Below are 72,089 nucleotides of genomic sequence, written 5' to 3'. Positions count from 1 at the left end.
CATCTCCAATCCAAATTCGCAAACAAAGCCTCCTTCACTCATGCTGCCAAACATACCCTCGTAAAACTGACTATCCTACTGATCCATAACTTCGGCGATATCATTTACAAAATAGCCTCCAACACTCCACTCAGCAAATTGGATGCAGTCTATCACAGTGCCATAATTTTGTCACCAAGCCCCATATACTACCCACCACTGTGACCTGTATGCTCTTGATGGCAGGTCCTCGGCTTTGGAACGTTTTCATCAAACCTTAAAATCCTTGCTTCGTGCATACGGTACAGAACTGTCTGCAGATTGGGAGGAGGGCTTACCTTGGCTGTTACTAGCTGCTTGTGAAGTAGGGGCAAGAAAGCACATGTTTTAGCCCAAATGACTTAGTGTTTGGTCATAAGGTGCGTGGGCCTTTAGCAGTGTTGCAGGATGGTTGTTTGCCTGAGGAACCACCTCAGAACCTTATTGAGTATGTAAATGGTTTTAGGTTGAAGTTGTATAGGGCTGGTGAACTGGCAAAGAAAAACTAAAATCTTCACAACGGAAAATGAAACTGAAATATGACGGACAACCTGAGCTGCGTGAGTTTAGTCCCGGTGATCGTGTACTTGCTCTTCTGCCTCTTGTAAGTTCACCTTTTCAGGCAAAATACTGTGGTCCTTTCAATGTGTTGCGTAAAGTGTCAGATTTGAACTATCTTATTGAAACCCCTAATCATAGGAAGTCCTCTAAATTATGCCATGTGAACCTGTTAAAATGTTGTCACTCCCATGATCTGAGCGGGGTTGATATTTTAAAGGGATATTGGCAAGTACCCCTTACCAAAAGAGCTTGTGAGATTGCTGCCTTTTTAACTCCATCTGGTTTGTTCTCTTATACAGTGATGCCTTTCGGCTTATAGAATGCTCCAGCCACCTTCCAGAGGCTAATGAATCCGGTGGTCTCAGGTCTGGAAGGGTGTGCCGTGTATAATACAGTGATGCCTTTCGGCTTGTGGAATGCTCCAGCCACCTTCCAGAGGCTATTGAATCAGGTGGTCTCAGGTCTGGAAGGGTGTGCCGTGTATTTGGACGACGTGGTCGTCTACTCAGACTCCTGGGAGGAGCATGTTTGGAGAGTGCAAGTCCTGTTCGAAAGACTGGTGTGGGCCAGGTTGACTATTCATTTGGCAAAAGGTGAGTTTGCCAAAGCTACAGTCACATACCTAGGCAAGGTTGTTGGTCAGGGTTTTGTCTGTCCTGTGGAAGCCAAGGTCCAGGCTGTGAAGCAGTTCCCACAGCCGTCCACAAAGAAAGAACTGATGCGCTTCCTGGGAATGGCGGGGTACTACCGTGCTTTCTGTAAAAACTTTTCAGTAGTAGTGTCCCCCCTGACCAATCTGTTGAAGGCCAAGGCTGAATTTATCTGGTCCACCCAGTGTCAAGAGGCATTTGATGCAGTTAAGGCTCTTGTGTTTGGCACCTGTATTGGCAGCACCAAATTTTGGGAAACCTTTCAAATTGCAGGTAGACGCCAGTCAAATCGGTGCTGGGGCTGTGCTTCTCCAGGAGAATGATAACAATGTTGAGTGTCCAGTCAGTTTCTTCTCCCGGGAAATTTAATAAGTATCAGAAAAACTATTCTGTAATTGAAAAGGAGGCTTTAGGTCTCATTTGGGCTTTACAGCACTTCGAGGTCTATGTTGGTTCTGGTTTGACCCCTTTAACTGTGTTCACTGACCACAACCCACTTATTTTTCTGAGGTCCCTGCAAAATCCCAACCAGCGCTGATGCGTTGGGCTTTGTTCTTGCAACCATTGATATTAGACACGTTAGTGGTAAGGATAATATCATTGCTGATGCTCTGTCCCGTACTCCTTTAACCTTTGTATCTTCTCTCTGCTGACCCGTACGGGCTGTCTGCACCTCTTTCCTCTTAAATTGCTCCCCAGGTACCAGGGCTGCCGAGTTTGAGGGTTGGACAGTCAGTTGGGGGCTACTACTAGGAGCCGGGACTGGTATCCTTTTTGGGATGGGGGGGGGGGGATTTGAATTGTTTTGAATATGTTGGAGGAAGTTGGGTTGAGGGTGGGACCCTCATTTTAAGGAGTGGGGTGTCACGGCTCCTCCTCTGCAGTGCAGGGGCGGTTCCTCCTGCAGGCAGAGGAGGGTCGTTAGTGATTGGAGTCACCTGGGCTCTAAGTATTTAAACGGTCACTAATCACTTCTCTCTCTCTCTCTCTGCTCCTCCAGGTATGAACCTGTTTTTTGTGTTCTTTTGTAGCTTTGCATAGTTTTCACTCAGTCATTCACACACACAGATTCACGCATCCATGCACCTTACATACACCTTACATTATGATACTTCCACACCTCATTCCTTTTTCTTAGTTTAAAGTTCATCGTTTTGTTTACAATAAAGATCATTTTTTAATTGGCCTAAACCTGTTCGCGTCCCCTCATTTTTGCCACAGGCTATGAGCCGGCCTGTGACACTACAGAGGGTAGTGCGTCTGGCCTGGGGCCAAGCTTCCATCCATCCAGGACCTCTACACCAGGCGGTGTTAGAGGAAGCCCCTAAAACTGCATTGTTGGTTAAGGGCTTGCAAGTAATTTCACTGTTGTATTTGGGGCATGTGACAAATAAAATTTGATTTGAGAACCCATTGCCCTTTATGGTTGTGAGGTCTGGGGTCCACTCACCAAACAATAATTCACAAAATGGGACAAACACCAAATTGAGACTGCATTAATTTTTTAATTTTTTATTTCACCTTTATTTAACTAGGCAAGTCAGTTCAGAACAAATTCTTATTTACAATGACGGCCTACCCTGGCTCAACCCGGACGACCAATTGTGCACCTACAGAATTTTACAAAAATGTTCTCTGTGTACAACGTAAAACACCAAATAATGTACGCAGAGCAGAATTAGGCCGATACCAGCTACTTATCAAAATCTAGAAAAGAGACGTTAAATTCTACAACCACCTAAAAGGAAACAATAACCTTCCATAACAAAAGCCACCACCTACAGAGAGATGAATCTGTAGAATAGTTTGCTAGGCAAGCTGGTCCTGGGGCTCTGTTCACAAACACACCCTACAGAGCTCCAGGACAGCAACACAGTTAGATCCCACCAAATCATGAGAAAACCAGAAGAGAATTACTTGACACATTAGAAAGAATTAACAAAAAAAACTCAGCAAACTAGAAGGCTATTTGGCCCTGAACAGAGAGTACACACTGGCAGAATACCTGACCGCTGTGCCTGATCCAAACTTAAGGAAAGCTTTGACTATGTACAGACGCAGTGAGCATAGCCTCACTATTGAGAAAGGCCGCCGTAGGCAGACCTGGCTCTCAAGAGAAGACAGGCTATGTGCACACTGCCCACAAAATGAGGTGGAAATTGAGCTGCACTTCCTAACCTCCTGCCAAATGTATGAATGACCATATTAGAGACACAGATTTCCCTCAGATTACATAGATCCACACAGAATACGAAAACAAATCCAATGTTGATAAACTCTCATATGTATTGGGTGACATACCACAGTGTGCCATCACTGCAGCAAGATTTGTGACTTGTTACCACAAGAAAAGGGCAACCAGTGAAAAACAAACACTATTGTAAATACAACCCATATTTATGTTTATTTATTTTCCCTTTTGTACTCTAACTATTTGCACATAATATGACAATTGTAATGTCTTTATTCTTTTGGAACTTTTGTGAGTGTAATGTTTAATGATAATTTATATTGTTTATTTCACTTTTTTAAATGATCTAGTTCACTTGCTTTGACAATGTTAACATAAGTTTGCCATGCAAATAACGCCCTTAAATTGAAATTGAGAGAGTCAGAGTGTGTGTGTGTGTGTGTGAGAGGGAGAGAGAGAGAGAGAGAGAGAGAGAGAGAGAGAGAGAGAGAGAGAGAGAGAGAGAGAGAGAGAGAGAAAGAGAGAGTGAGATAGAGAAAGAGAAAGGGAGTGAGTGAGATAGAGAGAAAGAGAGAGAGAGAGAGCGAGAGCGAGAAAGAGAGAGAAGAGCCGGGATCTGCTAGAGCAGAGAGCAGTACTGCCAAACCTGGGCCCTGGCAGTAAACCCCAAAATGACTAAAATAATGATTTTCCAGAGAAGATCCAGATCTCAGGGAATTAGACCAAAGTTCTCAATTGGTACAAAATATATAGAGTACTGCACACACTACAATTACTTAGGTTTAAAAATAAGCTCAACTGGACACCTTAATGAGGCAGTCAATGAACTGAGAGAGAAAGCATGCAGGGCATTCTATGCCATTAAAAAACTAATTCAAATTGAAATACCTATTAAAATGTGGCTAAAATGAATTAAATGTGTCATTGAACCAATTGCACTTCATGGCAGCGAAGTGTGGGGTCCACTTGCAGAACAAGATTTCACCAAATGGGACAAACACCCCATTGAAATCCTGCATGCAGAGTTCTGTAAGATTCTCCTACATTTCCAGATAAAAACTACAAACAATGCATGCAGGACAGAATTAGGCCAATATCCACTAATAATAAAAACTCAAAGAAGAGCAATTAAGTTTTAGAAACACCTAAAATACAGTAACCCCCTCTCATATCATTACCAAGTCCTGCAATGTCAAGAGCTAAGAAAATAAAATAGTCCCCTCATCCAGCTGGTCCTGGGGCTGAGTTCACCTCAGGACCAGAATATCCAATCAATCAGAATAAACCAAATTACAACACAGTCAAAACAAAACTACATTGCATATTGGGAAACACAAACACAAAGCAAAATGCAGTGCTATCCGGCCCTAAATCGACAGTACACCGTGGCTAACTATTTGACCATGGTTACTGATCAAAACCTTAGAAAAACCTTGACAAAGTACAGGCTCAGTGAGCACAGCCCTGCCATTGAGAAGGGTAGACACAGGAAAACCTGGCTCCCTGTAGAGGAAAGGCTGTGCAACCACTGCACAACAGCAGCACCTGAGAGAGAGCTGCATTCCCTGACAAAATGTGAAAAATATAAAACAATTAGAGAGTGTCATTTCCCCGAATTTGAAACCCTTATTCACGGTTTCAAAGACCTCTCTGATGAGAGTAGGCTACCCGTCCTGTTGGGGGAGGACACAGAGAGCTGTGGGATGGCAGCACACTGCATTGCTGCCTGCCATAAGATGTGGGACAGTGTCTGACAGACCAACCAACCTGCACATGTCCTCTATGCTCATTGTTCAATGTATAGTTATTTTGACCCTTGGTTATTGTTATTACTGTGGTCCCGTTGACAATTTTGATTCTTATTATTTTAATATTGTAAATATCCAAAGTAAGCTTTGGCAATACTATGTACATTGTCACGTCATGACAATAAAGCAAACTGAATTGAATTGAATTGAATTGAGAGAGAGAGCGAGAGAGAGAGAGAGAGAGAGAGAGAGAGAGAGAGAGAGAGAGTTATAGAGGGAGAGGGGAGAGAAATTATAAAGAGCGAGCAAGAGAGTTGGGTGAGGGGGCAACCAGATTACCCAGCACACCTTGCACACGCTCACATCAAAGCGGTACCCCCATCTGCCCGAGGCACAGTCCATCCCCCATGTCACTCCACACATCCTCCTGTTCATGTTGAATAATTGACAGATCTGTTTTACATGCTCAGCATTTGCTAGGACATGGCAGTGTGACTCCGAATGGGGCATGACTGGCTCCATCAGGGCATGGGGTAGGCTGACTTCATTACAATGGAGGCATACTAATACACTATGGGGAGGAATTCAATCAAACTTGCACTGGTGGAAAGGTTATTGTTACCGTGGAGTAGAGTACACTTCATAGGAAGAGTAATACAAAAAAATAAAGGTTACTTTGATTATGATAACAATTATTTGACAGGGCCCAGAAACATAAAAGCTTATTTTACTTATAAAGTGTAGGTTTGATTGAAAAAACACAGAATATATTTTATTCTTGGCATTTTAACATCATAGATTTAGCCGGTGGTAACTTGTGGAATCGACACAGGCTGGAATGTGGTTTTAACCAATCAGCACTCAGGATTAGACCCACCCGTTGTGTAATGTGTACTTATTACCGATTGTACTGAACTTTTTGGCTGTCTCACAACAAAGACAGAATGTCCATGTATCGAAAAGCACAAAGACTCCCCTGCTATCTGAAGGGGATGACTGTGTTTGTGCCAGGACAATCTCTGAAGTCATATAAGCCATTAGCAGTCTGTTAAGACAGGTCTCTTTCAGAGTCTCTTAATACCAGTTAGAAAGTTTAGTGGAATCCCGTTCACTTTGGTGCAGTACTAGTTTCAAAGACTGGAATGCAACAGTGGATAAGTCGTTTTTGGCGTGCACAAAACAATACCACAATGCTATGAAAATGATGGTTTAATAAAAGATTAGACTTGTTTAGAGGGAGAAAATGTGACCATTATAATTGTGTGATAGAGGGAATTCATCTAAAATCCAAGCTTTGTTGTTATTACTGTGAAACCAAACAGCGTAGTTATATCCTGGGAATATGGACTTTAGGATTGAGATAGACAACTGCGTACACAGTACTAGATATTTTTTCCCTCTCAAGACAGCAAGGGAAGCCCTGACTGTTCATTTTGATCCTTTACCTTGACCCATGAAGTGTGTCGCCACCACCCTGAGGGTTTGGCTCAGCCCAACCTTTCCCACAGCCCCCTGGGAATGATCATCTCAGTGTGGGCGTTTCCTACGGGTGCCAGACACAACACCATTAGCCACAACCCTACTGCTGCTCATTAGGACCCCGATCGATAGAGGCGACCAAAGAGATCGCCACCGCTGCGAAACCACCAGCCAGCTATATCACTGTTCCGAGTTATTATTGTAAACAGGAGTGTCCAAGATTTAGGGCTGTAAATGAGGAAGGTTGACTTGAGTTAAGTGAATGACTGTAGCTACCTTAATGAGAATATATACACTACTCTTTTGTGTTATGGTCTGCAAAAGTGTATTGGCACCCTGCAATAAAAAATGGATGTAATAAGTAGGTGTTCTGGTCTCCTGTCTTGTTTATGGGGTTTGGTATGTCACATCGTTAGGAAAAGAGAAAACTAGGCTGAGATTTAATGTGTTCGCACATTGTGGACAATGCGCCAATTAAAGGTCATATCCGATAGAGCCGAAATATGCAGTGTTTACCATGCATGTCAACAGGGTTATATGGATTGAATCTTGGCCCTAGTGAGAGTGCCCAGGACAGTAGAGTCTAATAATCCCTGGGAATATATTTGAGTGTTGATGGATTTCATATGCCATGAACAAAGTGTTGGTAAAATTATCATTGGAGATGAATATTTTTTCATGATGATTTGAATTAGTATTGTTACAATGGCAGTCATTTGTGTATTTCCAATGGTAACATCAAATGTTCCGAGAGACCGGTCCACAAGGTGCCAGTAAGGAGAAAATGAACTACCTAGTAGCTTTATAAAATAATGATTATAGGATCTGTTTTGTATTAATTTCTCTATTTACTTTTCTTTAACTGAGAGCTGTGGACCTATTACTCACAGGAAGTAGTAGATAAAATAAGCTGATCCTGTATTCAGCTGAGAGGTGAATCATATTGAGGCAAAATTGTGAAACTAAGAAAAAGGGGAGATGTATTGATTTTTGGTGGAGCCAGGCAAAGAAAAGAGAGGGAATAAAGAAGTGCTCTTTGGCCGATGTGTCCAAATGATGTCCAGTGGGAGCTGCTTAATGGTGGTGGAGGGGTGAGGGGTGGATAAGGGGGTGCGGTGGGGGTGACGAGGCAGGTGCCTACCCTGACTAAGGCATGGAACTGCCCTCAGGCTAGGGCTAATGGTATTGGCTGAGCTTACTATAAGCAGCTCTCTCCTAATGGCCAACTATGAGTGTGCCACAGGACAGACAGGTATTGATTGGTTCAAATGCTGTTGAGTTGACAACAGCGAAAGTGAAAACCTTTCAGGCATATATAAACTCCCAGCAAATTATGTCATGGCAAGGTAATTAAAAACAAGAGCTTAGAGTACATACACTCATTAAAAGTGCATATAATCCTTCATCTCTCACATAGACACACATGCAAACACGTACATACGCACACACCATACACATTCTCTCTGTCCTGAATGAATCTGTCTGGTTTAAAATGAACGTCCTCTACTTTTTCACACTGACATCCTAGGTTACCAAGCTATCCTTGAAGAAGTTACATTTGCCATCTGTGAGAACCTTGAGAAAACAAGCACTGTAATACAAATAATTAAAAAGCTAATTGTGTTTTTTTATTTGATGAATGTGTATTCCTTTTATACTCAAACAGTTATGGACTGTTCCACATAATGTAGAGAGTTGGCATACCGTGTCTCTTTGAAAAACAAGCAGTATACAGGTAGGCTTATATCGTACATGGAACAATAACATATATGTTTGCTTTGTTGCCCCCGCCCCCCCCCCACACACACACACACAAAAAAAATGCTGTGTACAAGCTTTTCTCTTATTCACAAGGGGCACTTTCCAGACTGCTTGAAGCGTCTGCTTTGATTGCATAATTCCCCAGAGAAGAACAACACAAAACAAAAATACTGACTGAATTCAGACCTATAATATACCGAACAAATAACAAACCAGCTCTACTCTTCGAATCCATGGTTCCTTAAAGAGAAGGAATTGGAAACTAAATTCTAACTTGAAAGCTTTGCTCATTCTGAAAGCACTGGAGAATAATCACAACATCCAAACTTTTTCTCCCCTCTGAAAAGCATATAGGCCATAACCCAGACTGTCTGTTGCCTAATAGGATCAACACTGTGATACAAGCCAATAGGACAGAAAGCTCCACTACTACTGTAAGTCACCTTCCTAATGTCACATCAAGACAATTTAGCAGATCAAAATATTGGGAGTAGTTTGGTTTCTGGGAAACAAAATCACACCAATTTGTCTTGTGTGATGTGCTCATGTAGGATAAAGTGTAAAATATACATATATACAAAATATACATTTCCATGTATGGTTTCCTCTGAACTTTCTCTACATTGTTCTGGGAGTTGACATTTGTTTAAAAATGGATGGACGGGGACACAATAAGACTGTGTTGTGTGAATGTAGCTCACTAAAATGATTAGATAGAACATTTTGGAAAGAACCTCCGCATTCTAAGGATAAAGCTTTTCTAAAAGCAGCAGTTTGCTCGTTTTCCATTAAATGCTCTTTCTCTGGCTGTTTGTGGCATACAGTGGAGTGCACTAGCTACATCGCTACTTTTTTCTTTACAGGGGCCCCTGGGCTCCCCAAGCAATAGGAGTAAATTAGAGTGCACCTGTTCCAGCTCCAAGATAAGCCATCTCCAGGGGCTTTGCTCTGAGTAAAATGAAGTGAGTGAAGAATACACAGAATATCACAGCATTAACCCACCAAGGTGAAGTTGCAGCCACTCCGGGGAATGGGCTCGTTTTGCACAACACCCAGTGAAATAATATCATCCATAAAGTCCAATGCTAGACTGGAAGAACGGTCTGTTCTCAGAGCACAGCGAATACAGCTGTGTTTAGTGTTCTGAGCAAGGCAGTCTGTTTTTTTCTTTCTATTGGCAAGCTGAAGTTGAAACCTCTGATATAGTGGTAAGAGTTTGGGTAATTTGAAACATGTTGGGACATAGAATCGACATACAACATCTCCAATGGTCAAATATTCATACAAAATGGTTCACATCGCTCATATTTCTGCACTAATACAAAATATATTCAAATGAGTTTCATTAGCTGTGCAAGGTCAACTGAGAGACGTGTCAGTGGATCTCCCCTTTTCTTCTCAGCGGCCTAGCTGCATGAGCTACCTCTAGAACTCCTTTCTTACAAGAAATAAAAGCCAGAACCCCAGTGTGCTATCTGAAGACCAATGGCCACAGATGGCTAGTATACAAAAAACACACTGTTGGTCCACACATAAAAGGAATGGATAATTAGAGGCCAGAATGTAATTCATCACTGCATACTGTATGTTTGATAATCCCATTCATTTTGTCTCCATATCCCCCTCCCCTATTAGCATCCCCCTCGCCCTCACCCCAGCACGGTTTCCCCCCATCTTTGTTCCACTATAACACATTATCATTATGTGGCTAATTGCATGGCTTGCCTTGAAGTCGGGTTGGAGACTCGTGATCTGGAGTTGAAACGTGGACAGGGATTCTGTCTTCCCTCACAGCTTGCAATATACTGCTAATTGCTGTGTAGCGACGGGCTAAAACATACTTAGGGGACATGCCATAGAGGCCAGCGTAGGTGGAAGAGTCTTGGGAGGAAGGTTTATGGCATGGGCCCAGTGTTAGATGTAGTGGGTCATGGGAATTGGTGTACCCAAATTATCACGTAAGTACTGTTACTGTTATGACCTATCTCTGAAAGGATCTAAGCGTGGTTTGGCCCTGGCATGGGGGCAGCCACACAGTCAGTAAGGGTAATCAAGCCAGGCACAGAGCTTCCCTCTAACAGTACAGGGACATTATCTAATCTCTGGTCCAAAGGCTGGCATTTCAAGATGAAAAGATGAAAGAGTGGGCAACAAGAGAAGGATATGTCTCAAAAGTACGAGGTCACCAGCATATACTAATGTTTCATTCCAAAAAGTTAATGTGATGATATCCCCCTTAATTCAGATTACATCATCAGTTCTACAGTACATTATTAACTTATGCTCTCCAATGAGTCACAGCTTCTAATGGGCATTAGGAAATGAAAAGCTACACATGGTGGTGACAACGCCTCAAACACCTCATCCGCTGTTAAGTGATCTCATACCATATATAGGAACTCTGGCACTACAGCTTGTTCTTAAAACTCATATTCCATTTGTCTAAAAGAGATTTCAAAATCAAACAAAAATTAATTGTACTGTTATTCACAGTCATGTTTCATGTCTGATCTACAGTGTATTTGGAAAGTATTCAGACCTCTTGCCTATTTCCACATTTGGTTGTTGCAACCTTATTCTAAAATGTATTAAAAAAATAAAACATCTCATAAATCTACGCACAATACCCCATAATAACAAAGCAAAAACAGGCTTTTTAAATGTATGCAAATGTATCGCATATAAGTATTCAGACCCTTTACTCAGTAATTTTTTGAAGCACCTTCGGCATCGATTACACGCCAGAAGCTTGGCACACCTGTATTTGGGGAGTTTCTTCTATGCAGATCCTCTCAAGCTCTGTCAGGTTGGATGGGGAGCGTCGCTGTACAGCTATTTTCAGGTCTCTACAGAGATGTTCAAGTCCGGGCTCTGGCTGAAGCCACTCAAGGACATTCTGAGACTTGTCCCGAAGCCACTCCTGCGTTGTCTTGGCTGTGTGCTTAGGGTTGTTGTCCTTTTGTAAGATGAAACTTTGCCACAGTCTGAGATCCTGAGCCCTCTGGAGCAGGCTTTCATCAAGGATCCCCCTGTACTTTGCTCCGTTCATCTTTCCCTCGATCCTGACTTGTCTCCTAGTCCCTGCAACTGAAAAACAAACATCATGAAGCTGCCACCAACATGCTTCACTGTAGGGACGGTGCTAGGTTTCCTCCAGACATGACTCTTTGCATTCAGGCCAAAGAATTCAATCTTGGTTTCATCAGACCAGAGAATCTTGTTTCTCATGGTCTGAGAGTCCTTTTCGTGCCTTTTGGCAAACTCCAAGCGGGCTGGCGTTCCTTTTTACAGATTAGTGGCTTCCGTCTGGTTGGTGGAGTGCTTCAGGGGCGGCAGGTAGCCTAGTGGTTAGAGCGTTGGGCCAGTAACCGAAAGGTTGCTTGATTGAATCCCTGAGCTGACAAGGTAAAAAATCAGATTTTCTGAACAAGGCAGTTAACCCACTAGGCTGTCATTGTAAATAAGAACTTGTTCTCAGCTGACTTGCCTAGTTAAATTAAGGTAAAAAAAAAGATGGCAGACCTTCTGGAAGGTTCTCCTGCTCTATCACTATGACCTTTGGGTTTCATGGTCAGCTCCCTGACCAAGAACCTTCTCCACTGATTACTCAGTTTGGCTGGGTGGCCAGATCTAGGAAGAGTCTTGGTGGTTCCAGACTTCTTCCATTTAGAATGATGGAGGCCACTGTGTTCTTGGGAATCTTCAGTGCTGCAGACATTTTTTGGTACCCTCCCCCAGATTTTTATATCATTTTTTATTTTATTTTACCTTTATTTAACTAGGCAAGTCAGTTAAGAACAAATTCTTATTTCCAATGACGGCCTAGGAACAGTGGGTTAACTGCCTGTTCAGGGGCAGAACGACAGATTTGTACCTTGTCAGCTTGGGTGTTTGAACTTGCAACCTTCCGGCTACTAGTCCACCGCTCTAACGCTCTAACGCTCTAACCACTAGGTTACCATGAGCCTCATGGCTTGTTTTTTTCTCTCTGACATGCACTGTCAGCTGTGGGACCTTATATAGACAGGTATGGGCCTTTCCAAATCATGTCCAATCAATTGAATTTACCACAGGTGGACTCCAATCAAGTCAAAGAAAAATCTCAAGGATTATTAATGGAAACAGGATGCACCTGAGCTCAATTTCAAGTCTCATAGCAAAGGGTCTGAGAAAGGTACTTCTGTTTTTTATTTGTAATACATTTGCAAACATTTCTAAAAACTGTTTTCACTTTGTCATTATGGGGTATTGTGTGTATTTGAAAAAATATTTGATCAATTTTAGAATAAGGCTGTAATGTAACAAAATGTGAAAAAGTCAAGGGGTCTTAATAGTTTTTGAATGCACTGTATGTGTAAACAAAACAATGCTAACATACGTTGAAAAACTACCACACATTAGGATGGTTGTAAGAAACGCACTGGTAAGATAATATTTCCAAAACACAGATTTCCTTGCCTTTAGCAGTGCCTTACTGGGGTACTTTGAGACATATCCATCAGAACACAGCTGTATTCATTCATATTTCATACCTACTCCTTCTCCCAGTGCTTTAACACTGTTCTGTGATCAAAGGATAGAACTCGGTTCTCAACAGGAAGGTTCCCTGGCAGCATAGAAGTATAAAGGAGCCTAGTCTAGTGTAATAACTGCCGTATGCCGTAGAAAATTCCTCTTGTAGCAAATGCCTGTCGTTACAGTAACTAAGAAATGAAAATGTGTATTTATAGTACGTATTTTATGTACTTTTGTTCAGCTTTGCAAATCCTTCTGTGAAAACAGCATCCTGTGCCGCTCAAACGGATTGCAAGCGGAGTGCAACCCTACCTCAACAATGGAAAATACACTACACGACTAGAGGTATGTGGACAGCTACTCGTTGAACATCTCATTCCAAAATCATGGGCATTAATATGGATTTGCTCCCCCCTTTGCTGCCTTAACAGCCTCCACTCTTCCAGGGAGGCTTTCAACTGGATGTTGAAACATTACTATGGGGACTTGTTTCCATTCAGCCACAAGAGCATTAGTGAGGTTGGGCACTGATGTTGGGTGATTAGGAATGGCTCGCAGACAGCTTTCCAATTCATCCCAAAGGTGTTCGATGGGGTTCAGGTCAGGGCTCTGTGCAGGCCAGTCAAGTTCTTCTATACCGATCTCAACAAACCATTGCTGTATGGACCTCGCTTTGTTCACGGGGGCATTGTCATGCTGAAACAGGAAAAGTCCTTCCCCAAACTATTGCCACAAAGTTGGAAGCACAGAATCGTCTAGAATAGCGTTAAGATTTCACTTTACTAGAACTAAGGGGCCTAGCCCGAACCATGAAAAACATCCCCCAGACCATTATTCCTCCTCCACCAAACTTTACAGTTGGCATTATGCATTGGGGCAGGTAGCGTTCTCCTGGCATCCGTCAAACCCAGAATCGTCTATCGGACTGACAGATGGTGAAGTGTGATTCATCACTCCAGAGAACGCATTTCCACTGCTCCAGAGTCTAATGGGGGAGAGCTTTACACCACTCCAACTGATGCTTGGCATTGCGCAGGATCTTAGGCTTGTGTGCGGCTGCTCGACCATGGAAACCCATTTCATGAAGCTCCCGATGAATAGTTTGTGCTGACGTTGCTTTCAGAGGCAGTTTGGAACTCAGTAGTGAGTGTTGCTACCGAGGACAGACAATTTTTATGCGCTTCAGCACTCTGCGGTCCAGTTCTGTGAGCCTGTGTGGCCTACCATTTCACAGTGGTGCAGTTGTTGCTCCCAGACATTTTCACTTCACAATAACAGCACTTACAGTTGACCGGGGTAGCTCTAGCAGGGCAGGAATTTGCCGAAATGGCTTATTGGATAGGTGGTATCCTATGACGTTGCAACGTTTAAAGTCACTAGGCTCTTCTGTAAGGCGATTCTACTGCCAATTTTTGGCTTTGTGCTCGATTTTATAAACCTGTCAGTCATGGGAGTGGCTGAAATAGCTGAATCCACTAATTGTATGTGTGTCCACATACTTTTGTATATATAGTGTGTATTCTTCATGTTTTCAACAACAACAGCATGTTGCAATCGGTTGAAGTGACAGTCGTTTGATTGAATTCTTTGTTTGATTTTGAGGAATGTTCAACTTGTATGATTGAAGTGCTGGGTGAGGTATAGACCAGATTCATAATCAGACAGCTCAAGAGTGTCACCATGTGGGGAAATGTGGATATGACAAAACGTTAACATAAATATGTGGCACATTTATGAAACCATTTTCATTCATTGAGCAAATTATTATGATTTTTTTTTTTGGGGGGGGGAGGCATAGTAACTACATTATTGCAATGGTGCTTCGTTGTTCACAGTCCAAAGTATAACAATAACATAATCATTATTTTAAAAAATTCAGCACCGCTGTCGTAGTTGAAATGCCAAATAATATAGACTGTCTCATCAAATAGGCTAATGATTTCACAAAATCCTCATACCACCACATAACCTTGTCATCCCAAGTTCCTTGATGGACATCCTGACTATGAGTTGCTAAAACGCCTTTAAGTACCCTCTGAAGTATCAAGACCTTTCTGGCATTTAAACTCTTTCTGAAGACTGACTTTGCTTCTCTCTATAGCCTGCGGGAACATAGTAGCCTACTACCCACATGAAACTTCAGTTCCATATTCCGTCTCACAGTTACCTCATGGGATATTCACCAAGCTGTTAATAATAAGAGACATTGTAATAAGTCACCTACTATGGAATACAACTTTATCATACACTCATTCTTAACTGGTCTAAATGATGAATGTATGAAAATAGCATATTGAGACAATATGTTATACTGTAGATAATCGTCGAAACTGATTATGTAATTATGGATGTTTGTTGGATGTACTTGATTGACGGATACACTTCTATGAAATGCTTTAGCCTTGAATGTACGGGTTTTCAGACTCTTTTTTTTTTCTTCCCCTGAAGCTATTATCAAAAAAAAGTATTGTTTTGAAGATTAATAAATGGCACAAAGAATCAAAATGTATTGCCCTTCATAATAGTATTCCCTCCGAGCGAGGACAAGTAACAATGCACCATTCTACCTTCCTGTCCTTTCCCTCTCAATGCGCCAATGGATGTGACCTCCAAAGCTTGAACAATGGCCAACCAACAAGCACTTGGCTTTCCGCCACCATCACTAAAGCCCAATAAGGTTGCTTTCATCTCTGTTGTTATATTTAAAGATGACATCCTAGCCTGCCGGCCTCTACCATTGTCTCCACTATGATTATTTGCCACTGTTGTTTAACTCAGGGTGCAGGTCTTTGATGAAAAGGTCACCACTCAATTGGAAAACAGTCATTAGAATGCGGTGGGTACCATTCACCAGTGTGCATAGGGGAGCAAACTGCCGAGCTGGTTAATCAAAAGTTAATTATATAATTTTCATGCAGATGAGGGCAACATTGAAATGAATCCCAACACTCCAATCATTACCACAAATAAATAAATAAATACATCCAAAATGCTATAAAATGTTCAGGGACTAAGAGGTTGTAAACGATATGAAGTTTAATTTGAGGTAAACAAAGTGAATATCCACCCGGGGGTCTGGGAAGGAGAAAGTGAGGTTAAATCAAATGTGGAAACATAGATACCAGCTAAAACAAAAAAGAAATAAATATGCATTAAAAGATGTGCAATTAAACTGGAAAAGAAAGTTATATTTTCAAACAGAAGATTGCAAGGGGGATTTAAGAAGGTGGTGGTTACAACTGGAACAATATACAATGAATGTGTGGGTAGACCTAAACATATATTAACCAAATATATATATACCACTAACCTGCCTCATGAACCAATTCTGTGTTACTTGAGTGAAAAAGTATGAAAAAAAACAAAAATATATGAGCTGGAGAAACATAACCCAAGAATCACACAAGCAAAAGAGGCATGACTTCACCATAACTGGCAAAATCATAGATGTGTTTAGTTGCAATAGTTGGAGCATGTTCTCCAGCAACAAAAATGAGTAAAGTACGCTTTTAAAGTAAAATACATGTCTTTCCCCATCAAAGAAAAGTATTGCATTATGCAAATTGAACCATGAAAATTAAACTAACAATATGAGGTATCACAAATGAATAACCATTGTTCTGAAAGTGCAATGGAAATTGGTTTTATTTCTTTCCAATTCTACATGCTTTTACGGTTCACCTTTTCCCAAAAGTACCAGTGGTCTGGGTTCATTGGTGTGCATCACAACCACACGCTACCAGTGTAGGGTGTCCCTCGTGTCAGTACAGTTCATGAATCATGGGCCCCTAATACACTACGCGATTAGTACGGTACCCTGTCTGTGGGGCTTTGCCAGAAATGAGTTCTCTTTAAAACATATGCCCCTGCTAATTCCTTTCCTTGCCTGATATGCAATTCCAATTTTTATAATTAACAGCAATTTATTGAACGACATGAAAGTTTGAACACATTTTCTTTTTGTGATGCCTATGGTCCTGGCAAAACTATGAGAAACATGTCAACCCTCATGACATTTCAGAATTATTTTTAAATATGCAAATTCAATTATTCAACAAGTGACATACTCTCACAGAAATTTGAGGTGAAACAAATGTCCTGGTAGTGTGGATTTTCCCTTTGAAATTATGCATGACCGACAAGCAATAATCTATAATCTAATTACAAAAGGGACATAAACCCCTGTTTCAATCTAATGACACCATAGATGTTTTATAAATTGACTTAATTACCAGCTGTTGTCATGCTACGATTGTTGTATCACAAGTTGATCATGCTTGTCGGTCATAGCAAGCAAATGTATGTTAATAATCAATTAATGGTCTGTCAACTCCACCTAAAGATTTGGATGGATCACGAATTGATCAATTAAAATTTGGGATAGGACACTTAAGCTCCTGTATTGTAAGGACGTTCAATAGACATACAAAGACACTTCTCCTTTTGAATCACTTCTTTATTACAATTTTACAGAAGGTTAAAGTGTTATACTTCAAGTAAATAACATCAATCTAAATGTGATGTTTGTTGGATATGGACAGAACTGTAGTTGAATGCTCCATCATTGATGTTGATAGTGATGCTGTATGTCTGCTTGATGTTGTCTTCTCGCTTCTTTTGTGAATAATGGTCTCAGTTGTTTATTTATGGGGCATCCATTTCTTCAATATCTAGGGAAATCAAAGCGTTAACTTCAGAAGTCTACTTTATGTTGTATATCTATATTATACTGATGTGTCAGACATGAGCAACATTGTCTCCCTACATTTATAGGTATCACTTCGCTAAATTCAGGGAAGATTTCCATTTGTCAGCCATTACTCTTATCTAAACATTTATTTTAGATACTTTGGAATATTGTTTGCAACATATTTTACCAGGAGAAAATGTAGCATCTTCAGATGAAACATAAATAATTGGCCATTAGGAATACAATGAATACATTATCTAACCTAATAAATTAATATGACTACTTACTACATCATATGGTCTCAGTCTCTCTGAGACATGTGCACTTGTCTCCTCAGGAAGAGCCACTACACCTCCTGTGTCCATCATCTGGATAGCAATATGTAGGAGGAATTTGTAATGCTATTACCCATATACCCTTTATGCAACACCCTTACAGAGTTGAATTAATATACAAGGCCTCTTGAACTAATATTACACACAAACTATCCCTATAAATGCCACATTTAAATGTTCACAGGTTTTCAAGACACAGTAATTTCCTTAAAGGACAATTACATGTACAGTATGCACATGTAGACATAGCTGTAACAGTAGTTACAGGTAGAGGTAAATAGTACTTGCCTTGATGGTGGCCTCCAGCTCCCCAACACTTCTCTTCCCTCCAGGTAGCCAGCCATACGACCAGTGCTGAGAGAGCGTGACCTGCGCTACCAACGCCAACACCACAACCTGCACGACCGTTCTGTTGCTAAGATCCATGGGAGCTGGAAAGAAAGCTAGTCAAATACCAGCTAAATGTGATCGTCAAAAATAATGTATTTTTACATCAAGCAGAAGTTTGCGATCATCTTGCAATGATTACCTATTGAATATGCACATTGTACAGTATATATGAACTACCCACAAATGCACATTAGTTAACAATTTTAAATATACTTATATGAATCACATACTTTCTCCGTTCTGTGTATTCCTTCCTACACTGTGGTGGGAATATCATGAGTCCCTTTTATAGGGGTCGTTAGACATGGACCAGTCTGTGTCATCAGGATTAGAATCCCTTCTCCACAGGTGTGACACACTAAGTGCCTAATGGACACTAAATGTCACTAATGGCACCTGCTTAGTGCATAAGCTTCAAACTGCATTTGATGGAAACAAACATATTTATAATGTGTTAAGAGGTGAAGTCAGTGAGCACTACCGTTCAACAGTTTGAGGTCACTTAGAAATGTCCTTGTTTTTGAAAGAAAAGCAACATTTTTGTCCATTAAAATAACATCAAATTGGATCAGAAATACAGTGTAGACATTGTTAATGTTGTAAATTACTATTGTAGCTGGAAACGGCAAGTAGTGTACATATTCTAAAATATGTCATGTTTGTAAATGAAACAATATCTGCTGGTCAACAAAAAAGTGACTTTGATACCCATGTTTTGTATCTTTTACAAATATTCAGAAATTAATGGCAAATTTGTTTATTTTCAATGCATTTATTGCGGACAGATTTTACAAATGAAATTTTAACTTCATACAGACTTATGACAAGAGATATACAGGAACAAGATGCTTGAGCGCTACATTATGGCTCAATTTCATACTCTGTACACAAGACTGATTCTAAATGTTCTGTAAGAAGACATAATCCTTACACTTGTATCTTTACCTAACAGGCTATGAATCCATAAATGTACCTTTGGCATGAAGGATAGCCCTGTGGAGTGCCTTAACACTTAATAACTGGGTAACCAGGTCATTTGAATTTAAATTCTATTTATTTATGATCATTGCTAAAATATAGATTTCACAGTAAACTACAGCACGATGAAATTCAATAAAATATCTTCCTGAAACTTCCATAAATCAATTACTATTATCAATAACCCAGTTATTTAGTGGTATGAGAGCACTGTGGCTATAAATACTTACCAAGCGGAAAATTGCTGCCTGGCTCTAAATGACACTTTTCTAATTGAGAACTCTATACATTCAATACACATTTTGGGGGGTATATGAGCATTATAATCATTTGCTTTAATCCCAATCATGTTCTATACACTATAAGGATATCATGAAAATCAACTCATTTCATTGAAATCTTCTTCCTTTTTAGGTTAGTCTTGAGAAACATTAAACAATCCGCTGCCTTAGCTATGTATATTGAAGTTGAAGTCACTTGGGGACAATTTGAACTTGATGAGAACATTTTTCTAATCTTTGTATGGCACTGTTTCATTCAAACATGCAAATGCTGAAATGGAAGGTCCAACATAGTTTAAAAAAAAAGTTGTACAAAAGTTATTACAACCGTGTACATATGAACAGCCATTTGTTAGTGAGGTCAGATCAAAATTGCTGTTTGAAACAGATGGCAATTCAAAGTTGTCCAAATGGATTGTTTTCCATTGGATACTCAATAGACTGTTATGATGAAACAGACAACATACACACCAAAAACTGAATGTTCATTTGTTAAGTCACTTGTCACAAACTCTCATGACAGGTTGTGTATTTTTTACAACAGCAGGAGTTCTACAGTATGTGCCATGTCTACAGTACAGACCACAGGCAACGAAAGGCAATCTCATGGTCATTTTTTCAACATAGACTATCAGTAAAACTCAAAATGTACATAGAATTCTACATTATATAAATAGAAAAAGATTATATGCATAACTTAATTAATACACACAGTATGTACATAATAACATACTTTTCAGTATTGTCTTGAGTCCGAGAACCTATTCAATTAAACCCTTCACGCCGGTTTTGGTCTTACGTTTTCAATTCAAAACATTTGACATACAAATGCTGAGGAGACAAAGCTAGTTGAAATGTCCGTGACTAAATAGAGATAATAATCCATTTTCATTTGGGCTCTTTTTAACAAACAGACAGATAAGCAAACATATACAGGTAACTGCCAAAATAAAGGAAACACCAACATAAAGTGTCTTAATAGGGTGTTGGGCACCACGAACCAGAACAGCTTCAATGCACCTTGCCATAGATTCTACAAGTGTCTGGAACGACACCATTCTTCCACAAGAAATTCCATAATTTGGCGTTTTGTTGATGGTGGTGGAAAACGCTGTATCAGGTGCCGCTCTAGAATCTCACATAAGTTCAATTGGGTTGAGATCTGGTGACTGAGACGGCCATAGCATTAGGCTTACATTGTTTTTATGCTCATCAAACCATTCAGTGACCACTCATGCCCTGTGGATGGGGGCATTGTCATCCTATCGTGGGCATAGCCATGGTAGCCAAAACAATGGATGAATATACATGACCCTAAACATGATGGGATGTGAATTGCTTAATTAACTCAGTAACCACACATGTGTGGATGCACCTGCTTTCAATATACTTTGTATCCCTCATTTCCTTATTTTGGCAGTTACCTGTATAATAAAATATGGTACAATATGTTTAAGTATTGTGGGTAAGTGCAAAGTGTAAAAAGAGCTTGAAAGAGCTTAGAAAAGAAGGTTCTGACAAAATTGCATATGCTACGTGGAAATATACATGGGTATATAGCAGATATTGTCATTTAAAATTGGCATAGTCTGAGAAAATGTCAACAAAATCTTGAACCACTCTGTAGCAGAAGTCATATTGTTCCTGAAACGACAAAAATAACGAACAACATGACCATAAATCACTTACAATACAGTTGGAAAACCAATATTTGAATAAAGCATCATTGTCAATCTTTCGAAGATAATTTTAATGTATTTCACCTCTCTCTCATGCATTGAATCTCTATGACTAAATGGTCTCCTACCATGAAAAACAATGCGTTTATACTATAATATATAATACCTACCACAGTCTGAACCATGTGTGGTCTCTTCATGCGTAAGCTCTTGACAGTCTGAAACACGTCCAGTAGGCCCTCTGCTTTCACCCGCTCCAGAATGTTACTCAGGGCGATGAATGTACCGGTCCGACCCGCACCAGCACTGAGAAATAAACCCAGGACAGAACCATCAGCATCTACAGCTACACTTGCTCTAAAACCCAGTAACTACCATTAGAGGACCTTTAATATGTGCTTAGAACTGAACGTGAGTCAAGGGAGTATACTACATTCCGTACACTGTCAGGGGTCTACCAGTTCGCCATCATGCCGATTGCACTTCATTGAGAGCCAAAGAAATGCACCGATTTTACAACATATGTCTTTACAGTGCTGGATTTCCTTAGTGCTCAACAACACAGGTAAGTTGTCTAGTTGGTGGTTGATAGGAGAGATCTCTAACAGTAGAGTTGATGGATCTATAGATTCCTAGTCTCCCATTCCCCTAGTCATAGGGCTATACTGTGAACCCTACAGCTTACCCCAGTCTTTCCCATTTATATTGAAAAGAATTTGCTGGAGAAAAGGTGACCTTCGACTAATAGTACTAATAACACTAACACTAACGCGTCTGGTAGCTCTCTCAGCCTCTTTGGATTGAGTCAGTTCTTACAATGCCGGCGAGAGAGGTAGAGGAGAGAGGGGGGTTGTAATGGGCAAGCCCCCATTCCCAGCGGAGGAGAAAAAGCTTTAAAAAGCCCCTCTTTAGACAGGCCCCGATGAATGAATATGAGAGAGAGTGAAGACACCATTTCCTGTCGTTAGCTCATTCTATCAGATTAATCAAAGCAGGAGTCGTAGGAGATTTCACTTTGAGAGGTTTTAATTGACTGTGAATCAGTGGATTGGATCAATCCCAGTGGGCCGTGCTGCATTAGAAGTACTTCACCTGGAGCTATGTACGTTCTGATCATAGCTTTCACAGCAAAGTCTTTATAAAGAGTTGGGCTATAAAACAGAGTCTACAAAGGCTAAATGTACTGTATAATGTATTGAAACCTATATTACAGAGTGCCAAAAATGTAAAAAGTAATCTATATTCTTTGAAACATAATTTTGTGTTTGGTATGATCCTAATATTTTATGTCAGAAAAAAAGGTCAGTTGAAAGAGTAATGGGAGTGTTTTGCGGCTCCCAGATTTGGTTTGTGTTAACAGTACCCGTTCCTTACCTGCAGTGTACTATAATAGGGTGGTTTCCAGACTGTTGTTGCTGTCTCTGCACTGAAGCAATGATGTCGATCATTCCCTTTCCCTCTGTCGGTATTCCGATCTCAGGCCAGCCGTGGAAATGAAAGTGCCTGACGTGCCGTGACTGCTTTTCCTGGTGATTGGAAACATGTGTTTCATCATTACATACATTAGTATACCTGATAATGAAAAATAAACATAACATGAACTTGACATGCTCAAGATAAGACACAAATTGAGATAGCAGAAAGCCATTGATTAGAGGACCAAACCCAGTCATCCACAAGGACAAAAATGACTTGACATTGACATCACAAATAATACATTTAAAATGCACATCAGGTAGCTTGTTTATGTGAAGGAAACTCACTGGTCCATATCTGATCACCATGTCCTTCAGAGTGAAAGTGTCACATAGTGCATCCCCCTTCAGCTCCAAAGTGTAGTCTCCAAATGTCACAGTGCCCTCTGCTGGCCAGTACTGGAAACACTTGTCCTGGGGAAAGTGACAGATTGAGGAAAGGCAGGTGTGTCAAACATGTGGCCCACGGGTGGGAAAAACGACTTCAATCTACATTTAAATGACAAATAACACATCAAAACTGTGTAGAAATGATAATGGTTTAAAAGAAAAGGTAATGATAATGGACCTACATTTATACAGTCTCTCTGTTCCTCTATACCAGGGCTGGTGTTAATTCGAACTTGAAGGCAACACAGACATTTTTTATCCCAATATCAAATCATTTCTGGTTAAGAATTAAGTGCCTTAGTGTGATTGTTTTCAATTAAAATGGTCAAAAGAACCAAAAATAGCATCTTAACAAAGAGCAATTTCTCAAGCAAGAATTTTGTTGGGACTGTCTGGGAGTGGTCTGAGTGGGGAGGGGAAAACTGGAAACTAGCTGTTTTTTTATTTGATTTTGATTTAGATTTATTTTAGTCCCCATTTGGACTAATCTTCCAAGAGTCCTTAAACATTAAAATACAATTTATAATACAAACACATTTTCACATATAACACACTATTACAAACATACATAATATACTAACATAATGACCCAATAAATACTCAATCTAAAAAATATTGATTCTTCATTTACTATAGTCCCACAACTGTTATTGGCAGAGAGGTTTGGAATTCTCTTTCTTATTGGTCTATTAACTAACTTACCGCCTGGTGATGTCACCAGGAAGGCCAAAACTCCATCTCACCAAAACAGACAGAAATTTCAGGTGGTCTTTTCAAACAGCTCTTACACTAAAAGGGTAGTATCATCATGTTCATAATTTCAAAGTATTATTCCAACCTCAGTGTGGAAATATGCATTGAGTGTGCAAAACATTAAGAATACCTGCTCTTTCCATGACATAGACTGAATAGATTAATCCAAATGAAAGCTATAATCCCTTATTGATGTCACAGTAATTTGGTGGCAACTCTGCTGCCGGTATAATGCTATTATCACTTGTTGATGTCACTTGTTAAATACACTTCAATCAGTGTAGTTAAAAAAAAAAAACTTTATTTAACTAGGCAAGTCAGTTAAAGAACAAATTATTATTTACAATGACAGCCTACCATGGCCAAATCCTAAACTGGACAGAGCCGGTTGTGATACAGCCTGGAATCGAACCAGGGTCTGTAGTGACGCCTCTTGCATAGATATAGATAGAGTGCCTTAGACCTCTGCGCCACTCGGGAGCCAAGAAGTGTGTCAAGAACTGCAAAAGTGCTGGGTTTTTCGCACTCAACAGTTTCCCATGTGTATCAAGAATGGTTCACCACCCAAAGGACATCCGGCCAACTTGGCACAACTGTGGGAAGTATTGCAGTCAACATGGATCAGCATCCCTGTGGAACGCTTTCGACACCTTGTAGAGTTCATGCCCTAAAGAACTGAAGCTATTCTGAGGGCAAAAGGGGTGAACAATTGGCCCAGCGTCATCCGGGTTTGGCCGGGGTAGGCTGGGATTGTAAATAAGAATTTGTTCTTACCTGACTTGCCTAGTTAAAGGTTACATTTTAAAAACAACTAGCGACAACCGCAGCACAATCAATAGGAGGTGAACAGTGGCTGGTGCTGAAAATATAGCTATCTTGTTACGCAAGTGTTGCACACCAACAGACGGAGAAAACCTACACCAGTTGAGCAATTCATTTCAACAATTATCTTCATTTTAATTTGACTTTACAAATAACAAGAGGGTTTAATTGGAGTCTATTTCTTTGGAGCCTAGACCTATATAATATAACAACTGGCTGAGGTAGACTATGAGGCTTACCAGTCTAATAGAAGTAGGATTTTTTTATTAGGCCTACTTACAATTGCAACTGATCAAAAATGTAGCATTCTACATAAAACAATAATTTAAAGAAAAAAAGTCTGCACGTTCAAACAAAAAAAATGTAACTAATAATGAAAAGAGCGCATTTGTAAATCCCAAACTCTAAAAGTAATTGGAAAGGTAGATACAAATTATTTGTGACATTGTGGTTACAATAAAGAATTAAAACAAGATATAAACACTAATTACAGTAGTGATGGACAACTGGAGGCATTTTGAAAACAGGTTTTCAAACACTTGTAGTACTGTAGCCCATCATGCAAATGTTTCCTATTAGAAAGACAACATACTTTTTTTAGCCCGTCTACTGTAGTGAAAATCCCTCAACTTGCAATGTATTTGATGCATAAGTACTCCAAAGTGTTACATTTCTAACTCAAAACAGCAGTACAGTATTTCTTCATCAACATCTTTATGCTTTCGTTAATAAAATAACGAGAAAAAAGACATTCAAATGTGGATGTTTATTTCAACTCCATTTTAGTCGCACTTCCACCCATCTCCACGACCACAGGTAAAACCTTGCTGAGATGGTCAATGTATTTGTTGCATTGTTGTATCGACAAATGTAAAAGTCTATACTGTACAGTATTTCTTAATCAGAATCTTTATGCTTTTGTTAATAAAATAATGATAAAAATACTCTTTCAAAATGCTGATGTTTATTTAGTTATGGATCCATAACGAATTACTATGGGAATAAATATCACTGAATTACAGAAATATTGGAACAACGTTGTCTAATAAAGGTAAACAAATGGTTGCTGACTGGAAAATAGTCTTTCAAACACAGTCACGTTGTACAGTGCCATTATGGATATTTGCAGGGCTATATTTTGGCCTTTATAAATATCTGAGAATATCTAACGGATAATGCCCCTTTGATATTTTTTATATATATATATTTTTCTTGTTATTTAAAAAAATGTTTTTATTGAATATTCAAAACTTGCAATATACTTGCAGTGAAGCCGCACAACAACTACATCATACCAGTCATCCAACAACTACACCATACCAGTCATCCAACAACTACACCATACCAGTCATCCAACAACTACATCATACCAGTCATCCAACAACTACACCATACCAGTCATCCAACAACTACACCATACCAGTCATCCAACAACTACACCATACCAGTCATCCAACAACTACATCACACCAGTCATCCAACAACTACATCATACCAGTCATCCAACAACTACACCATACCAGTCATCCAACAACTACATCACACCAGTCATCCAACAACTACACCATACCAGTCATCCAACAACTACACCATACCAGTCATCCAACAACTACATCATACCAGTCATCCAACAACTACACCATACCAGTCATCCAACAACTACATCACACCAGTCATCCAACAACTACACCATACCAGTCATCCAACAACTACACCATACCAGTCATCCAACAACTACATCATACCAGTCATCCAACAACTACACCATACCAGTCATCCAACAACTACACCACACCAGTCATCCAACAACTACATCATACCAGTCATCCAACAACTACACCACACCAGTCATCCAACAACTACATCATACCAGTCATCCAACAACTACACCACACCAGTCATCCAACAACTACATCATACCAGTCATCCAACAACTACACCACACCAGTCATCCAACAACTACATCATACCAGTCATCCAACAACTACATCATACCAGTCATCCAACAACTACACCATACCAGTCATCCAACAACTACATCATACCAGTCATCCAACAACTACATCATACCAGTCATCCAACAACTACACCATACCAGTCATCCAACAACTACATCATACCAGTCATCCAACAACTACATCATACCAGTCATCCAACAACTACACCATACCAGTCATCCAACAACTACACCACACCAGTCATCCAACAACTACATCATACCAGTCATCCAACAACTACACCACACCAGTCATCCAACAGACTCCCATTCAGAGCGACACACAGAAGCCTCCAGGGTCAACGCCCTGCTCAAGGGCACTTCGACAGATCTCCCACAAGGCCAAAAAAAACAGGGACGCGAGCCCTCCAAGAACCCCCCACAGTCCCCCATAGCTGTCCCTCAACCACCCGAGAAGCCTCCCACAGTCACCCCCAAGAAAAAAATTGTAAAAATTAAAATAATAAAAAATAATAATGAAAACGTTAGTTAATTTCATTCCCCACCCCCAAGAACCCCCCCAATGCACCAACAAGCAAGAAAATGAACTCATGAGAAAAAATAAAAAGACTACAGTAAAAACAGAAACAACAATGCAAAAAAAGGACATCAAGGACAACTAAAATCATAACAGCAAGGCCAACTGTAAACGTTTGAGTGCATGTCTGGCACTATTTACATATGTGCGTGTCCGTGTATGTGTGTATTTGAATGAGAGTGTATATGCATGTGTACAAACACCTGCACAGCATCAGCCTCAGGCAAACTGGCATTAGCTGTAAAAACACTGCCCCTCAGTGTCATTCAAACATACTTTTTATTATGTTTTATTTTGACTTTATTTGTTATACTTTATTTTGACCATCATTCTATATCTTTGACAACCATGTCTCCAATTCCACATCCTAACCCCTCTTAGATATTAATTAAGAGTCCTCCAATCCTCTAAATGTAATTATTGGCGGAGAGTCACGTCATTGAAAAAAATGTTTGTAGATATACTGTGGGCCTACCATAGGCGAAATAAGTCTCACCAGTGTTGAGTAATGTGCTGTTAAAAGTGGTGTAGGTCTTATTTATTTAAAGAACATATTGAAGTTAGAAGCAGTAGGATTTGAAGCAAAAGCCTACAACTATTTTAGCAGCATTTCGCGCTGCTCTGAGGCAAGCATGGGGACTGGTCTTGATAAATCAATGAGATTTTAATTTTCACTTCATCTCTGTTTGGGTATTGGTTAGACTAGAATTAGAAAATTTGGGCGCAGAAATGATATGCTCTTAGTGTAACCTTTATTTAACTAGGCAAGTCAGATAAGAACAAATTCTTATTTACAAGGACAGCCTACTCCTTCCTCCCAGTCGGGGCATTGAACCCTGGTTTCCAGCGTGCCCTGCCTGCACGACACAGGGATTCTTTAGCTAAATATCTCAGTACTGCCGATCGTCACGTTGTACAATTTTCCTTTCCATCCTAACAGAAACTCAGAGAGTTTTTCGTTTATCTTGGAATATAAACACCATAATAATAATCAAATTAATTAAGCAAGTACCAGTCAAAAGTTTGGACACACCTACTCATTCCACTATTTTTCTTTATTTCTTCTATTTTCTACATTGTAGAATAATAGTGAAGACATTCCAACTATGAAATAATACATATGGAATAATTTAAGAACAAATTCTTATTTACAAGGACAGCCTACTCCTTCCTCCCCGTCGGGGAATTGAACCCCAGTCTCCCGCATGCCCGTATTCTCTAGTACAGACATGGCCTGCTCTCCCTTATTTAAGGAATTAGGCACTTTCCCATGTTTACTACAGTATGTATTGTAGGCTACGGTTACTTGTCAGACTGCACAGTAGCCTAATAAACAAATGCAGGTGACTTATATCTTCAAAATGCTTTAAATGCTTTATTATCCAAATGTAAAAGCATATACTGCACAGTACTGTATTTCTTCATCAGCATCTTTATGCTTTCGTTAAATAATAAATAATGATACAAATATTATTTCAAAATGCAGATGTGGATTTAGTTATGGATCCATAATGAATTACTATGGGAATAAATAACACTGATTTACAGAAATATTGGAACAAAGTTGTCTAATGAAGGCAAACAATTTAGAATCCTTCAAACCTCTTATGCTGTAGCTTACTCCTGACCGTCATGTTGTACAGCACCATATTTTCGTAAAAAAAAAATTTCTCGGAAAGAAACACCATAATATTAATCAAATTAATTAAGACACATTTCTTAAAATCAATCCCATATACTATTTTATAACAAAAAGGTTTAAAAATCTCCGGTAATGCCAATATGGAAGACTATAAAATGCTCCTCAAAGATGCCCTCTAGTGGTCAAACTAGCACTAACTTGCATTTTCCCGAAAAAATGGCTGACAATTAAATAATGTGCCACAGAATGCTGCAGCAGCCTGCAAGGTGTGCTGCAGTATGACACAACTTTTAAAGGAGGAACCACTGTAAGACCGAATCAAGGTGGTCGGTCACATATGAGTGCATTCGAAAAGCATTTTTACATTCATCAAAATAGCTGAACTACTGTCTGCGCTAGTACAATGTTTTATGTGCCATATTTCTGTCAATATCTGATGGATTTAAAAACATTCAAAAGTTTGGAGTATCTTCATCCATTGTCCAACTGTTGCATTTATTAGAATTGTATTTTCAACCTATGAACAATTTTGATGACTGCTACTAAAGTAAAACACAGCTTTTAATGATTATGTTGCAGTTAACTCTTGCCACAGTGGGGTCTGTACCTGTTCCCTCTCCTTGAGTTCAGTGAGCATGACGATAGAGTGACACCTGTACTCCCACACCATCCTCCAAAAATCCTCCACCGTGTGAGACTGGGGACCCTGGGTAGCGATGAAGTAGTCCTTCTGTCTGTATCCCTGGAAAATAACAGACTGTTTAGCGCATCTTATACTTACATAAAGGGCTCTGGAGAAAGTTAGGCCATAGGTGTTCAAATGTGCTCAGTAAATACTTACATCAATAAATGATGCATTGATGTAGTCCGTGAACTCTTGGCCCCTTTTCATTGATAATATAACCCGGTTGAAGTCATCTGTGTTCAAGCAAATAACTTAACAACTTACTTTATTTCCAACAATAGTTTAATTACTTGTGTCATTTGTGTCATTTAACTACAGTAAATTCATTCCAAAAGTAAAACTACTTCAGAGAGGTAACTTGGTCTAAAATGTATAATATTTGATACAACACTAAGAGTTTGATGGTGGTAGGGTTGTGACGTATTACTGAAAATTTAAGAGTGTTAGGGTATTCCTTACATGGAATAATCTGAAGCACACGGTTCTTCTTCATGTTTGCAGGAAGGTTTCCAGTCCTCATGTTCTCCTTCATTATGCGTACATTGGTCAGTTTCTGAGGAGAGGATATGGGGTGAAATTAGGACTACTTGAGAGAGATGGCTTCCGTCATTTAAATGTGACTAGAACTGGGAGACAACTTAAAAAAAGGTGAGAAAATTGTGTGACTGGGACTTACCCTGAACTCTTCCTCTAGGCCCAGCTTGTCAAGGGGTGTTCTGGTGTTGTGGAGTTTCTGCAGGTGGCCTTCCAGAGAGGACACATCCAGCTCTGTGTCCCCATACATATAATACTCCAGCAGAGCGTGGTAGATGAACGAGTACTGCATCTGAACGGGAGACAGAGAGAGAGATAGGGTACATGAGGCGTCTTTGCTGGTTTGTTCTGCATTAACACATTGAACTGTCAGGGAACACTTACATCGGTCTGGACGAGCTGAGAACGCTGCTCCCGTATTCTGGTCACAAACCCAAAGACATCCAGCCTCTTCTCTACATGCATCATGTCAATCATGCCGTCTATGACGATGAACGTCCCAGTCCTACCTACCCCAGCACTAGGGAAAGACAAGGGACAGGAGAGAAGAGTGACCCTTACATTGTCATAGACCTCCGAGGAACGTCTGATGATTCAATTCAAAGCAAATGCACTGTACTTCTGTGGCTGAGTTTTCCACAGGAATGTTGATTGTGGTATGGCATAAAAATGCTACATTGAAACATGTCCACAAGCGATATTCTCAATTGCTACGTCTACCAGCAATATTCTAAATGGCTACATGTCTACAAGCCAACAAGATCCATAGTGATTTAAGGACCAGTGACACAGACAGCAGTCAGGGATGCCAGCTTAGGGTGTTGGAGACCAATCAATGAGGCCCATTCAGAAAGCAAAGCCCCAATACCAACACCTGTTTCAACAGTTGTTCCTGCACGTCTCTGACTTCAGTGGTGTGGTGGTTTCATATTACATGACATGTGCTTTGACATTCCAGCCATACCAATACAAAATAAAGGGAAGCGGGTTGGCATACTTTTTTAGACACCACGATAGGTCAATTTGACACTATGATTGTGTTAAGTTATACATGTCATAAGGAACTAAATGAACTACTATAGCCTTCATTGAGTACAGCATGTAGATGAGATTTCCCAGTTAGAATCCCTAGTCTCCTCCCCTGGTTCAGTACCTGCAGTGCACTACGATGGGTCCTGCATAGGACGGGTTGACTGTCTTCACCTTCTTGAGGAACTTGAGCATGCCGATAGGGGAGAAGGGCACCCCAAAGTCTGGCCAGCTGGTGAAGTGGAGCTGGGTGACTAAGCGGGGGGCCCTTGGGCCATCATTCCCCTGCTGTTTACAACAACAGGAAAACACATCAATCGTTTAGAAAAATATACTGTAAATGTCACAGGGTTTCTCACATCGTGTATTTCAAAGTGAGGGATCCTGTGCAGGGTTGTCATGTAGGCACATACAATGATACTTACATATTGTACACAGAACTTGCGGATGGTGTAGTCCACCAGTACAGTAAAGTCCTCCACTGACACCCTCACACTCCCATACATCCAACAGCCCTGGTCTGGCCAGTACTGGTAACACTTGTCCTGAAGAGAGGAAAAATGGACATTCAGCAAAGCAAGAAAAAATACAAACTATAGTTCACCAATATGAATGGCAGAGACTTTTATGGGAATTCATATTACTGACTAGTAACTCTATTTATAGGTGATTGTCTGTCAGTCAATAAGTTCATCACTCTGATCTTCTAGACTGTTAATGAGAGTCTCAGACTAATTATAATCAAGCCTTGGACAACTTTATCAACAATTATTTAGTTATCGATCCCCAATCTCTGTTTGGTGGAGCTAAACCCCCTGTTTTGTTCTTTATTGATCAGCCCCTTGAGGTTCAATAAAATGTGATGCCAAGTAATTTGGGGTGACACATTGTATGGATTGGGAAAGTTAGGAAAGGGTCAAATCAATTATACTCATGACCTTGAGGTGTGAGAAGACAAGAAAGAGCAAAGGACCCCTTAAGAACATCTAACATGAGAGCCCATGAGCAAATCTGAAGATTCTTTACTGGTTGTATTAGCAGATAATGGAGCAGACAAAGTGAGAGAAGAGAAACTCACCTCTTTTCTCTCTTTCAGGTTAGTGAGCATCACTATAGTAGCAGTCTTCTGTTCCCAAATCATCCGCCAGAAGTCAGCCACTGTGTCGTGCATTGGGCCTATGGAAAAGAGAGTGACACTTACTACATAGATGTAAGTGGACATACTAGTTATACAATAGGCCTATGGTGCTAGAAAATAATTGATTTCCATTCCGTAATCCTCTAGTAGTACAGTATTTTGCACAAAATGATTGTACAAAGTTATATTCACCTTGAGCTGCAATTAATTTGTTCTTCTCTTTATAACCCTGGTTAAAAAGAAAATGTGTTTTGCTGAGTTTATTAGACCATAGTGAGAAAGGAAGTTATACTGGACGCATTTAAGTTATCTGTAATGGGACAGAACGAAATACATAGTAAATATCAACAACTCACATCTATGTATGAGGCATTTATGTAGTCCGTACAAGAATGTCCATCTATTTGCGTTAACAATACTCTGGAATGGTCATCTGTTGAAAATGTAAGAAAGAGACAAAATTGTACTAGGAAAATAAGTATGCCTATTTAAAATGTTCATTATGTTATCAAACTGCTTTATCTCAAAAAAGTTCAAGCTACTCTTAAAGGTCAATTCCACAATTTTCAACGTGATTTTCATTATCTCTAGCACAATAACAGTGTCTACATATTTGAAAATGGCGCATTTCGAAGTTTTGTAGAAAAAAGTATGAAGTTATGACATCAGCAAGAAAATACCCTCCCGCTGGCTAGAAAAGCATTGCAGGTTTTGAAAAATCGCTGTTCTTACTTTTAATCCTACCACGTGATGTCACAGACAAGCGTTTTTTTTAGGAGCTTTCTTATCATCTTTTTAAACCAGAAATACCATAGAAACGCGCCGTGTTCATGTATGTTTTTGAGACAATGAATAGGAAGTTGAAAAGTAGCGCAATTGCCCTTTAAGTGGGTTTAATGGTTCCAAAACGTATTCCCATAACAATTCCATCACTCACATGGTAGGATGTTTGGATACCTGTTCTTGTCCCTGTTGATCTCCCTGCTAGCCTCCTCAAAGGAGCCGTGGTGGTAGCCACAGGTCAGTGACTACACAGACACAAACACAGAGGTTCAAACTGAGCCAGTCATGAAGCCTTCAGACATGCAGCATTATATGTAACAGCATAAAGAAGTATGAACTCCTCCTGACATTATTAGGTATCACATTACTAATGTAAGCACTATGTGTTGTTTGAAAAGCAACCCACATTGAACTCCTCTCTAAAAAGCTTGCAGTCGTCTGCCGAGCGTATTCGGAACTCGTCCTCCAGCAAGTCCAGGGGGATGGGGAAGTACCTCTTGGATGGAGAGGGGGATCGTGGGAGGAGGACCACTGTCTGCTCTCCTGTGTGAAACAAAAACATTGGAACGTCAATGTTTTTACATTCAGTACAAGAATTGTGAAATAAATCAATAAAGTTCTGCCTCTCTTTTTAGAGACAGAACTAGGTCACCTCATTACACACAGGTGACTACTGCAAGTCGCCCTGGATAAGAGCATCTGCTAAATGACTCAAATGTAAAAAATGACTAGGCGACCATAAGGAGGGTGACCTCATACAAGAGATGTATATAAACAACTGTCTGGGCCTTCAATTCTTCACTCACAGTTCACTTACTCAACATTGTACATTACATGTGAAAGTTACATTAATTACAAGGTTTTTTGCTTCAACTGTGGCAATGTAGACTGTGAATCTTATTATTATTTAGACTTGTCTGGTTCATGTCTTGACAGCTCTCAATACCAGCATACGCCAACAGTAGGATATCTCTACAGAATAGACTTGACTTTCTGTTTTGATTGTGATGACTTATCTAGAGCACAGATTCAATCCGTATGGAATTTCAAAAAGGACTACTGTACACACACAACCTAAGACTTGCATCACATTCCACAACACATACTCAATGCTTCAAATGCAATATTGTATACGTAAGATGTACGTGGCAACATAATGTGCAACATAATGAAGTCGAGACATACCTTGATCTTCCAAGAAGCCATTTGGAGTCTTCTGAGAGATAAGAGCCTTCCTGTGGTTTCTAAACCTAACCAGAGGGTGAGAGAGAGAACAGAAAAACGAAACGAAACAAAAACGTTATCTGACCATAACCCCAGAAAAAATCATATTTCAGCTCAACAAGTCAGTAGAAATAGACACCCACCATCTGAACTGAAAGCTGTTCTTTCTCATGAGAAGCAGATTGTTAACTCCTCTCTCAGTGGTGAGGATACTGAGTGGGGGAATGTGTGAGAGCATGGTCTGATATGACCCAGCTAGCCATTTGTTGTCTATTTAACTGGTAGAGCAGCTGTTGGAGTACACACACACGCACACGCACGCACGCACGCACGCACGCACACACACACACACACACACACACACACACACACACACAGTGGGGGTAGGCTGGGCTGATAAGAGCACGGTGGGGGTGGGGTGAAGCCATCCAGTGTTGTTTGTTACCTTAGGAAGTATACAATCAGGAGAATGATGATGATGAGAAGAAGAGAGATCAGCGTAGGGGGAAGGACATGGGCACCCTGGGAGGTAGGGTTTTCTGGGAAACAAAGATACACACATTATTTTGTATACTACATATACAACAAGTGTTGTCAATATTTACATGTAACCATTTTAATAGATACTTGAGCTATTGGTCTACCTGTTGTTTAAAGTTATGATCAAGTTAATTAATGCTGATTGTTCTGTTTAATTCACTATTCGTGCGGGAGTTAGTTACCTAAAGTCTGGTTCTCACGAGAGGAGTTATTCAAGGTTATTGTAGTTGCAATCAGAAACAACACCATTGTGACTGTGGAGATAAACAGAACATGAGTGAATACATAACACTGTAAGAAAATGCAGAAGCTGTGATGCTTCATTAATTCCACTAGAGGGCGTCCACGATACAAGCAAATCCTGGCCTGGTGATGACAGTGCTGTCTGTGAAAATAAGGGGATGATGTCAGGCCCTCTGACCGTATGATTGTGTAACTCCTTGTATCCTATCCATTTCTTGCCCTGTCCTGTCCATATGCACTTAGCAGTATGGTGCATCACCTCAGATCTCACAACCCTAAAATACACATATCATGGTAACAGGAAGCACTATCTCATAGACGGCAGAAATCAGATCCCTTGTAGTCCTAGACAGACTGGAGAAGAGCTAAACAAGCTCAAGGGATGTGAATCTCACACTGCAGTCTCACACACAGAGAAATAGCAATGAGAAGTGCTTGGATAGGGGGAGTGAGAAACAGTGGAAAACAGAGAGAAAAATATCATTTTTCCAGAACGATCCATCTGAAGGGAGAGGAATGAGGAAACTCCTGGTCCCATTGAGTAGCACTATGTGGCGTGAAGCAATTCTCTATTTCATCACTATTACCTGCATTGCATCTCTATCACAAACTATGCATTTCTACCTCTCTGTAGTCTTTTTCTTGCTGGCAGTCTGTCTATAATTCCCTCACTCCTGGGCAAATCTATTTAAATGCAATGTATTATATACGAGAACAGTTATTGCCCAGTGTTTTATCCATGCGCAGACTTGGGAGCATCACTTTATATTGCATGTCTCCTTAGCCTTAGAAAAAGCTGTTTTGCATAGACATCATTTATACTTCAAATCTAGTAGCTTCACTAGAAGTGGATCACCCTGAAAGGCCTTATTCATGACTTTTTGGAAACACATTTGCCTCTCTCAATCTCACCCCCCCCACACACACATATGTTCAAAGCCAAGGGGCATGTACTGCATATGTGCCCCACTGTGCTGAAGGTGCCCAATCTCTCCCCAGTGTTAACAAGCTGACAGTGTCAACACCTGCTCCCTGCAGAACTCTACTGGGCAAAAACACATTCACTCACAGTGTTGGCATTCCACCATACTGGGCTACACACAACATTAACCATGAAGGCATCAATGATTCTGCCATTCCTATACAGCCTAACACTGTATATCACACGGTTTAGGCACATTTATGCTTCCTTCCCGCACTGCAGTCTTTGTTTGCCAGAGTGCATGTTTGATTGAATTCTGCCCTGTAATGAAACAGGTTTGGGCTATGGCAGGATAACTTGGAAAGAAGCAGGGCAAAGCTACATCATTTAAATCCTTCAACTCAGCAGTCCTTCTCAGTGCTATCAAAAGTATGTTAAGAGTTGGACCCAGAACTACAATGTAATTATTATTGCTGATTATAAAAGCTCCCAAACTCAACGAGATGGCCTCAATGGTATTTAGCATGCTGCAGTAGCAATTCTCAAGCATTGCATGATATGTTATTACCATAATCAAAAATGCATTTACCTAAACAAGGATTGCTCCATGCAGGTAATGTTATTAATACATCATGTAATTCATTCAATATTACTAGATGTATATATCTACAACAATGCATCAGAAACAAAAGGGGAAAGTTGCAAAACTCAATATTATAAAGTAACTCAATAAATGAGTGGTATTTATAAGAAAGACGCAGGATGTGAAAAATGGATGAAAGCCGCATCCAAAACAGGACCAACTCGGTCTCACCTCAACTCTTACACGCAAACCTAAGTGAGCATGACGGACCCTGAAAAAATAGCATGCTCATACAAACGTATCCTTCCCTACAGAAGACTTGTAACCTTTTAATTGATTTGTATTATTAATTAAAGCAGAGATGTGCAGTTAAAAGTATGCATTCCATTCCAACTGGATACGTATTGTACAGGAGCTTTCAGATTTGAGAGGTTTTTCCCTTCATGTCCATTAGAGCCCATGAACAAGAAGGGTGATTCCACGCCAGGAAGACCCACATTGTTTTGGGTTATCTCAGATTGTTCTGGCAATTGTGGTAGCAGAATCAGAATCAGATGTTTTATTTACATTATAATGCTTACATGAGATATTTGTCATTAGGATGTCTTATTTTGGATAATACTGTTGGCAGTTTGCAGTCATCCCTTCTCTGCTAGAGCTTAGTCACTTGGGGCCCAGAGAGGGGAGAGGTCAGGCTTGTCTTCATATGTCAATGTATCTGTTAAACCATGTGATGCTATGAAGAATATCAGAAGGGGAGGAGGACAGAATGGAGGCTTGTCTTCTTATGGGAATGTGTCTGTAACTATTGTATGTCCCCTCTGAGTTTGCCCTTATCTTGATCTAGTATATGACCTAAGAGGCTCACTGTCTTTTCTGATCTTGTCCAGGAGGAGGTGTATTTGAGATGGGAGTATCTAGAATTGACAATTAATATATGCCATTGGATGAGGTAATGGTTTGGTACTATGTTGTACCAAGAACTTATTTTAGGAGACCAAACTGAACGATAATTTATAGCTAATGCTATCTGGCTATGGGATACTCCTCTTTCAAGTAAGAGGTTATTTGTGAACTGTTCCTGAGATCTGTGTTTCGTCATGTGAGTTGAGATGGGTGTGTCTTGGCTATAAATGATACTAAGAACTGTTTTGTAAGCACTCTCAGAGAATTCATTTATAGACACTGAATTGATCTGAGAGTCACAGGGCTATGGTGAAGCTCATATATAATTAAAGATGGACTTTATAATATACTCTGACGTGTGTGTGGTTTGCTCTCTCAATGTTTAGTAATACAGGAATTTACCATGACACAATTCTCATATAGAAACTGCATTGGGAGGAATGATGCTTGACATGCTTTTTACATTTTTATCACAAACCAATTCAGAGAAAATCATGATTAAACCTATACACATCCCTCCTGATCTGTTAACCGTACATGATACAGACAACATCATTGTGTCATTATACTCTGTATACTGTGCTCTAAAATATGGAGTATGTCTGGATTCTGAAATACAATTTTATTACATTAATTTATTCAAAATAAAACATTTTATAGACATAGTTTTAAACAATATACTCTACAAGGACATTACATTTCCAGAGTGGTTACAGTTACAGTTTTGCAGTTATGATAAGAGTTATGAGCACCAACAAGACAGTGAATGGGAAAATAGATTCAAAGGGTACTTACTCCCTCTGCTTGTGATTGGTTAATGACCTATAATGTCAATTTCTATGTAGAAAAGGTATAAAACTCATATATATATATATAATATATATATATATATATATATATATATATATATATGGTCGCCCACGAGATCCTCCCAGTCAGGGCCGTTATGCACTCCAGGGGCATGGCGAGGATATCCGCGTGCCCCCGACCAGGCTGAGGCCAAGAGGAGTCAGTGAGGCACTTGCTCTGGGAGTGCAGAGCCGCCAGGGAGCTGTGGAAGAAAGCAGGCCCCCTGATTTCCCCGTGTCTGTCAGCAGGGGAGGACCTAACGTCCCAGCTCATGCTGTATGGGGTGGGCCGAAGGCCTATTCCATAAAAGGCCTTCACCAAGCTCTGGCCCACCCTCACATGTCTGAAGGAAGCACTGTGGTCCTCCCGCAACCTGCTCGTAGCGAAATGAGTAGAGACCACCCCCCAGGCAGTGTCCATGGTAGCCACGGAAGCCCTGGGGTGCTACAGAAGAAAGGGGGCCTCGACCCCAAGCAAAGGGTCCTCCACAACACCCACAGCGCTGCTGACAGCGCTGCGGCACCTAGGGTGTTTACGCCTAGGGGAGAGATGTCCTCTGGGCCCTGAAGGACAGGATGGTAATTGATTCGGAAGAGCAGGAGGAGGCGAGTTTGATAACCACCACCACACCCCGCTCCTGTAGAGGACAGCTTTTTAACAATGTGACTTTTTTAAAAACATTTAAAAAACATCATTTCAAATGGCTTTTATAGATTTGAGGTTTTTACAAAGAAAAGTACTTTTATTCATGGTTGTTTCTATTGTCTTTAACATGTACCTTTTAAGAAACTTAAATTTAATATTCAAATGCTGTGTTTTATGCTTTTATTCAGTTTTTAGGTGTATAAAATGATGTACAAAAATATATATGAGCCGTTTTTAAAGGAAATGCAATAATACAACTTTTCCAAAATAAATGTATTTGACATATTATTCGAAAAATGGGTTGATTGGATCCTGGATGCTGATTGGACGAGCAGCATTCCAAGCCAAGCTGTATTTGCAACACAGGCACACATATGCCTGCTAACAGTTCCATCTGAATTATCACTGCACCTCCATAACAATATAATCTAGTTCATGTTGCTGTTGGAATAACCTCTCAACTTGCACATTAAAACTGCAATATGTCACTTTTTGGATGATGAACAAATTCACATAGATGTGCGCTATTTCTATACTTCCCGTTCTTAAGTTTTGTTTTTGCGTCTTTTACTTTCGGTTTTGTACATCAGCTTCAAACAGCTGAAAATACAATATTTTTGGTTATGGAAAATATATATTCACATCAGTTTAGATGGTACAATGATTATCTACACTATACTTGCTTGTTTTGTCACAAACTGAAATTTTTGCAATTTTAGCAACCAGGAAATGATGGAGCGATTTCTGCATAGTGCATCTTTAATTCCCTTTGCTTCTAGGTCTACCATTTGGTTTGTATAAACGGGGGTTAAAATAAGCCTTGCTGTCTGCCTGTTCGACCTCAGAAACAATGTTTCACTTTTGAAATGCAATCTCCCCTGTACTTAACTTTTTCTGAGCCAGGCGAAATCACGCATCAATGTCATTATTATGGATATGTCCAAGTAAATACGGCTAGTTTACTGTCATTCTAGGTGCAATGTTTGACATGACTGTGCTAGCTGAAGTTGGCTAGCTTGAAAATGACAAGAACGTTAGTCAGCCTGAATAGTCAGCCTGCATACCCTCCCAAGCAGACACGCAACGGCTCTCACGGAACTGGACTATCTGCAAACTTGAAACCACATATTCCGAGGCTGCATTTATTGTAGCTGGGGACTTTAATAAAGGACATCTGAGAAAAACACTTATTCTGAGGAAATCTGAGGAACATAACAAATTCTGATATTTCTACTACAGTACATTGTATTGTATTTACACTGTTTATGCACCGCATAATTATTTATATAAGGGATTCTTGACATAGCTCACTCTAATATATCTACTGCTGTACATAGTTTATCTTGTGTACATTTCCCCAGTATATATATGAATAGATTGCATGTTTTCATACTGCTACAGTGTTATTTGGGTTGTTCTTTGGATTTGTCCTGCCTTTCTTGCTTTATTGCCTTCCTTTTTTGTACTTCTGTTTACATTGGAGCTGTTTGCCATTTGACTGCATTGTTAGGAGCTCGTAACATAAGCAGTTCGCTGCACTGCTATAACACCTGCTAAACTGTGTACGCGACCAATACACTTATTTGATTTGATTCGATTTGCATTGCAACATAATCAAAAAAACTGACAACCAGATTTTTGTCCCGACTACTTCGGGTAGAAGAATGAAATTGTATGAATTAACTTATCCAAATAACGGTTCTACTGAAAATATGCAAATCATTGTTCTTTTAATATGTTGGTAAACAGTTTTATAAAAGCAACAAGGCATGCAAGTCAGTGCTATATCATTAATACAGTAAGGTAAATGGATTGACTGGCCTGATGCAAACAACACCATTTACCTGTGACTGTATTCATTACATAGCACTACCTCTTGTGCCTTATTCTTTAATATATATATTTTTTAGATTTTGCTTATTTTCTACATAGAAATTTACATTAGGTCATTAACCAATCACATTCAGCAAATCACCAGCAGAGGGTGTAAAGACCCTTTGAATACATTTTTCCCATTCACTGTGTTGGTGGTGCTCATAAAATGTATCATAACTGCAAAATTAGCAATGCATCCACTCTGGAAATGTGATGTACTTGTAGAGTATATTGTTTTGATGTTGAATAAATTAACGTGAAAAATTGTATTTCAGAATCGAGACATACTCCATATTTTAGCGCACACTATATGGAGTATAATGACACAATGATGTTGTCTGTATCATGTACGGTTCAAAGATCATAGGGTCTTACAGGAGGCGTGTGTATAGGTTTAAAATGGCCACTTTCATCATGATTTTCTCAAAAATGGTTTGCGATACAAATATAAAAGCATATCAAACATGTTTCCTCTCATGTTTCTAAGTGATCATTTCCAGAACAATCTGAGATACCCAAAAATATTTTCGGGCCTTCCTGGCATGGAATCGCCCAGAACATTTGTTCATATTTTAGTCACATTTCATCTCATTCGTTCTGGACGGCCAATGACTGGTTTATTTCACTTGATTCACCACTAAGCTGTGCAAAAATTGTTTATGTAAATTTGTACTGTGGCCAAATGTACAGTATGTGCTTTAAATGATGTGAAAGTAACTGTTTAAATGTGATGAATCCACTCTAATCTATTTTGACCTTCAGAAATACTGACGGTTATAGGTGGGTAAATATTAATCCCAGCCATAACCCTGAGTGGAAAATCCTATTTTTCATCATTACTTTACTCCAGGAAGCCCTGAAAAGCTATTGCACATCTGCACATCTGCACATCTGCACACACACACACACACACACACACACACACACACACACACACACACACACACACACACACACACACACACACACACACACACACACACACAGGATTGCATGGATAACTGAACGGCACATTCATCTGACAAACAGGATGCATTGAATTCTGAATTGCACATTACTGTGACCACAATATCCACCCTGACATGAAGTGGCTATAGGTATAATATGGTTTACGGCCTGACATGAATCCAAATGAACCCAGCTGAAGAGCACATAGTGATGAGTGAACCTTATATTAAAAACATCATAATTTATAAATTATTAAAACATATTTTTACAGGTTCCAATGGATACTGTACTCACAGGCATATAAATATGTTCTGTGTATGTTCTTTACCAATGAACATGGTGATACAAGCATACAGGGATTGCAACATTTGATCCAAGCATAAAAAAGGCACCCAAAATATAGCAATCCATTTACTGCCCTTGAAATCTTTCCTTATCTCCAATTTCAAAGAGATTCCATCAGACAGGCTAGACTAGTGCACCCTTTGTCTTAGGAAACAAAGAGAAAACATTCATCTTTATGTGACATCCCAACCCACATCCATTGAAGTTCAGGTTTCTTCATGAATCAATAAAACCTAAAAGCAGCATCTTTGCTTCAGGGATTAAAGATGGATGACACAAAATGTTTGTTTTTTTTTTACAAGGAGAGAGAGAGAACAAAGACAGTGGAGAGCAACCACAGAAGCATGGCTGTCTGCTAGAGCAGACACTGGACCTGGAGAACAAATACATGTCAGTGGAGCGAGTAAAAAGAGGAGGGGAGGATGAGAGGAGAGATGAGAGGCTTCAGAAGCTATGTATTAGCAGCTATAATGAGAAACTTCCCTATTAGACAAACAGCAACAGTACTAAAGCGAAGGGTGGCTTCACTGGCAAGTAAGCAGGCCATGCTACTGATAAAAATCTGGATCACCAGATCATAACCCGATGAAATCCATTGTCGTAAGAACGGTTATATTTCTGTTGTTGTGGTATGAAGGAAGGTTGAATATTTGTCTGTTCAGAAGCATGCTACTGTATTGAGCCTCTCGGTTATGGGCTTTTCTTTCAGCCAACATGCGCTAAGCATCCATACATACAAGTCATCACAGCATAATATGCATTAATATTGAAGCTGTGACAATCTTATTTTCGTAATCTCCTATACATCACTAATCATTATGTCGGGAGCATGGTCAGGGTCAACAAAGTCAATTCAGGAATTGAATTGAAATCCTAATTGAAAACAAGGGTCCCTTTACATTAAAATAATGAATTTAGATTGATGTCCTAAATGGCCTGAGTTGAAATGAAATCGACTCAGGGGTTACTCACAGTTTAAAAGCAGAGCTGACCGGATTCAGTAGGAGTTAATCCAATAGTCCATAGCAGCCAGAAGGTCTGGTTCTCTTCCTGACTGGCCCCTTTGGGATTCAGTACCCACAACCCAGTCCACATTCACATTGTCTCGGGAGGTACAGGGTCTGGTGGGAGAGTAGTCGATGTGATCAGGACACACTAGTCCTGGAGCTAAGGTCCAGTAGCTGGGTTTCAGGGGACTTCAGGGTTTTAGGTCATGCCACAGAGTAAAGTAGGCTCGAGTTCAGTGACCTACATAAATGCATATCACCTGAAGAAAGACAAGACGAGAAAAAACGGTTAGATCCCAGTTAATACCATGGTTGCTGCTATAGAAAGCTCTATAACTTCCTCACCATGGTGACACCCCCAGAAATAGTACATTCAAAGTAGCTTTAAAAAGACCAGGGAATTAAATTAATAAAGTCATGACCTGGACTCCACTCTGTTTACTTGTTAGTCATAGGGATTTTTCTCCTGTTCATTGTTTGGGCCTGACAGAGGAAAAGTCTAAGGGATTAACAAACTAATGAAGCTACTTCCTGTGTACAGAAGGAGTGGGAGTCTGTCTACTTGAGTGAACTGTACCGCAGAGAGAGAGAGATTGTACTATTCTAGACTTTGTGGGTAAGAGAGAAGGGAGGGTGGTAAAGCGAGAGAAAGAGAGAAGTGGTGTAGTTCACACATGTGTGTGTATGTTTCTGTGTGTGTGTGTTATTCTGTTTCTTTGTCTGGACTGTGACAAACCACTTTAATCTAGCCCCCACAGCATGGCAAAGCAATACATGTCAATTTCAAGAGCTATTAATTGTTAAGCATACCAATCTAATCCCACCCACGGACAGAAATTCAGAGGAAAAGTGTGAGGAATATACAATCCGTTATGTTAACTCTCAAAAATAGAGACAATAAATACTCACAAAAAAATATACACAATAGCCAAGACTAACACCTTTACAATACTGTGATTGGCATGGCATAGACAAAACATATCCAATTGTATACATATTTGGAATTGGCAGTGTTTCATTCCACTGTGGTCTAAAGAGCTAAGTATTGCTACACATTGTAGCATTTTGGAATCTGAGTGCCCAAAACAAAGCCTTGACTGTGACGTTACTCTATGGCTCTAGCCATGTATGAAGGAGAGAACATGGCTCTGAGTGCCCACATACTCCCTCTCTCCCAACACAGGGTTCCTCTACCCACAGGTGGAGACACAAAACCAGATTGTTTAGTGACCGGCCACTGAGTCAGAGCAGAGGTGAACCAGTGATCCCAGTTGGAGAAGCCCACTCATACAGAGTCATGATGGGTGAATGGGGCCTCTAGGAACAAGGGTGGGACTGGGGTTGCAAAGCTACCGGTTGTTTACCAAAGCTACCGGAATATTCAGTAACTTTGATAATTCACATGGACTTGATGGCAATCTTTTGTCATTTATATTTTAATCCTTAAAAAAAAATAATAATCATATTTTGGTCACATTATTTACATCTGTGTCCATCTTGTCCATGAATATGTAGATCATATAGAACATCATGAATTTTAACTACTGCCACCAGTGCAGCCACAAAACATTTGCAACAAAGATATATTAACATAGTAAAATAAAAATAGCTTTTAGAAATACAGTGTACAGGTATTTCTGATATATGGAAATGCGTCTTTTCTTGTTGAAAATAATCTTATATTAAATCAAATATATTCAGGGCTTTACTTTTTTATTGCATTCTCCTTTCCAGACATTAGTACTCGGGGGATTGGCCTCCGTCATCTTTATTTCCTTCCGAGTCACTTTCAAGTGTATCTTTTGTCCCTTTCAAGTGTACGTATATTCTTCTGAGTCACTTTCAAGTGTATATTCTTTTGAGTCACATTCATCTTGTGTTGTGACATCTGTTATTGGCTCAAACAGTTTCAGATTGGAACGAAATGCCACCATTTGCTGGACCCTTTCGTTGGTCAGCCTATTGGACACCAAGAAAAGATGCGTACAATACATAGAACACCAATAAATACACAAATACAGTGACAATAAAACCAGCACATCATCAATTCATTATAAAAACTAAAATTCCCTTGGTGTGTGCAATCCCAAAGAGTGACCAATTGCGCTCTGATGCAGCAGATACTACATCTGGTTTATACTACATCTGCAGTATAATTGAGGCAATGGAGGACAAGGCTTCAAAGCTGCAGAGTACATTCCACCAGCTTGACGCAGAGATGTGTTCAGCGGAATTCCAAAACCCATCATCTTTCCACAAGCCGTCCTACGTCCTGAATATGGCCAAACTCCCCAGAACCTTTCCCTCATCCAGCTGAAGGTGGTGTGCCATGGCTGAAGTCATGTCGTATACTGACATTATCTGCTCCGCAGATAGGATTGGAGGCTTTCTGGCACATTTTGTATTCAGCAAAAAAGCAGCTGCTTGGATGAGCTTGGTGCAGAAGTCTTGCCTTTTGTCAATCATTTCCAAAACTGCCTCTTCTTCTGCTTCATCCAGCAAAGACATTGTCAGTGCAGCACCAATCTGCTCACTGCCCCATCTCCCTCCACCTGGTTAATGGCAGACGCAATTGGGGTGAGTAAGGTCAGGTTGTTGTCAATGTGCTCCCAAAACACATATTCAAGGAATGTCTTCTTGATTGTAGAATTAATTTCTATGGGCTCTGAGATGGCCATATCTTGCAGGGACACTTTCCCTACTAGAAGGCTTGTGCACATTATTACAGAGGAGCGCCATCTGGTTTTGCAGGGCAGTTTGAGAGAGGTGTTTTTCTGGTTTTCACACTGTTTTTCTCTAAACATTGCTGAGGCCATCCATTTCCCTTTGACATATTTCACTACCTTGTAGGCTTTATTGTACAGGGTTTGCATGGTTTCCAGGGCCATGATGTCTCCCAGGAGAAGATTGAGACCATGTGCTGCACAGCAAATTGGAGTGATATGAGGGAAGGCTTCTTCGACTTGTCTCCAAGCTGCTTTCATATTTACCACATTGTCTGTAACTACGGCAAAACATACTTATCAGCTCATCTGCAATGAATTTGCTTATGTGTCTGTTGATTTTTTTGTAAAACATTGGCTGGGGAGTGCAAAAAATGTCATCGATAATACCTTCCCCACATACATTTGAGCATCTATCACAGCAACACATTCTGCCTTGTCAATAGTGACCTTTTCTTGCACTGACATGTTCTGACTGCAACAAGTTGGTTGAATGTTCAAGAATCTTTTCCAGTGAACATTGATTGTAAGCATGAGAAGGGAGCATGTGGCATAGACGGCTCAAGCCAGGCATTCATCTGCTTTCTGCTTCTTTTTAAAAAATTTTATATTTAACCTTTATTTAACTAGGCAAGTCAGTTAAGAACAAATTCTTATTTACAATGTCGGCCTACATCGGCCAAACACGGACAACACTGCTGCAATTGTGCGCCAACCCATGGGACTCCAAATCACGCCCGGTTGTGATACAGCCTGGATTCGAACAACGGTGTCTGTAGTGACGTCTCAAGCACTGAGATACAGTGCCTAAGACCGCTGCGCCACTCGGGAGCCCTATCCAAACCATGGGTAGTTGCTGCTGACTCAGAAGTTGATGCTGTGCTGAGAGTTGAAGGTTAAGTGGAGGGGTTGTAGTGACTTCTCTTTAAAGCTTCCTGGGACCTTTTTACAGTTGTTCAAATGAAACTGCAACTTTGTATCATTTTTGCAAAAGTTTTTTTGAGCAGTAATTGCACATTAACTGATACCCTCCATCTTCATTAACTTATTTGAAATGCCTCCACATGAAAATGCTTCCATGTTCTTAACCACTGGTGTTCAGAATGGTGTTCATTGACTACAGCTCATCATTCAACACCATATTACCCACAAAGCTTATCACTAAGCTAAGGACCCTGGGACCCTCTGCAACTGGATCCTGGACTTCCTGACGGGCCACCTCCAGATAGTGAGGGTAGACAACAACTCATCTGCCACGCTGATCCTCAACACGGGGGCACCTCAGGGGTGCATGCTTAGTCCCCTCCTGTACTCCCGGTTGAACCCATGACTGCATGGCCAAGCACGACTCCAACACCATCACTAAGTTTGCCGACAACACAACAGTGGTAGGCCTGATCACCGACAATGATGAGACAGCTTTTAGTGAGGTCAGAGACCTGGCAGTGTGGTACCAGTACAACAACCTCTCCCTCAAAGTGATCAAGACAAAGGAGATCATCGCGGACTACAGTAAACGGAGGGCCGAACATGCCCCCATTCTCATCGACGGGGCTGTAGTGGAGCAGGTTGAGAGCTTCAAGTTCCTTGATGTCCACATCACCAACAAATTATCATGGTCCAAACACACCAAGACAGTCATGAAGAGGGCATGACAACGCCTATTCCCCCTCAGGAGACCGAAAAGATTTGGCATGGGTCCTCAGATCCTCAAAACGTTCTACAGTTGCATCATCGAGAGCAACTGGTTTGGCCACTGGTTTGGCAACTGCTCTCGGCATCTGACCACAAGGCGCTAAAGAGGGTAGTGCATACAGCCCAGTACATCATTGGGGCCAAGCTTCCTGCCATCCAGGACCTCTATACTAGGCGGTGTCAGAGGAAGGCCTTAAAAATTGACAAAGACTCCAGCCACCCTAGTCATAGACGGTTCTTTCTGCTACTGCACAGCAAGTGGTACCGGAGCACCAAGTCTAGGTCCAAAAGGCTTCGTAACAGTTTCTACCCCCAAGCTATAAGACTGCTGAACAGCTAATCATTTGTACAAGGATCTCTGTACTTTTCTCCGTTCATCTTTGCCTTGATCCTGACTAGTGTCCCAGTCCCTGCCACTGAAAACCACCCCCACAGCATGCCACCACCATGCTTCACCGTAGGGATAGTGCCAGGTTTCCTCCAGATGTGACGCTTGGTTTCATCAGACCAGAGAATCTTGTTTCTCATGGTCTGAGAGTCTTTAGGTGCATGTTGGCAAACTCCAAGTGGGCTTTCATGTGCCTTTTACTGAGGAGTGGCTTCCGTGTGGCCACTCTACCATAAAGGACTGATTGATGGAGTGCTGCAGAGATGGTTGTTCTTCTGGAAGGTTATCCTGTCTCCACAGAAGAACTCTAGAGCTCTGTCAGACTGACCATCAGGTTCATCAGGTCATCTCCCAAGCTCTAGGAAGAGTCTTGGTGGTTTCAAACTTATATTTAAGAATGATGGAGGCCCCAATGTTCTTGGGGACCTTCAATGTTGCAGACATTTATTTAGTACCCTTCCCCAGATCTGTGCCTCGGCAGAATCCTGTCTAACAGCTCTACGGACAATTCCTTCGACTTCATGACTTGGTTTTTGTTCTGACATGCACTGTCAAATGTGGAACCTTATATAGACAGGTGTGTGCCTTTCCAACTCATGTCCAATCAATTGAATTTACCACAGGTAGACTCCAATCAAGTTGTAAAAACATCTCAAGGATGATCAACGGAAACATGATGCACCTGAGCTCAATTTCGAGTCTCATAGCAAAGGGTCTGAATACTTATGTAAATAAGGTATTTCAGTTTTTATTTTGAAAAATGTGCAAACATTTTTGAAAACGTGTTTTTGCTTTCTTATTATGGGGTATTGTGTGTAGATTGCTGAAGATTTGAATGTATTTAATCCATTTTAGAATAATGCTGTAACGTAACAAAATGTGGAAAAAGTCAAGGGGTCTGAATACTTTCCGATTTCACTATATTTAGCTACACAACATAAGACAGCTGTTTACATTCTTCAGTGTATGAAAACATAAAACTTACTTTATATTCTTAAAATGGTTTTAAGTGGATTGAACCTGGCTGAATGTTTCTGAATGAATCTTTGTACACTGACTAATCGCAGAACAAAAATATATAAACTAATAAATCTACTAATCATTTTTTGTGCTGAAGTATACATTTTCTAATTGAAGCAGTGTGGATTAAGTCCATATCTTAATCTGACCAGTTTACTGCTGAGACTACAACATACATGTCTGAAAGCAAGCAACATTACTAAAAATCACAATGAGGTCCTAGTATATGTCCTAAGGATTTAAATATACACATTACAACATTGTGCATGTCTGTTTCTATACCATGACAAAGGATGTTTCCAACAATTAATGAAATACTCTGGATGGCCAAAGCATACATAATCTCCCTGGACCCCCCACAGAAAAAGATGGGTGTGATTTTACTTTCTGTGAGTTGAGGTTTTGTAATGGCAACATAATTACATAAAAAGGATTGCCCCATGACAAATAAGTGAGTTTTCCAAACAAGTACAACAGCACTGAAAGTCACAAATATAGGAATTACTGACACACTCCATACAAGACTGTGAAAAACTAAATTGTAGATGAACAATAACAAGCAAGGAAAAACACGATAAAAGCTGAACAGACAGAGGTCATTTTACTTAATCAAAGGAGTTCCAGTCTGCTGCGGAAGAATTAATCCAAGTATACAGCTAACATTAGCTTCGTGTACAGATATTATTTGTATCTAATTTTGTTACAATGTTATTTGCATTGCTAGTTAAAGCCTACTGTTAGCAAGCTAGCTAATGTTAGTTGCTTGGTGTCTAACGCCAGCTAATGTTATAAATCGTATCTCATTTAGTCAGAAATTCATTTGCATTGCTATTTAAAGCCTACTGTTAGCTAGCTGGTTGGTTAACTTTACCTGCAGATTAATACTGTGTGATTTATAACAACCCGAATGACACCCTCATTAAAATCACAATTGAACAGGAAAAGAGGTATGCTTAGATAACCTCTGCAGAATAATATAAATATATATTTTTTTACATAGAATTAGGCATAATGATTGTGGCTCTAGATTGCAGGAAAATGCTGTTTCAGGTGTTTAAAAATAAATAAATCTCCAAAACACCCTCCCTCCATCCTCACGTACTTCGTGCCACCTCTAAAATAATTGGTGCTTGACGCCCCTGAGTGCGGCAAGTGCCGCTGATTGTTGGTTAGCCTCTCTGCTCCGAGAGATCTCTACAGATATATGTGTAACGTTATACATGTCTCCCGTAGCTAAGAGGCTAGCTGCTGGTAAGCTTTCTTGACTTGAACATACATTTTTGCCAACACATGGCTGATTATGATTAAACAGCTGCTATAAGTGAAAATGTGTTTGGGGTTAACAGTCTAGCTAATAGGCTATGTTAGAGTTACACTTCCTCTTCCAATTATAATGTGGTGAGTTCAAAATAATGAAAAACTATCTACCAAATCAATTCATTTTAAAATGTTCATTACTCCTTGAAATTATCAATCACCTGATGACAAGACATGTGAAAAAATGTTTTGCTAAGGTATGATGGGGGTCCCTAGGTCGCCGGTTTGCAAGGGAGGGAGTCCCTGGGCAGGAAAAGGTTGAAGACCCCTGAGATAGCGAATTTGAGCTATATTAGCATAGACATGACATCAGTCAAAACACCTGAAAACAAGACATGTTATCATGAACAAGATACAACTAGCCGAAACAAACCACCTACGATTCCTCACATGGCAGCTTCTTGTCATTGTTGCTAGCCATCTGGCCCGATCTTGCCATTCAAAAATCACAACACACGGCCTTCTGCCCCATTGAAGCGTGCACATCGTTTTGCCATGTCCTTGGTCTGTTTTGCCCTGTAGTCACGGCAACTTTGGAAGCGTTTGTTAAGGCCTCTACAAGTGCAAGTGATATTAAAGACCAAATATTCATGTGTATACACAGTGCCTTCAGAAAGTATTCACACCCCTAGACTTTTTCAACATTTTGTTGTTACAGCCTGAATTTAAAATAGATTACATTTAGATTTTTTTTGTCACTGGCCTACACACAATAACACATAATGTCAAAGTGGAATTCTGTTCTTCGAAATGTTTACAAATGGATTAAAAATGAAAAGCTGAAATGTCTTGAGTCAATGAGTTTTCAACTCCTTTGTTATTAGTTTTTGACCAAATGAACAGTTACTGCAGTTTTGCTTGATAGTGCAGTATTGTCCTGCTGAAAGGTGAATTCATCTCCCAAGTGTCTGGTGGGAAGCAGACTGAACCAGGTCTTCCTCTAGGATTGTGCCTGTCCTTAGCTCCATTCGGTTTGTTTTTTTTTATCCTGAAAAACTCCCCATGTCCTTAACGTTTACAAGCATATGCATACCATGATGTAGCCACCACTATGCTTGATATGGAGAGTGGTACTCAGTAATGTGTTGTATTGGACACTTAGCATATAGGACAAAAAGTGAATTGCTTTGCCACATTATTTGCAGTATTACTTTAGGGCCTTGCTTCTAACAGGATGCATGTTTTGCAATATTTGTATACTGTACAGGCTTCCTTCTTCTCACTCTGTCAATTAGGTTAATATTACACTGCTCAAAAAAATAAAGGGAACACTAAAATAACACATCCTAGATCTGAATGAATGAAATATTCTTATTAAATACTTTAAATACCTAGTTGAATGTGCTGACAACAAAATCACACAAAAATTATCAATGGAAATCAAATTTGTCAACCCATGGAGGTCTGGATTTGGAGTCACACTCAAAATGAAAGTGGAAAACCACACTACAGGCTGATCCAACTTTGATGTAATGTCCTTAAAACAAGTAAAAATTAGGCTCAGTAGTGTGTGTGGCCTCCACGTGCCTGTTTGACCTCCCTACAATGCCTGGGCATGCTCCTGATGAGGTGGCGGATGGTCTCCTGAGGGATCTCCTCCCAGACCTGGACTAAAGCATCCGCCAACTCCTGGACAGTCTGTGGTGCAATGTGGCGTTGGTGGATGGAGCGAGACATGATGTCCCAGATGTGCTCAATTGGATTCAGGTCTGGGGAACGGGCGGGCCAGTCCATAGCATCAATGCCTTCCTCTTGCAGGAACTGCTGACACACTCCAGCCACATGAGGTCTAGCATTGTCTTGCATTAGGAGGAACCCAGGGCCAACCACACCAGCATATGGTCTCACAAGGGGTCTGAGGATCTCATCTCGGTACCTAATGGCAGTCAGGCTACCTCTGGCGAGCACATGGAGTGCTGTGTGGACCCCAAAGAAATGCCACCCCACACCATGACTGACCCACCGCCGAACCGGTCATGCTGGAAGATGTTGCAGGCAGCAGAACGTTCTCCACGGCATCTCCAGACTCTGTCACGTCTGTCACATGTGCTCAGTGTGAACCTGCTTTCACCAGTGAAGAGCACAGGGCGCCAGTGGCGAATTTGCCAATCTTGGTGTTCTCTGGAAAATGCCAAACGTCCTGCACGGTGTTGGGCTGTAAGCACAACCCCCACCTGTGGACGTCGGGCCCTCATACCACCCTCATGGAGTCCGTTTCTGACCGTTTGAGCAGACACATGCACATTTGTGGCCTGCTGGAGGTCATTTTGCAGGGCTCTGGCAGTGCTCCTCCTGCTCCTCCTTGCACAAAGGTGGAGGTAGCGGTCCTGCTACTGGGTTGTTGCCCTCCTACGGCCTCCTCCACATCTCCTGGTGTACTGGCCTGTCTCCTGGTAGCGCATCCATGCTCTGGACACTACGCTGACAGACACAGCAAACCTTCTTGCCACAGCTCGCATTGATGTGCCATCCTGGATGAGCTGCACTACCTGAGCCACTTGTGTGGGTTGTAGACTCCGTCTCATGCTACCACTAGAGTGAAAGCACCGCCAGCATTCAAAAGTGACCAAAACATCAGCCAGGAAGCATAGGAACTGAGAAGTGTGTGGTCACCACCTGCAGAACCACTCCTTTATTGGGGGTGTCTTGCTAATTGCCTATAATTTCCACCTGTTGTCTATTCCATTTGCACAACAGCATGTGAAATGTATTGTCAATCAGTGTTGCTTCCTTAGTGGACAGTTTGATTTCACAGAAGTGTTTTTGACTTGGAGTTACATTGTGTTGTTTAAGTGTTCCCTTTATTTTTTTGAGTAGTGTATATTATAATTACAATGTTGTGCAATGTAACAGCAATATTAGAAATTATAGTTTCCGGATTTGACCATATTAATAACCAAAGGCTCGTATTTCTGTGTGTTTATTATATTATAATTAAGTCTATGATTTGATATTTGATAGAGCAGACTGACTGAGCGGTGGTAGGCAGCAGCAGGCTCGTAAGCATGAATTGAAACAGCACTTTACTGTGTTTGCCAGCAGCTCTTAGCAATGCTTGAAGCACAGCTCTGTTTATGACTTCAAGCCTCTCAACTCCCGAGATTAGGCTGGCAATACTAAAGTGCCTATAAGAACATCCAATAGTCAAAGGTTTATGAAATACAAATGGTATAGAGAGAAATAGTCGATGCGTCATAATTCCTATATATATTCCTATAATAATGACAACCTAAAACTGGGAATATTGAAGACTCATGTTAAAAGAAACCACCAGCTTTCATATGTTCTCATGTTCTGAGCAAGGAACTTAAAAGTGAGCTTTTTTCCTTGGCACATATTGAACTTTTACTTTCTTCTCCAACACTGTGTTTTTGCATTATTTAAACCAAATTGAACATGTTTCATTATTTAGTTGAGACTACATTTATTTTATTTATGTATTATATATGTATTATATTAAGTATATATTAAATAAAAGTGTTCATTCAGTATTGTTGTAATTGTCATTATTACAAATATATATTCAAAAAATTGTCCAATTAATCGGTATCGGCTTTTATTGGCCGTCCAATAATCAATATCAGTATCGGTGTTGAAAAATCATAATCGGTCGATCTCTACCCTGTATATTTCCTCGCCATTGTTATTTTACTGCTGCTCTTTAATTAGTTGTAACTTTTATTTCAATTTTTCTGTAGCCATTTTTCTTAAAACTGCAATGTTGGTTAAGGGCTTGTAAGTAAGCATTTCACTGTAAGGTCTACTACACCTGTTGTATTCGGCGCATGTGACAAATACAATTTGATTTGATTAGATTTTTTACTCATGGTCCAAACCTCAATGACAAGATAAGAACTGCGATATTGATTAATGCTTGTATATAATTGCATCCTGTTAAATGATAGTGAAGATTGACAGCAAAAATGGCATAGCAGTTACCAAGCAGAATTTGTGACATGCAAATAAACAAGTTACACAGTAATTTACTATAAAATACAGGTTCAGATTCTCCTCATCCCAGTACATGCATGAGGAGGATCTGAACCTGTATTTTACAGTAAATGACTGGTGTCTAACATTCCTTGTCATAACATAAGCTACTAACATCTGTAGTTGTGGTCTGCCGTTTCCAGAAAGATACTGAACACGGATGTGTGGAGAAGTTTGTGGAGTTTTTGCAAAGTGGATGTGTGCATTTGAAATGTTAACGGGATACATATTTATCATCACAGATATTGCATATCATGTCATGAATGACTGTGATTGAGTTAGAGTGTGGATGGAAGAGCAAACCTCAACCACTGACTCCAGAGATCCCACCCTCGAGTTTCAGGGGACCAAAAATGACACTTCTAGGCCACAGCCAAGGCGGGACCAGGAACTGGAAAACATGATCATTAGCATAACAACTGAACAAATCATCCTACAATGTGGGTTCCAACTTTAACAGAAATGCATGGTAACTAGTGTCATAATCATGAAAGACACTTTACAGTTTCAGTCTCTAATGTTCCAAGTTAGCTTCTCACAGTTGGGTTTCATGACTGCTAAACAGCTCTTCGTGTTATGATGCAGACGGGCTCATTAAAGTGAATAGACATTTCCTTCTCTCCCCCGTCATTTACTCACTGAAACCACTGGCATCCCCTATTAATGAACATCCTCTCCACTGAGTCAGATCAGCACATATCTGATGTAAAACACACATGAAATCACGACTTGATGGTGGTCATCCTGTTGATGACCTTGCCCCTCACTGTGATGCTGCTACTAACTGTTTATAACAGTAATGCTATGGCAAGGTCCATTTATTATACCAGAGGATATAGGGTTGGTATCACCAACACATCCCAGTCCCACAAGCCATATAAGGAACATAGGCAAATCCATTCCCACACAACAATTATCATTATGACAACAAGGAAACTTTGTTGTGTGATCCTTTGGCAAGCCAACCTCCTCCCACGGCTTATACTACAGGGACAGTGCAAGGCCAGGGCGTACCTCATTATCTTGGTTTGCTCCAGGGTGACTAATGCATTGTAAAATGCACATTGAGGTTGATACTTCAACGTGTCATGTTTTCACTCCCCCATAAACAGATGTAGCCTATGCACATGCATACAAGTGCATACAAGGTTTCTCTCCCTCTTCTTTTCTCTCACGCCAACAGGCCTCCTATTGACAGGAGCATCTTATTTCAATGACGCAAGGCAGACTAAATCAAATGCATAACATTCTAGAGCCTCTTAACTTTATCCTCCCAATTGTAATTACCAGCCGCTCAAAGACAGATTTAAAGTAGCAATAAGCTCAGATGCACCCCCTATGTCAGCTTTAGTAGAACACATACCAGGGTGGTTTGCAAGCATCACTCAATATGTATGGTCTGCAATATTTGCCAAATCGCTTACTACCAGGGGTTGAAAAATAAACAGTATGGATTGTATCAGCACCTTTGGGTATACAGGGCAGTTAAAAATAAAAAAGGTCAATTTTCTTTGAGAATTAATCAATTTTGATATAAGCGAGGGCCATGACGTTGGCCTGGGGGTAGGTTTATGACAGTCATAAATACCTCTTCCCCCCTTTTTCCTCTCTCTACCCTACTGATGTGACATTTGAAAACCCCTTGGTTAACATAGAGATTCTGGGAACATCAGAAGGTGGGGGAAATGAACTATATTCTGGTAATCAGACCAATTGAACATATGCGGTGGAACTTAATGAATATGATGTCAGTTCGGTTGTTCTCTGAGACATTCTCATCAATGACAGTATGACATAAACTCTACAGTGGAATGTTTGCACATTGTAGTTATTGGAGTCACATGGAATTGCTGTTCAATTTAAATGTTCGAATATAAAATTATTGGGGAGGATATGAAATGTAATTTTAGCTTCCAAATTAGAGATTTGGGTTTTCATAAGGTTAGGGCTCTGCTCAATCAGTGAAGAGACATGGGTTATAAAACTTTTCAGACACGCCCTTCATTTTTGACGAAAATGTAACCTCCTGTTCCAAGTACGTGAGGTCTGCAGCCTCTGCGTTAAAAGGACTAACATGTCAACTACAGAACTAAGCCAACCTCAGTGTGAGCTTTGGTTGTGAATGGTATGAACTTTGAACTCTTATTCACTACAGAAGTGATTCCTCCTAGCCGTTGAGTTAGCCACAGCAGCTGCAAACGCGGGCTAGGAAAGAACAGACAGAGTATTCTGTCTACCACACAATGATGTTACTACAACGTATCCAATTGACTACCAGAGACATTCTTCAAAGGTCAAAGGTTTGGCAACACGGCCTTCCATCTACCACCAACCTATCGAGGCGCAGCTCAGAGTAAATATATATTGCATTTTCCTTTTCCAAATGGGCGATAATTTAGAATGCATAAGATACTGTATTTACAATAGCACAGCTTCTCCCTTTGTCCCTCAGTCTTTCCGCTCTTTCACTCAAACCCAGCCCCTTTTCTTTTGTGTAACCAGCTGTCATATCTGTTCTGTCCGCTAGGGACGTTTTCCTTTATGACGTAATTTGTAATCAAGATATGATTAATTCTTTGTATATGTAATTCTGTGTGATTAGTTAGCTATTTAGTAAATAAATAATTAAACCCAATTTTGTATTGCTGATTCATCCTGTTAGCCAGGGTTCGTGGAGATAACCAAGAATTTACAACTTTCAGATGTGACTGAATTAAGGTGACGATTAATATTGACTGCTATATATTACTAGGTCTTTAAGAGTGTATTCGGAAGATAACAGCTCTATAAATATTATTTTGTGGTGCCCCGACTCTCTAGTTAATTACATTTGACATGATTAGCTCAATCAGGTAATATTAATTACAGAGAAAGGATTTTATAGCATAGCCAAAGACATGACACGAGCCATCTTAACACTTCCTGCCAATACTATGCAACTCAATCTTGGCAAAGATTTGAATGACTGAAACACAAAACCCTTCTGCATACTCTAAAATATGAATAATGACAGATGGATGAGGTAGCCTCTGTTTATTTTCTGCCATTTGCAAACACAGTGATGTCAACATGGTTCTCAGTGTCCTCCCTAGTGTTATTGTCTGTAAATCTGATAACACTGACAACATATCATGGAATGTTAAACAGTATACCACTTTGTGACATCGGCTAATGTAAAAAGGGCTTTATAAATACATTAGATTGATTGATTGAGTTTACAGCCAATTCACATTTCAGATTAGCATGGAAAATGGCTTGTTTGACCTCTCTCTGGACTCATTCTACTTAGAGATGGCCAATTTATCGATATCCACTTCCTCTCATCTAATCTCTCCCTGTCATCCTCCCCTACCATACCTTTTTCATCCATCCAACCCTAATGCTCTATTGTCCAGCCTCATGCCTGATGGGACTGTAAAGGTAGCAGGAAGATATTTTTTAGCTGTAATATAATTGCACATCTATGGCAACCATTGAATTATATCTCAGACAGACTGCAATCTGATTTTTTTCAGCAAACAATGTCAGAGCATGGAAGTGGATCTTGAAATTCATATAACAACTCTGTGCAACCATGGGCGTGTTCTGTATGTGTTTCGGTGTATGAACAAACTGTAGTAAACAACGAGTATCTCAAGATAAGAGCAACAAGGGATTCATTCAACTACACATGTATTTAACATATTCTGTGTTGTCAAATTGGTGCCGATAAAGAAAAGGAGATGAAGACAGGAAGCCCCTTTTTAAAACATTTGACATACTCATGCATGGGTCTAGCTGATGGTTCAGCCTGAATGTGGTCACTGGTTAGTTAAGTCAAAAAGAGGAAGTGTATACAGTGCCTTCAGAAAGTATTAATATTGATTTACGCCACATCTTGTTGTGTTACAAAAAAAAAAATAACGTTCACTGGGTAAAAAATTGAATAATCCCCCTCAATCACACACACGTTACTGTCAAGTTAAACACAAATATATATATATATTTGGGATACACTGCACATTATTACATTCTACAATTTCTGCCTGTGGACATCTGTTCTACAATATGCCAGCAGAGCATGATACCCTTCGTGGACATAATTGATCTCTTTCAGGCAGAGAGTATACACCTTTTCATCCACTGTATTGAAAAGGTGAGAAAGAGGGAAAGTGTGTGGTGTTTCAACTCTATAGTGACATCCAGCTTAAGCCAAAGCCCAAAGTAAACAGCTCCAGCTCCGCTTGATCTCTGAATCTACTTGTTTAACAAGCAACGCCCCATTTTCACATAATTCTCTCATTCTGAAAATGAATCACATACTGTAGAGGGAAAACATTAGTTCACAGATAGTTCATTGGCTAGTGACATTTTCACACAGATTGCCAGGGTCCAGTAAGCAACTAACGCGTTATAGCTTGAGGAACAGCAAGCAGTCCTATTCCAGTTAAAACTATAGCGAATTAAAGTATTAGGTTACTAGCATTAGCTCATCTGATGTTGTAACGTTGGTTAATGTTGCTCAACATTTCTCTGGCTAGCTAACAGAGAATTTGATTAGAGTAAACTGCCTGTTACTCAGGCCCAGAAGCTAGAATATGCATATATTTGGTAGCATTGGACAGAAAACAATGTCTGTGAGTATAACAGAACTGATATGGCAGGCGAAATCCATGTGGAATATATATATTTTTGAGGTCACAGGCCATTTCAGTGCTAGCCTATGGGAAATACAAATAGATAGGACCCAGAGTGCAGTTCCTATGGCTTCCACTAGACGTCAACAGTCTTTAGAAAGGGTTTCAGGCTTGTTTTTTGAAAAATGAGCATGTAGTTGGAAAAACTACAAGGTGTCTCTCATTAGAAAAGTAGTCTTGAGTTGCGTTCCCTTTATTTATCTTCCCTATTGAACATACTATTCTCCGTTTTAAATATTATCGTTTATTTAGATATTAGAGTACCTGGGGATTAATTAGAAACATCGTTTGACTTGTTTGGACAAACTTTACCGGTAACTTGTTGGATTCGTTTGTATGCATGTTGAATAACTGGATTACTGATATTCTTTGGCGTCAACTAAACAGACCTTTTTGGATATGAAGGACTTTATCGAACAAAACAACCATTCATTGTGTAGCTGGGACCCTTGGGATTGCAAACAGAGGAAGATCTTCAAAGGTAAGTGATTTATTTAATCGCTATTCGTGATTTTGTGACTCCTGTGCTGGTTGAAAAAGTATTTTGATGTGGGGCCCTGTCCTCAGATAATCGTATGGAATGCTTTCGCTGTAAATCTGACAACGTGGTTGGATTAACAAGAAGTTAAGCTTTGAAATTATTTATGACACTTGTATTTTCATGAATGTTTATCCTCTTGAACCTCTGGGGGCAGTATTTCATTTTTGGATGAAAAACGTTCCCGTTTTAAACAAGATATTTTGTCACGAAAAGATGCTTGACTATGCATATAATTGACAGCTTTGGAAAGAAAAAACTCTGACGTTTCCAAAACTGCAAAGATATTGTCTGTGAGTGCCACAGAACTAATGCTACAGGCGAAACCAAGAAGAAATTTCATACAGGAAGTGAGCCAGATTTTGAATGCGCTGTGTTCCAATATCTCCTTATATGGCTGTGAATGCGCAAGGAATGAGCCTACACTTTCTGTCGTTTCCCCAAGGTGTCTGCAGCATTGTGACGTATTTGTGGGCATATCATTGGAAAATTGACCATAAGAGACTACATTTACCAGGTGTCCGCTCGGTGTCCTCCGTCGAAACTATTGCGTAATCTCCAGGTGCGTGCATTTTTCCATTTTGTTCAGAGGAGAAACCAAACTGCCACGAGTGATTTATCATCGAATAGATATGTGAAAAACACCTTGAGGATTGATTCTAAACAACGTTTGCCATGTTTCTGTCGATATTATGGAGTTAATTTGGAAAAAAGTTCGCCGTTGTAATGACTGAATTTTCAGGTTTTTTTCTTAGCCAAACGTGATGAACAAAATGGAGCGATTTCTCCTACACAAATAATCTTTTTGGAAAAACTGAACATTTGCTATCTAATTGAGAGTCTCCTCATTGAAAACATCCGAAGTTCTTCAAAGGTAAATGATTTTATTTGAATGCTTTTCTTGTTTTTGTGAAAATGTTGCCTGCTGAATGCTAGGCTTAATGCTATGCTAGCTATCAATACTCTTACACAAATGCTTGTGTAGCTATGGTTGAAAAGCATTTTTTGAAAATCTGAGATGATAGTGTTGTTAATATTACGATTTTTGTATTTTGAATTTCACGCTCTGCAATTTCACCGGATGTTGTCGTAGGTGTCCCGCTATAGCGGTTCAATGCACCCAAACAGGTTTATACTGGCAAACTGCCTTTCCACTCTCCACTTTCCAGAACGGGCGCTGATGCTGTAACTAGCAAATTGATTGTTTGTTCTCTCTTCAGTCGCATGCTGCATTCTATTTATATGTGAATGATTGGCTGAGCCTCGGATACAGCCAGTATTGGTCCAAACGCGCATCACTCGTTCGCATACAGCCAGTAGTTATCCAAAGCACCCCACCCCCAGAAATATACAATTTACATACAGTTGAAGTCGGAAGTTTATATACACCTTAGCCAAATACATTTAAACTCAGTTTTTCACAATTCCTGACATTTAATCCTAGTAAAAATTCCCTGTCTTAGGTCAGTTAGGATCATCACTTTATTTTAAGAATGTGAAATGACAGAATAATAGCAGAGTGATTTATTTCAGCTTTTATTTCTTTCATCACATTTCCAGTGGGTCAGACGTTTTCATACATTCAATTACTATTTGGTAGCATTGCCTTTAAATTGTTTAACTTGGGTCAAATGTTTTGGGTAGCCTTCCACAAGCTTCCCACAATAAGTTGGGTGAATTTTGGCCCATTCCTCCTGACAGAGCTGGTGTAACTGAGTCAGGTTTGTAGGCCTCCTTGTTCCCACACACTTTATCAGTTCTGCCCACACATTTTCTATAGGATTGAGGTCAGGGCTTTGTGATGGCCACTCCAATACCTTGACTTTGTTGTCCTTAAGCCATTTTGCCACAACTTTGGAAGTATGCTTGGTGTCATTGTCCATTTGGAAGACCCATTTGCAACCAAGCTTTCACTTCCTGACTGATGTCTTGAGATGTTGCTTCAATATATCCACATAATTTTCCGTCCTCATGACGCCATCTATATTGTGAAGTGCACCAGTCCCTCCTACAGCAAAACAAAACCCCACAATATGATGCTGCCATCCCCGTGCTTCACTGTTGGGATGGTGTTCTTCGGCTTGCAAGCCTCCCCCTTTTTCCTCCAAACATAACGATCGTCATTATGGCCAAACAATTCTATTTTTGTTTCATCAGACCAGAAGACATTTCTCCAAAAAGTATGATCTTTTGTCCCCATGTGCAGTTACAAACCGTAGGCTGGCTTTTTTATGACAGTTTTGGAGCAGTGGCTTCTTCCTTGCTGAGCGGCCTTTCAGGTTATGTCGATATAGGACTCGTTTTACTGTGAATATAGATACTTTTGTACCTATTTCCTCCAGCATCTTCACAAGGTCCTTTGCTGTTGATCTGGGATTAATTTGCACTTTTCACCCCAACGTACGTTAATCTCCAGGAAACAGAATGTGCCTCCTTCCTGAGCGGTATGATGGCTGCGTGGTCCCATGGTGTTTATACTTGCGTACTATTGTTTGTATGATGAATGTGGTACCTTCAGGCATTTGGAAATTGCGCCCAAGGATGAACCAGACTTGTGGAGGTCTACAATGTTTTTTCTGAGGTCTTGGCTGATTTCTTTGGATTTTACCATGATGTCAAGCAAAGAGGCACCGAGTTTGAAGGTAGGCCTTGAAATACATCCACAGGTACACCTCCAATTGACTCAAATGATGTCAAATTAGCCTATCAGAAGCTTCTAAAACCATGACATAATTTTCTGGACTTAGTGTATGTAAACTTCAGACCCACTGGAATTGTGATACAGTGAATTATAAGTGAAATAATCTGTCTGTAAACAATTTGTGTCATGCACAAAGTAGATGTCCTAACAGACTTGCCAAAACTATAGTTTGCTAACAAGGAATTTGTGGAGTTGTTGAAAAATAATGCTTAATGCTTCCAACCTGAGTGTATGTAAACTTCCCGACTTCAACTGTAAGTATTCACAGCCGTGAGTAAATACATGTTAGAATCACCTTTGGCAGCTATTACAGCTGTTAGTGTTTCGGGGTAAGTCTAAGAAATTTGCACACCTGGATTGTACAGTATTTTCACATTATTATTTGTTTTATTCTTCAAACTCTGTCACGTTTGTTGTTGATCTTTACTAGGCAGACATTTTCAAGTCTTGCCATGGATTTTCAAGACGATTTAAGACTAAACTGTAACTCGGCCACTCAGGAACATTTAATGTTGTCTTGGTAAGCAATCCCAGGATATTTTTGGCCTTGTGTTTTAGGTTATTGTCCTGCTGAAAGATGAATTTGTCTCCCAGTGGCTGTTGGAAAGCAGACTGAACCAAGTTTTCCTCCAGGATTTTGCCTGTTCTTAGCTCTATTCCATTTTTTTTATCCTAAAAAACTCCCTAGTCCTTGCCGATGACAAGCATACACATAACATTATGCAGCCACCACTATGCTTGAAAATATGAAGTAGTACTCAGTGATGTGTTGTGTTGGATTTGCCCCAAACATAACACTTTGTATTCAGGACATAAAGTTAATTTCTTTGCCATTTTTGTTTTGTTTTACTTTAGCGCCTTATTGCAAATAGGATGCATGTTTTGGGATATTTTCCTTTTTTTCACTCTGTCATTTAGGTTAATATTGTAGAGTAATTACAATATTGTTGATCCATCCTCAGTTTTCTCCTATCACAGCCATTATACTCTAAAGTTTTAAAGTCACCATTGGCCTCATGGTGAAATCCCTGAGCAGTTTACTTCCTCTCTGGCAACTGAGTTAGGATCTTTGTAGTGATTGGGTGTATTGATACACCATCTAAAGTTTAATGAATAACTTCAGAATGCTCAAAGGGATATTCAATGTCTGCTTTTTTATTTTTACACGTCTACCAATAGGTGCCCTTCTTTACAAGGCACTGGAAAACCTCCCTGGTCTTACTGGTTGAAATGCACTGCTCGACTGCACTGTGTGGGGTACAGAGATGAGGTAGTCATTCAAAAATCATGTTAAACAATATTATTGCACACAGAGTGAGTCCATGCAACTTATTATGTGACTTCTTAAGCACATTTTTAGGCTTGCCATGACAAAGGGGTTGAATACGTATTGACTCAAGACATTTCAGCTTTTAATTTTAAATTAATTTGTAAAAGTGTCTAAAAACATATTTGCACTTTGACATGATTGGGTATTGTGTGTCGGCCAGTGACACCAAATCTCCATTTAATACATTTTAAATTCAGGCTGTAACATAACAAAATATGGAAAAAGTCAAAGGGTGTGAATACTTTCTGAAGAAACTGTAAGCTTACTCAATGCTAAACCATTTTGAGGAAACTCAAACCAGTAGACACGTCTGCTAAGCTGTTTCAATCAGCCTTTCCTTCTGCTTTCTTGTAAGAGTAGACATAGCATATTGAATGCTGAGGAGAAACCAGTTGGTAAATTATTTTGTCCAAGCAAAAGCATGAAGGGTATTGTTGTTACTCCATGGGAATAGTACGCATTTGCAAAGGTCCAAGTTCCCCACAAAATACACGTATTATGCCATTTGTTTGAAATGTCTCAGATAAAGTATTTAAGGCTCCAATCACATTTTCAAAGCTGATCTGATTGGTCAAAAGATCAATTAGCAAAAACAAACTATCCGATTTGGGCCGCCTGTCTAAACGCAGCCTAACTGGATTGCAATTGAGCAAAAGACAAACCTGCAAGACACTGCTATTGAAGTGATTACCAATCCCCGGACTGTGAATTCTTGACATGTGGAAAAAAAGTAATCATGAAATAAATAATCTCCATTTGAGCAACACACTGTATCTAATTCCATCCCACATATCTCCAGGTTGAAAAAGAATGTCACAGCCAATAAATGAGTCATAGACTTCTGGATAAAGCGCCTGTATATCAGTCTAAAATTATCTAGCTTTATTGGGTCATTTGATCAGGGATAGTGCTGAAGGCCATTACACTGATATTGTGAATGAACAACATCTATAATTCATGCATGAGAACATTGATTAATTTGAATGCTAGGCCTACGTCAAATAATGGACCAATTACTGCCAAATGGGGCCGCATAGTCTATTTACTGTTATACAGGCTAATAGAGTTTTCCTTACATTACACAGAGCAATTACTCATTGCATATGGTATATCCTTTCAATTATGTGCCTTTGTTAAGAGGATCGGATTTTTAGAAAGGTATGCAAACAAATCCACTCACTCACTCATTCAATCAACCAATCCCCCCGGAAGCTGTCTGATAGGCTTAATGCAGGCTCCTGTTATGCACAAGATGGAAAAGCCAACATTACCTCACTGATGAGCACATAAACATATGCAGAGTTGAGCACAAGTTATTGCTGAAGTATTTACACAATTCCATGTCCTTATGTACTTGGGGCTCCCGGGTGTCGCAGTGGTCAAAGGCACTGCATCTCAGTGCTTGAGGTGTCACTACAGACACCCTGGTTCGAATCCTGGCTGTATTACATTCGGCCGTGATTGAGAGTCCCATAGGGCGGCTAACAATTGTCCCAGCTAGCGTTGTCCGGGTTTGGCCGGTGTAGGCCGTCATTCTAAATAATAATTTGTTCTTAACTGACAATAAAAGTGAAGAGAAATAATTTGTATAATACTTATTTGACAAATAACATATCTACTGCACCCCTAACAATTACAGTATCAAGCACATTTTTAGACGCACAGCTAGACATTAGGCAACCTGCGGTATTGGGTAGCCTACAAATAAGTATGCATTAATGTGTTCTCTGCTCCTCACCCCTTCACAACTCTGTCTAGACCAGGTGGACTAACCTCAACCTCCTTCACTGAAGGTGTGAGCAGGGCTGGCTCTAGCCTTTTGGGGGCCCTAAGCAATATTTGTTTGAGAGGCCCTCCCATCAAGCGGGCAAATATTTTTGTGGTCCCCCTCTTGACGGCGGAGAGAAAAATATACATTTTTAAAGTTCATTTCCTGCAATTGTACATATTTTGCCATCGGGTGGAGAGACATTTTTGCAGTTTTAAAGCAAATTTCCTGCAATTCTACACATTTTGCCATGACTTATGCCATATTAATGATATCTGAGTGAGATAACTCACAAAATCAAAATGGGGACCTCCTGGATGTCAGGGCTCCTGGGCATGTGCCCTGTGTGCCCGGTCCGTATTAGGGCATGTTTACTAGATGTGTAGATAATTGGCTTGACTAACTAACCAATCTAATAATGAGTAGCTGACATGGCTTATTGAGCGACTGTCAGTAGCTGACAAAACAAGAGTACAACTTCTCATGCACAACCAAATTCTGAACTTGAACTTTGTGTACTCTCCCATTCTAACTCTCAACTGTAAATTGAGACCCCAACTGAGTTGCGGGGGCCCAAAGAGACCGCTTCTGCCTGGAGCCGGCCCTGTTTGTGAAAGTCTACTGCTGGTGAATATGAGCTACTGAAGGCTCAGAAATGTGCCATTTAAAAATGTTTAGATTCACAGTTATCAAACGTTATCAATGAATGCATTTGTGAATATTATTGGTGGGAGCAAGAGGCGCCGGCTTGCTCCACTAACCCACATTTACTGTAGTGTAGGCTGCTACTGTATGGCTGTGTGTAGGCGTTGCCTATATGGGGTAACCTCTGTCTCATGCCAATGTAAGGAACAGCGGTATGCAAAATATCGATTGATTCATGTTGCATTCGAAGACAGCACACAATATACCTAGGCTACATGGACAATCTGATAATAAATGTTTTGACATCTGCCATATAACGTTAGCCTTTATGCGGTAGGTCTATTTACAGAGCTCGTTGACGCGGATTTAATTGTCAAACATGATTGGGTGGGCTATGGTTAGCCTACATTAGAGTGATATCTCAATAATACAATTTCAATTGGTTTTATGCTAACGAGGCTCAGGCTGGCATATGAATAACAGAGGCATCATCAAAGAAGAGGCATTCTTACCGTAGATGTCGGAAATGTGATCTCGCGGCGTCTTGAGGAATGATATGGTTTCGTGTTTGAGAAAAAAAAAGCTCCGTTAATGTTTTAATTCACTGGTGTTTATGAGAAGTGCATATGGAAATGTAGCCTATCTTCCATGACGTAAACCTCTTAGGAGAGGATTTCTCTTGCTATTCGGCGGATAGAGAAGCCTTATGACAGTCCCTACATTAGAAATACGAGCGAACTAGTCCCTCCCCGGGGTGCATACATTAATCTGTAAGTGAGCACCGCAGCAGAGCATTCGCATCATCCACATTCCTGATGTTGATAGGATCTTGGACGTTCTATGATAATAATTTCTCTATGATTAAGTATTTTTGCTGTAACCACCTTGCCTTACGCTTTGAAGTGATATCGCACGAGTACCAGCATAAGTGTTATAAAGATATTATAAGCAGGCACAAGGCACACTAGCCGAAAGTGAAGAAAATTTAAATGAGATTATTATTTTGTTAGCCTAAATGTGTCGTTTTTGTTTTATGTAAAGGCCGATCTAAAATGTTGTATATTAATAAGTAATTAAAGCTACACACTTAATTATTAGCCTAAATCAAGTTTATTCAAGGATAATTAATGTTGTTATCCAGTTCTCATACCAAACCTATACTACAGTATCAACAGAGCCATCTGCTGGTAGGATTAGGCCTACTTAAATCGAGAGCAACTATAAAACACACATACACACACACACACACTTTCTATTCATATGCTGTCCATATTGTGTATACACACACACCATCATCCAAAAACCTCCTTCTCAAAACCGATTGGATGAGGAAGCCAGTCCCGCCCTTCTGATCTCCTACAATGGAGTTTGAGCGGTGAGGAGAGAGGATGCGAGGAGAATGCAATTGATATTCTCCCACAGTAGGCCTACAGTGTGCGTGGGTCAAATCACATTTTATTGGTCACATAGGCTTATACATACACTATATATGGGGCTCCCGAGTGGCACATCGGTCTAAGGCACATCGGTCTAAGGCACTGCATCTCAGAACCAGACCCTGGTTCGATTTCAGGCTGTATCCCAACCGGCTGTGATTTGGAGTCCCAATTGGCCCAGGGTTGTCCAGGTTAAGGATTGGCGTGGTAGACTGTCATTGTAAATAAGAATTTCTCCTTAACTGACTTGCCTAGTTAAATAAAGGTTCAATAAAATAAAAATATATATACAAGAGTATGTGGTCACCCCTTCAAATGAGTGGATTTAGCTATTTCAGCCACACCCATTGCTGACAGGTGTATAAAATTGAGCAAATAACCATGCAATCTCCATAGACAAACATTGGCAGTAGAATGGCCTTACTGAAGAGCTCCGTGACTTTGAAAATGGCACTGTCATAGAATGCCACCTTTCCAGCAAGTCAGTTTGTCAAATTTCTGCCCTGCTAGTGGAAATCCTTCCCAGTAAAGTGGAGGCTGTTATAGCAGCAAAAGGGGAACCAACTCAATATTCATTCCCATGATTTTGGAATGAGATGTTAAACGGGTACATACTTTTGGTCATGTAGTGTATTTTGCCTATGCTATCGCAGGTTCAGTGAAATTATTATTTTTCTAGCTCCAACAGTGCATTAATACCTAACAATACACATTTTTTAAAATAAATATTAGAATGAGCAACGTCCGAGTCCCGAATATATATACTGTATATAAATAAAGAAAAACCCTTGAATGAGTATGTGTCCAAACCTTTGACATGTACTGTATATATATCTTTTTCTTTTTTTTCTCATTTTATTCCGGACTTGGACCTTGCTCATACTGATATTTATTTATTTCTGTGTATTGTTAGGTAATAGCTGCACTATCGGAGCTACCTGTGATAGCATCAGCAAAATACAGTATGTGTAAGCCTAAGTGACCAATACAATTATATTTGATTTGACTTACACACACACAATAGGCCTACTGTGGGAGAATCTCAATTGCATACGTCCCCTCTCAAGACCCATTGGAGGAGAAGGTCAGAGGGGAGGGACTAGCTTTCTCATTAAATCGGTTTTGAGAAGGTGGTGAGGAGAGAGGATGTGAGGAGTATACAATTGAGATTCTCCCAATCTCCCAGTGTCTCAGGACCAAAGGAGGTGATAGGTTGGTAGAACAGGATGCAAGAGTATTTCCAATAGGTGCCGAATTTATTGAACTAAGGTTTAGGGAGCTATCATTGGCAACTGCATTAATGTGTTCAAGACCAAGGAGAAAGCAAAAAAAAAAAAAGGAGCAAAATAAATTGGCCTAACTTGACATAGGCCCATGACATAGGCCCTACATTGGAGGTGTCATAATACCCATAAAACCTTGTGGTCAAACAGGGAAATGGTTCCAATCATTTTCCCACCATTCCTTTATCCCATAGGATATTTTAGAAACACTTAAAATAAGGGCTGTGTTTCATGTAGACTTACCCTGGCGTGACGTTGTGATAACCATGTAAATCCCTCTCGGATAAGGTTACTTTTATCAATATATTCAGCTCTATTTACTCTCAGAATTGAAAAAGCTAATTGATATCAATAATATCCAAGAGAGATTTACAAGGTTATCAAAACATCACACCAGGGTAAGCCTACACGAAACACAACCTTTATTTTAATTGTTTCTAAAAATCCCTTATTGGAGAAATGTTTTTGGAACCATTTCCCTGTTTGACCTTTCAGTTTTATGGATATTATGACTTATACTGTGGTACTCTGTAGGCCTACTATCCCCATTCTGTAAACATATTACATCAGGTAGGCTAAGTAGCAGAGCTGCCAACTCTCCCACACGCATTTGACCCTCTTCTCATGAATTAAAAAAATTATTCCCTTGTTATGTCGAGATCAAATTATTTCTCATGATCACAACATAACAAAAGTTGTTTTGTCAAGATCACAAGATCATTTTCTCGTGATCAAGACATTAAAAAAAGTTATTTTGTCGAGATCACGAGATAAACTATAAATAGGAGTGGGCGTATTGATGATAGATTGACAGTATGGCTGAGGCAGCAGAGGCCACGGTCGATCAGTGCATACGTTTTTATTGCTTGCCACATTTAGCGATGGTACATTTCATGCTAACATCATGCTTTCATTTGTGTTTGGAGCTCATTATCCGTTTATATTGTACATTAGAATGTTACCAAGTTAAATGTCCCTTACCTTGAGCTAAGAGCTCATGGGGGAACTAAGCCCTCATGGGGCATTTAAGCAGTGAACATGCCTGACATGCAGCATTGTCTCCCAGGCACCCCCAAGACCACAGTCAATCACATGCAAGCAAACATAGCTAACTTGGCAAGTATTATAAGCGAACTAGCTAGCTAGGTAATCTTGTTAAACAACTAGACAAAATACCTTTGTTTTGTCTTGATCATGAGATAATTCAATTGTGATCTCGACATAACAAGGGAATAATTTTTTATTCATATGACCTCTCTGGACTTCGGTAGTTTTATGTACAACGTTGTCAACAAAATTAGGTTGCTGTTACTCCCGTCCCTATTGCAGAATGCAGCCTTTTGACAGCATGTACTAAAGTCGATTTAATCCACACATGCATTTAGGGGCTCCCGAGTGGCGCAGTGGTCTAAGACACAGTTCTCCGGGGTTGGCCAAGATAGGCCATCATTGTAAATAAGAATTTGCTCTTAACTGACTTGTCTAGTTCAATGAAGGTTAAATACATTTGTGTGTGTAAATGTGTAAATTTGTCCCCTCGTTTGGTGATTGGTATTTAGGCTGATACAACAAAAAAGCCAGCAGACAGAAACCTACTGTATGTATTAGCAGGGAAGTTTGGTAGGGTGACCTGATTTGTAACAATGAACATAATTTTTTCTAACCCAAAAGTATACGTTTCTAGAGGGGTGACAATAAACAGAACAATTATTTGGTTAGGGTGAGATGCAGATTGTCATCTTCTCATCAGGAGATTTGAATATTTATTTACTTTATTTAGTCTGATCAGTGGAACAATTTCATTCTTAACAATGGGCTAAAATATATGGTAATTAGTGTGCTTGTCAGCAATAACATTCATGTTATTCCCCACCCTTATTTTATTATTCCACTTCTTCACAATTTTGCCATCAGAAATGTATTTTTGCAGCCGTTCTTGGACAGTTTTGAATAAGTCATACAAATAAGCATTGGATATTAAATGCTCAGAGAATTCAATATAATTTGACATTTTAGTATTGTGCACATGCTAGGCAGAGATGGTAAGGGGACTCACAAATCATAAACACATATTTTGTCTATGTAGAGTAAGATCATGGCAAGGATCTTCAACAGGTAGGCATGAACCACCTGAATATTGATATTCATTATATTTTTCTTGAGGTTAGGTGATTTAGAGAAATTCATTGTTATAACGAGAACATTTTCAAACACCTAGTACTTGGGAAACATAGACCAGGCGTGGCCAACCCTCCTGGGGAGCAAGCAGGATTTTCTTACAAAATGCTTGTGTCTTTACTTTGCAAGCAGTCTATGGCCAAGGAGACTGCAATCTATGATTTGGTTACCCATTGCCAACAACCATTAATACTAGCAGGGCTATTTCCTGTGCAGAGCCTTGAGGTAGTGGTAACACTCCACGGCATGTATGGTATTGCATCATTTCCACCTGAGAACCGGGATCAGTCCCTGCTTCCAACCTCTACACTGTTACTCCCATTTGCCTGTTTTATTTCATTACTGTTTGAGTAAAGAGTCAAACCACCTAAAACATATTAGCATATTTTACATTTCATTCCCCAAAAATGTAAAAGTAGTCACATTTTGTGTGTTCATTTAATGTTCCAAGAATCCTGAATACACCTAACCTGTGGTTTTTATTTAAAAAAATGTCCCACCCTGGTCATAGGCCTAAGCCATGTCAAAATAAGTCGAATTGCAGGACTCGGATCTACAGTCGCGCTGGTTTTGCTGTTGAGTAAATTTGAGGGGTGAATGTAGCACATGGAGATGTGTGTGCCTGAACTGTCCCCACTTGCACCAGCGAATAGCTAGCTTTCTGCTCGGCGCTGACTGGTACTCGCTAAGCAAGCAGTGTGACATCCTTTACATTAGCATTTAGCAGTCACTTCTTCTAAACCTGAAATGGACAACTTCTACATGAATCTTCTCTTACCAGACTGGGTTCAAATTACTTCTGTTTCCTTTTTTCTGTCTGTCTGTCTATTATTTAACTGCTCTAGGGATGTTATTATTGTTTGGATAACCTTATTTACTATTGATTGATTGTATTGATGTATTGATTTTTACCCTTTTTTTTCTCACTTTTTATGCGATGTGCAATGTAAAGAACACCGGAAGAAGAATGATCATTTAATTACCATAGTGAATTATTGTAATGTTTGTTTATTTGTCAATTAATACCATAAGGGATGGGTTGCTAATTGGCAATTTGACACGAATAGAAAAATATTAATTCATTAATTCCATTCATTGTTCTGCAGTGAAAACAGGCAAATACAGGTTTATATCCAAATCGGACTTAAACGGGATCGGTGTCCCTAAACCGGGACATTTGTTGCTAATGTGACTAGAATGACGTTGTAAGTAACAGACAACTTTCCAGGACATAGACATGTCTTATATGGGCA

At 40.0% G+C, this 72,089-nt stretch overlaps 2 protein-coding genes across 3 annotated transcripts; both read right to left on the bottom strand.

The window, feature by feature from the left end:
- Positions 1-17,375: 17,375 nt before the first annotated feature.
- On the bottom strand, positions 17,376-18,583 carry gnrh3 (gonadotropin-releasing hormone 3). The gene is made up of 4 exons (XM_029669342.2): positions 18,569-18,583; positions 18,237-18,379; positions 17,901-17,981; positions 17,376-17,593 (listed from the first exon to the last, which is right to left on the bottom strand). The coding sequence occupies exons 2-4, from the start codon at positions 18,372-18,374 to the stop codon at positions 17,564-17,566; spliced, it is 249 nt and encodes an 82-aa protein (XP_029525202.1). The 5' UTR covers positions 18,375-18,379; positions 18,569-18,583; the 3' UTR covers positions 17,376-17,563.
- Positions 18,584-19,079: 496 nt separating this feature from the next.
- Positions 19,080-66,696, bottom strand: LOC115135080 (receptor-type tyrosine-protein phosphatase epsilon). 2 transcript variants are annotated; one of them, XM_029669340.2, is made up of 21 exons: positions 66,452-66,696; positions 43,114-43,408; positions 35,008-35,079; positions 34,731-34,824; positions 34,247-34,311; positions 33,468-33,604; positions 33,216-33,306; positions 32,635-32,711; positions 32,471-32,507; positions 32,219-32,316; positions 31,566-31,685; positions 31,265-31,428; positions 30,496-30,631; positions 30,254-30,403; positions 30,037-30,130; positions 29,734-29,810; positions 29,500-29,634; positions 23,040-23,165; positions 22,651-22,802; positions 21,447-21,582; positions 19,080-21,241 (listed from the first exon to the last, which is right to left on the bottom strand). In XM_029669340.2, the coding sequence occupies exons 3-21, from the start codon at positions 35,072-35,074 to the stop codon at positions 21,167-21,169; spliced, it is 2,031 nt and encodes a 676-aa protein (XP_029525200.2). In that variant the 5' UTR covers positions 35,075-35,079; positions 43,114-43,408; positions 66,452-66,696; the 3' UTR covers positions 19,080-21,166. The 2 variants fall into 2 exon arrangements, with proteins under 2 accessions (XP_029525200.2, XP_029525201.2); XM_029669341.2 differs by lacking the exons at positions 34,731-34,824; positions 35,008-35,079; positions 43,114-43,408; positions 66,452-66,696 and adding an exon at positions 34,429-34,542.
- Between the last annotated feature and the right edge of the window lie 5,393 nt (positions 66,697-72,089).

This window comes from Oncorhynchus nerka, linkage group LG10 (assembly GCF_034236695.1).
Source record: "Oncorhynchus nerka isolate Pitt River linkage group LG10, Oner_Uvic_2.0, whole genome shotgun sequence".
Taxonomy (NCBI): domain Eukaryota; kingdom Metazoa; phylum Chordata; class Actinopteri; order Salmoniformes; family Salmonidae; genus Oncorhynchus; species Oncorhynchus nerka.
Note: the sequence above shows the minus strand (reverse complement) of the source record. Positions and strands in the feature narration are given on the sequence as shown.

Excerpts from the sequence above, each read along its gene's own strand:
- gnrh3 (XM_029669342.2), bottom strand. The coding sequence starts at position 18,374 with ATGGATCTTAGCAACAGAACGGTCGTGCAGGTTGTGGTGTTGGCGTTG. Across the intron at positions 17,982-18,236 it reads AGCTGGAGGCCACCATCAAG|ATGATGGACACAGGAGGTGT; the intron begins GCAAGTACTATT and ends ATTGCTATCCAG. Across the intron at positions 17,594-17,900 it reads GACTGAGACCATATGATGTA|ATATTGAAGAAATGGATGCC; the intron begins GTAAGTAGTCAT and ends TGATTTCCCTAG.
- LOC115135080 (XM_029669340.2), bottom strand. The coding sequence starts at position 35,074 with ATGGTGTTGTTTCTGATTGCAACTACAATAACCTTGAATAACTCCTCT. Across the intron at positions 31,686-32,218 it reads ACCTGAAAGAGAGAAAAGAG|GACAAGTGTTACCAGTACTG; the intron begins GTGAGTTTCTCT and ends TCCTCTCTTCAG. Across the intron at positions 21,583-22,650 it reads CCTATTATAGTACACTGCAG|TGCTGGTGCGGGTCGGACCG; the intron begins GTAAGGAACGGG and ends TTTATTTCTCAG.